This window comes from Ananas comosus, linkage group 14, assembly GCF_001540865.1.
Source record: "Ananas comosus cultivar F153 linkage group 14, ASM154086v1, whole genome shotgun sequence".
Classification (NCBI taxonomy): domain Eukaryota; kingdom Viridiplantae; phylum Streptophyta; class Magnoliopsida; order Poales; family Bromeliaceae; genus Ananas; species Ananas comosus.
In genome coordinates, this window is record NC_033634.1 from 5,933,894 (window position 1) to 6,005,982 (window position 72,089).

General features: G+C 35.6%; 3 protein-coding genes and 1 long non-coding RNA gene across 5 annotated transcripts; 1 reads left to right on the top strand and 3 right to left on the bottom strand.

Annotated features, from left to right (window-relative positions):
* Nucleotides 12,851-30,907, bottom strand: LOC109720182 (isoleucine--tRNA ligase, cytoplasmic). Its single transcript, XM_020247097.1, has 26 exons — nt 29,675-30,907; nt 29,364-29,507; nt 28,498-28,718; nt 27,115-27,280; nt 25,993-26,106; nt 25,056-25,153; nt 24,672-24,750; nt 24,047-24,205; nt 23,689-23,778; nt 22,304-22,437; nt 21,878-22,037; nt 21,594-21,677; nt 20,253-20,465; nt 20,047-20,172; nt 19,272-19,409; nt 19,076-19,179; nt 18,172-18,235; nt 17,865-17,953; nt 17,347-17,488; nt 16,458-16,521; nt 16,324-16,391; nt 15,238-15,360; nt 15,071-15,136; nt 14,350-14,458; nt 13,370-13,461; nt 12,851-13,272 (listed from the first exon to the last, which is right to left on the bottom strand). The coding sequence occupies exons 1-26, from the start codon at nt 30,272-30,274 to the stop codon at nt 13,165-13,167; spliced, it is 3,555 nt and encodes a 1,184-aa protein (XP_020102686.1). The 5' UTR covers nt 30,275-30,907; the 3' UTR covers nt 12,851-13,164.
* Nucleotides 45,543-46,006, top strand: LOC109720229. Its single transcript, XR_002218887.1, has 3 exons — nt 45,543-45,645; nt 45,738-45,800; nt 45,884-46,006. It is a non-coding gene; the product is annotated as an uncharacterized LOC109720229 (long non-coding RNA).
* LOC109720545 (macrophage erythroblast attacher) lies at nt 50,511-57,256 on the bottom strand. Its single transcript, XM_020247746.1, has 7 exons — nt 56,778-57,256; nt 56,490-56,687; nt 53,427-53,549; nt 51,890-52,075; nt 51,162-51,295; nt 50,846-51,032; nt 50,511-50,762 (listed from the first exon to the last, which is right to left on the bottom strand). The coding sequence occupies exons 1-7, from the start codon at nt 57,114-57,116 to the stop codon at nt 50,661-50,663; spliced, it is 1,269 nt and encodes a 422-aa protein (XP_020103335.1). The 5' UTR covers nt 57,117-57,256; the 3' UTR covers nt 50,511-50,660.
* On the bottom strand, nt 60,332-67,428 carry LOC109720570 (geranylgeranyl transferase type-1 subunit beta). Of its 2 annotated transcripts, none has more exons than XM_020247792.1 (11): nt 67,183-67,428; nt 64,224-64,299; nt 64,082-64,140; nt 63,818-63,957; nt 63,548-63,603; nt 63,371-63,447; nt 63,217-63,262; nt 62,237-62,364; nt 61,544-61,611; nt 61,335-61,422; nt 60,332-60,715 (listed from the first exon to the last, which is right to left on the bottom strand). In XM_020247792.1, the coding sequence occupies exons 1-11, from the start codon at nt 67,354-67,356 to the stop codon at nt 60,581-60,583; spliced, it is 1,047 nt and encodes a 348-aa protein (XP_020103381.1). In that variant the 5' UTR covers nt 67,357-67,428; the 3' UTR covers nt 60,332-60,580. The 2 variants fall into 2 exon arrangements, with proteins under 2 accessions (XP_020103381.1, XP_020103380.1); XM_020247791.1 differs by having other exon boundaries at nt 63,818-63,960.

Genomic DNA, 72,089 nt, shown 5'->3' on the forward strand with positions numbered 1-72,089 from the left:
CACTACAATTTTCTTCTTAAACAATGCAACTTCATCTTCTTCTTATTTGTTCTATAGTTTTTGACCTTTCTTATAGTTCCAACAACACATAATGGTCTTCTCGGGAAATTTTTTTTATTTTTTCTCTTTATTCTTTCTTCTTTTATTTTCCTTCCACCCTCTACATCATTTTTTGCTATCGCGCCCCTTCCGCTCTTTGCCACAACCACCGCCCTCGCTCTCTACCGTAGCCACAGCCCTTGCCCGATGCGCTCTCTCATTGTCCTTAAATCCTTTGGTATTCTTGTCGCCATCGCCATCCGTGGCCATGCGCTCTACCCCAATCTTACCTCCATGATCTATACCATATTCGAGCCGACGTCGACAGAGATGTGGGCGAGGTAAGAGAGCGGCGTGTGACATCAATATAGGGTCGGTGGAGGAGGGGAAAAGAGAGAAACGAGAGAAAAATAGGAGAAAGAAGCGATGAGGAGGGAGATGAATTGGAGTGGAAGGAGAAAAACAAATAAGCGAAAAAAAAGGAGATGGCGTGACGTCAATATAGAGCCAGTGGAGGAAAAGAAGGAGGGAGAGGAAGTAGGAGGAGAAGGAAAGAAGAAAAGATGACGACGAAGACGAACTGGAGTGGGAGGAGAAAAACGGACGAGCGAAAAAAGGGTATTTTGATCAGTTTATTAAAAATTCGAATCAAATCTAGAAGATTCAAAATAGTGGCCCATTTTTACAAAATTAAACCAGTGGATTCTTTATGCAAAATGACCTAGAAAAAATTTATGTGTAAAAAATTTTAAAATTTAAATATCTATAGTGAGATTTTAAAAATATAGTATATAAAATTTATTTACACACCTGTTGCACGAAACAAATTCAACTCCATCATTCTATCTTTTTCTTTTTAACTATGAGAAATTTTTGTCGGTAACCGGTTTATTGGTGCATCACATGCACCAAATCTACTTTTAAAAAATTAACATTATAAAATTAAAATTTAATTTGATAGATTCCATCTACACTATATAAAAAGCCTGTATCTAAAAAGTTACAGAGTTTAAATTTATACACCCAGAACAATTTCTTTGCTATTATTCTATTTTATTAATTTATTTAAATTATTTTAATATTTATTTTCTCTAATCTCTTTCACGTATGTCTTTACAAAATAATCTATTTATTTATAAATTCTTGTACAAATTTATATCGCACATATATCGATTTAAATTATTTGTATTTACATTAATCTAATTATTAATTTTTTAAAAAATTTTATTTAACTAATAATTAGGGTAATAAAATTATATAAAAATATAAGATATTAATTAAAATTTATTATTAAAATACTTTATATTTGTGGTATCACGCGAGTCCTTAACTATAGTATGATTTAAATTTGTGTTTAGAAGTGAAAATAAGCTATCAAAGGATATTTTATTCAGTAAAAATTTTCTAGTATAAGTGTAAGAAAAGATTTTAATTTTTGCTCCTTAAAATTATTGGTATCTATAATTTGATTGAAAAATATATTTGATTTACGAGGTAATTTATTTTATTCGAAAAAATGACTTAAAGGTCTTCTTATATGTTATCCAGTTTTAGATACTTATCATGCATATTCTTTATTTACCAAATATACAAACTTTTCAAATAAATCAAAAATACATACCGAATAAGATATTTATGCATCCAAACAGAACCTTAAAATCACAAATTTTGCTAAAGAAATATTATGTGCGTAATATTCTAATTGCATGTAGAATAGTTGGATCTATAGATCCGATAAGAATAGTTAGATCGACAAATCTGATCCAAATATGTGTGCAATTCACAATTGGTAGGACCTATTACATCACCTATCTATTATCTATTACTTTATATAGTCCCCAATGTTGATTGTTGACGTGGTTTTTTTTTTTTTGAATAAATTTTTCTTTTTTAGAATGGCACCATCTATTCTTTTTCTCTCTTCTCTCTCTCCTTCCCACCCGACGCCCTCTTATCCTCCCTTCCCATCCCACCCAATGTCCTCTCATCTCCCCAACCCTCTATTACTTTATATAATCCCCAATGTTGATTGCTGACGTGGTATTATTTTCTTTTTTTGAAATTTTTTTTAAAATTTTTTTCTTTGTTAGAATGGCACCATCTATTCTTTTTCTCTCTTCTCTCTCTCTTTCCCCACCCGACGCCCTCTTATCCTCCCTTCCCATCCCACCCAATGTCCTCTCATGCTCCCAACCCTCTTCCTATCCGACGTCCCCTCATCTCCCTCACCCTTCTTCTATTCGACGTTCATTTATCTTCTCCCCCACCCCGAAACCCGACATCCCCTCATCTTCTCCTCTATCCCACCAATGTCCTCATCTCCCCACCTATGTCCCTCATTTCTCCCATCCTCCTCTATCCGACGTCCTTTTATCTACCCCCCTCCCAAACCAAGTCCATTTATCTCTCCGTCCCCCCCCCCCCCCCCCACCCACCCCCCCTCTCTCTATAAAAAAAAAAAAAAAAAAATAATCGGAGCTTGCTCTTTGCCCGTCCGCCTATCTCCCCCCTCTATCTCTTTTTGTCCCATTCACATGTCCTCTCCGCCATGCTCTCGAGGCTTGATCACTCATAGAAATCGATCAATTTGAGCCCCAAGATACTGGTGAGCTTTGTTTTCCTCTAAATTTTCATAGAAGAGTGCAAGGAGCGCAGCGGTGATTGCAGATGCAATCATCATGGCGGCCATCTCCTAAAAAAAAAAATAAAAAAAAAATAATCGGAGCTTGCTCTTTGCCCGTCCGCCTATCTCCCCCCTCTATCTCTTTTTGTCCCATTCACATGTCCTCTCCGCCATGCTCTCGAGGCTTGATCACTCATACAAATCGATCAATTTGAGCCCCAAGATACTGGTGGGCTTAAATTTTCATAGAAGAGTGCAAGGAGCGCAGCGGCGATTGCGAATGCGATCATCATGGCAGCGGAAGCCGCAACCATGGCCATGGCGAAGAGGTGAGGGACTTCACGAAGAAGGTATGGAGCATGACTGGGGCGCCCTACGGCTGCTTTCCAAGAAGAGATCTTGGCGCTAGGTGAGTCGCACATTCGATTTTTGGTAGGGTCCCAAACTAGGGTTTCAAGTCTCTATCTATTTTTCGACTAAGGTTTTCAGAATGGGATGGTTTTTGCGACATATTTTTCGTTTAATTCTTCAATTTTTTGGGGCTATCTCTTTCTCCTCTATAAATTGTAGCCTTGAAAAGCTTTGTTTTGAGAGTCATGCCTAGGCTTTTGGCGCTTGGATTGTTTAGTTTGGTTTTATGTTATTATGTGACTTTTTTTACTTTTGTTTTTGTTGCAGATGTTTCAATGAATAAGCAATAGGGCTACTTGGTGTATCGGATTCTTTCATGCTCAACGTCCGTGACCATCCAGTATACTAGCTTGAAGAATCGGCTATTATCGTCGTGCCCGACGAGATCGATCCCGTTCTACGTAGACTTGAATCAACCGGGGACTTCACCGATCTACCTTTTGAAGCTATTCTTCGTGGATCAGAAAGGATTGTTGCATGGTAATTTAGTTCTTTCTTATTTGGATGGTAATTTAGATTAAAATCCATGTTGGAATTTGACAAGATATCATGAGTTTGTGTGGTATGTTGCAGATGTTATTCAAGTTCTCTGTGAATCGAACTCCTGATTCGTAGAGTGAAAGTCTCGACCACGACAGATGGGAGAGTCGTCGATCTTTTTTTTACAACCGATGAAATGTGAGTGTCTAATTTTTCGTTATTGTACTTTTTGCTCATGAGCAAACTTAATTACAAATGCTCATGTTTCCATATTTGATTTTTTCTAAATTTTTATTACTTTGATGTTGATACGAGGAGTTGAAAACCAAGGATGACCACTCCTACCGATCGCTACTTTCTTGAGAAGAAGTAAGAATTGTAAATTTTTACTATAATTTATATCCGCCGCATTGTGCGGGTTGTTACACTAGTTTATTTTAACTAACAATACGCAGTGCAGTTGACTATAAGAGATTGATAACTGATACGCGAGATCTCAAATTCCAAACTTAATTGCTTCATATTTTAGGTTGAGTTTATTTTTTAAAAAATAAACAAAATAGATAGCTCACTACTTTTCTCTCAGAACAAAAAGCTATTTATTTTACATGTGCATCAAATATTGTGTTAAAGAACTATAGTCTAAACTCTTGAGTAAGGGCTTTTTTTGCATTTAGTCTCATGACAAATTTTTATTTTAAAAATAGCCATGTCAAAATTTAATTTGCAAAAATGGCCCTGGGCTTGCCACGCAGGCGCCACGTTAGCGCCACGCGGGCGGGACCAAGGCCAATGTGTTAAGTTAAATACGGTGAACCATTCACCTTGTTTAGACACGGTGAATGGTTCACCGTGTTTAGTATGTATATTTTGTATATTGAAGAAAGAGGAATATAGAATAGGGATGTCAATAGGTATGGATATCCGAAATATTATCCGAATACAAATCCGAATAAATTATATATATATATATATATATATATATATATATATATATATATATATATACATAATTTATTTTTATTTATTTATACAATATATAAAATATTTAACCGCTGGATGAAGATCTAAGGAACGGTTAAATATTTTATATATTGTATAAATAAATAAAAATAAATTATGTATATGTAACGCCCCGGGACCCGGCATAGGCCCTGCCCGGTACGTGCCCAGACCCGCCATATGCCTGCACATATAAGGCGTCTACAACAAAGAGATATGACGATAAGAATAAACAATAACTACGATATCAGAGCAAGTATACAGCTAAGTTCCATCAACAAGCGGAAATATAAAGGAAAGAAAAGAGACAAAACCACTAGAATGTAAAAGAACTAATATATCATAACCTCAAGATACAACAGTAGGGTGGTCTCTATAATAAAGTACAAAAACTCTCACAACCTCTCCAAAAGAAAACAAAAGAGAGGTAGACCACCTGTCACGCCCCGAGCACGATCCTTTTTGGCCGGTTCGAGAGCGTCAAACAGACGCCGAACGGACAGAGCTTCCCCTGTCCGCCCAAGGCTCAATACTAGTATCAATAGAGTACAAATTTGCATAAGCGGAAGCATACACAATGGCTTGCACGAGGGCAAGCAATAGCCAAGGTGAAAGAATTAACCATTCAGTATACAAGTAATATGACTAAATTTAAATCACATACATGTATCCAACTATAATCAAGTTCTGTCACATTCTTGTATCATTTCTTTTTACATCTCATTTCTCCCAAAATATAACTTTTGACATTTAAAGTAAATATTCTTTACATCATTCATTAAAGCAAGTTCATAATACTAAAATCATCAAATACAAAAGATGATAGTAAAGGTTGTGCAACTACAAAATGAAATCCATCTCGGACGGTCTCTACCTAGGGCATCGGGCGCGATGCCCTTACCGCGATCATCTGCCGGCTCGCTCGGTCCCGGCTGTGTGGAAATAGTGGGGTGAGAACTACAACAAAGTTCCCAGTGGGTTCGGCAACCAACCACGCCGACTATCCCACTAGGTCTAATCAGGCATAATAGAAGAAAGAATAGATAATAACCAACTAACAAATGCAGCTAATATGCCTGAACAATAAATAAAATTATGCTCGATAGAATGCTCATGATGAATGCAAGATTAACTTTTCATTACCCAATCTCATGGCTAGCCCGTAGATTTTGCCCTCACAAACTCACCAACCCAAATCCCTATTGTCGGGGAGATAACCGCTACAACCCGACGGGACCGCCCTCTGGGGAGATAACCGCTACGACCCAGTGATGACAACTCCGGAGCACATCGCCCGAGAGGGAGCTACCGCCCTCGAGCAAGGACTATTAGGTGAGTACGATCAATCCTTAACTTTAAGGATTTTAAGTTCAATCCATTCCTTGACTTCAAGGAGAACCATGTACATATGACCCTTAATTCTAAGGTGTTTATGTCATAATGTCACTACTTGTTCTTATTCTTTGTCAATGATGCCACACTTGTTTTCTAAGTCCTCTAGACTCATCAATGTCACTTGCTAAATCTATGTCAACATGTCACATTTGTTTACTAACCCTTCTAGGTTCTTGTCCCTTGTCATGCATATATAGGGTTACCAATTCTCATTCATTTACTACTATTTCTCAAGCATTAGAACTCATATCATGCAAAGAAAATTTACAATTAACCCTACTATGCAACATGCTCAATATAAATACATATGCTCAAATATGACGCTTTAGACATAAAGGGATTTCCGATGTCCTTGGAATGCACCACCCACCTTAGATGGTCACAAGGATGCTACGGTGAATTTCTTGGAATTTTTGAAGCCCTAGTCCGCGTGCTGCGGCTATCTGTACGGAAAATGACGTTTTTGTTAATAACTTTGCGTACACTCGTCGGATTGTCGAACCGAGCGTTCCAACGCGTTTAAAATACCCTCAATTAGGTTTCTACATGATCAAAATAGATCAAAACCCAACTTGGGCAAAACCCCTCTTTGGGATGCCCTAACATGTTATTTTTGCATTTCTCCGAGATTGATCTCATTCCTAAGCAAAAGATAGCTTAGATTCACATGGGAAGCTCTCTAATAAGGTTTCTAAGCTTTTAGAACCATCCCTAGGGCATCTACTTTGAGCCCTAGTGATCCACCATGAGAGGGGTCTAAGAAATCCATGTTTTTCATGGAGTCATGGTCCTTAGAGGATTTCCTCACTTGTAGAGAGATCAAAACCCAAAAATCTAAGGTCTAAACCCAAACCCTAAACTCATTTTTGCATAAGGACTCACCTTTGCCCAAGCTCCACCAAAGCCTACTTGTTGGAGAGCTTCTAGGACCACCAAAGCCACCAAAATCCACTTCTCCAAGCTCTTCTCCACCTTCTCCAAGCTCTAGGGCTTGCTTTCTAGAGAGAGAAAGAGAGGAAAATGAGAGAGAGGGTGAAATGGGTGTTGGCTGTGAGGGGAAGGGGTATTGGGCTATTAACATGTTGTAACATTTGCCAAAAAACCCTCCCAATCTTTATATTTTGCAGCAGACCTCGTTTTGCTGTCGGGCCCAAAGTGTACCGGTACACTTTTTCGTGTCACCGGTTTCAGCATGTGTAACCGGTGACAGGTCGCTTGCTGTACCGGTACACATTGCTCCAGACCTGATTTTGAATCCGTTTCGATTCTATTTTGCGCCGATCGATGCCAAAACCCTTCTAATACTTCTAGAACTCATTTTTAACCCTCCCAACAGTGTTGGTAGGTTAATTGGAACTCGCCCAATTAATCCATTCGCGCACTTTAGTCAGTTTGCCTAAAGTTCGTCATTTTCTATCTATATTTCAATACGTTACACCACCTATCGCCAAATCCCTCGATAGCTTGCTCGAGGCGAAACCTTTTTCGCGATCCCGAGCCTCTCCCGATGTGGAAAGCTCTGAAAGAAAACATAAAACAGACGGTATGAGAACTATAATTTATAGTTCCCAGTGGGCAATTACTAACCTGCACCAACTGCACCACTAGGCCCAAAAGAGAGCAGATAGGGTTAATAGAAATTAACCGCGGTAAATAAAGCATAATGATAAAATGCTACACTACTATGCCACAAGTATGCAGAATGTCAACATGGAGTACATCTACTCTACATGATCCAGTATGCCACTACTTAAACAAGTATGCTATGATGCAACAAATAATACTATGAAGTATGATAAATGTCCAAAGCCAACTACATATCTAGTATGTACTATCATGGCAACCAAGTATACTACAATGCAATAAGCGATACCGTCAAGTGTACTATATATCTCAATGTTCAACCCTGTGCCATAGCATGTCAAGAAATCCAACTACTATAACCTGTCTAGTAGTGATTATCAACTTGTTGTTTAATATTCCGTTTCAATTTCATTTAGGACCTACATAGGTGAGGTCTAGCTTGTGCCGCCTAAGTGCCAGTGGTAGCTCCAGCATTCCCACCCTAGGAATGAGTCTGACCCTCCAGGCTCCGTAGGCTACTCGATACGCACGAGCGAATATAGGTCGCGTAGGCTAACTCCGGAGTGCCGGCTTGTAGGGAGCGACCCGTACAAGCATGTGCGAAAGAGCACAAATGGCAAGCAAGCATGATCATCATCTCAAGTACCCAATCATCATGTCTCTAACATGGTAACAGTCACTTGCAACCCAAGGGCCTAGTACTAGTCTCAAAGTGAAGGTTTAACCGTTCAATAATTTCGATGACAATGACCTTAGCTTTACTGAGTCCAAATCCCAATGTGAAGTTCCAACATTTACTATGTTTAGTGTCTCTTTATGACACTTAACATTGCTATATTCTAATCACATTTCACATTCTATGTCTCTTTATGACATTAGCTTGTTCTATCAATAATAGATTAATACACATGCTCTCTAGCGTGTTCTCATATTGCAACATGCACATTCTATCCAATGCAAATATTAACTTAGCATAAATCTCATAATAAAAATATGCACAAGCAATTCACATAACCATCAAGTCTAATGCTGCTTTATGACATTAGCTTACCAAGTCCATACCTAGTCCAAGCCTAATACCGCTTTATGACATTAGCTTACTGTTTGTATACACTCTAACCTATCTCACTTAATGACGATATGTCCAACCATGTCAAGCATGCATTCTAAGTCCAAGAGTGTAATCTATATGCCATATGCACCATATGCAACATGATCTCAATCAAATGTAAGAATGCTAATCATAGGCCCCTAGCCCAACATGAAAACTCTCTACTATATAGGGGCCAAATATACATTATATACAACGTGTGCATTTTAAGCATTCTAAAATTCTCAAATATTCCATCTAGTAAGAATATGCATGCATTTCCACTTTACGATAAATAAAAACCGTTATATGAGAAGTTTATCTCATTTTGGTGAGGCCAAACCCACCAAAATCGAAACCTTCGTTTTGCCGAACGGAGGTATCCACTAGCTTCCTAGTACCCTAGAAACATCAAAAGTAGGGTCACCCAAACGAAACGAAGAGCCAATAGCTCAATCATCAACCATTTAGGAAAAAGGGTCAAAACTCACCTCAAGAGAAAAATCTCTTCTAAAGCTCCAAAGGAAAGCTAGAATCCTTCCAATCCAAGCCCAAGGCAAGTTCTAAACCAAAGAATCTAGCTCCAAAAGCCCTAAATCAAAAATCCCCAAATCAAACCCTAAATCCTCAATTCTAGGGTTTCAAAACCAAAATTATGCAAAACATGAATCTAATGAGAGAATCATGTTACTAACCTCTCATGAAGCCTCAAACAAGGTTCAAAATCTACTAGGGTTGAAGATCTCTCCTCAAACAAGCTCAACTCCAAGCTCCCAAGCTTCTCCTATGGTGGAAAAGCCTCCAACAAGCAAAAAGAGAGGAAATGAGGGAATTAAACCTCAAAAATCTCAACCAAAAGAAAGAAAAAGAAAGAGGGGAAGGGGAGAGCTCCCTCACCTTCTTCTCCACTGCTGGCAAGCCCAGGAAACACCAAGGGGCTTGAGGTAGCAATATAGAGTTGCTACAAAAGCAAAAACACCCCTACAGTTCAAACTGCTCAAAATCTGTCTGCTTTTACCGGTACACGGGCCCTTGTACCGGTACAAGCCCCACGAAAATCTCAACCCGAGGCTCGGGTTGAGGGGTTCAGCGGCTCTGTACCGGTACAAGCCGGTGTCTGTACCGGTACAACNGAGGAGCCGCAACAAGTTATCCATCTACTTACATAATCACTTTTCTATTCTTTTTCTCTTTTTTTTTTGTTCATCTATTTCCTTTTCTTAATTAGTATATAGCTTGTTCTTTTTCTTTAGGGTGGAGGATACAATTGTTATTGTATGGACCTGGCCTATGGACTTGGTCGCAATAGCCGTACTACTTGCCTCGATGGAGATGGAGATTAAGATTAAGAGAAAATTAATGTTATGTACAGCTGCAACTATTTTACATGCATGTTAAATAAGAAATCGAAGAAATTCGAGAACACACACATATATATATATATATATATATATATATATATATATATATATATATATATATATATATATATATAATTTATTCGGGTTTGAGTTCGGATAATATTTCGGATATCCATACTTATTGACATCCCTACTCTCTATTCCTCTTTTCAACATATACAATGTACGTAGTAAACACGGTGAACCATTTACCGTGTTTAGATACGGTGAATGGTTCACCGTGTTTAACTTAACACATTAGCCCTGGCCCCACCCGCGTGGCGCTGACGTGGCGCCTGCGTGGCAGGCGCTGACGTGGACCATTTTTGCAAACTAAATTTTAAGAAGACTATTTTTAAAATAAAAATTTGCCAGGGGGCTATATGCAAAAAAACCTCTTGAGTAATGCCATACATTTTCCATAATATTTTGCCTAGCTTTTATAATAAGATTGTTCTTATTAATCGATCTTATATAGTGTACGGCTGCATGTTGAAACTGTTACATAATTTCATCCGTTACCATAAAAAACATAATGTTCATTTTAACGAGAAACCAGTTGAGCACGTAATCTCCATAAGAATATTATTGCAAAGAAAATTTTTATTGTTGAGAGAGAAACTTATTACCATATTTGTTTATTTTCATAATTGTAGCCTCTAATTTTTTTTTACCTTGAGTGTAAAATTTATTTATTGTTTTTGTTTCTACATGTAAATGTTTAAAATTTGAAATTATTTTTTGGTCTTAGTTATTTATTTGTTTTGTTTTCATATATAAACGTTTAAAAAAAAAATGTCGACTCTTTAAGCTATTCCTTTGGCCTTTTTTGTTCACTTCTTTGAATAAGAATGTAGTTCCAGCCCATTTACTGTTAATAGCTAACTAATTAAATTATGAAATTTTCTTAAACTTTAAGTCTAATTAACTATAAAACACTAAAATTACAAATATTAGAAGTTGAAGAATATTAACAAAAAAAAAAAATTAAAAGTTGATGGTCTATTTAAAAATAAAAATACGATAAATATTGCATCAATTTGTGAACCAAATTATATGAGAAAAAAAAATAAGTAATTTTATTTGGATGGTCTATTTCAGTTTGGTTTAGTTGAAGCTAAAATTACAAAAATTAGAAGTTGAAGAATATTAAAAAAAAAATAAAATTGATGGTCTATTTCAAAATACGAATATAATAAATATTGCACCAATTTGTGTTTCATAAACCAAACTGTGGACAGAAAAAAAAAAAAAAATTAAGTTCATTACTTTATTTAGGGTTTAGGATTTAGGGTTTAGAGTTTTTAGGGTTTAGGGTTAGGGTTTAATTCAGGTTTAGGGTTTGAATAAACAACTTGAATTCATAATTTGAAATTAAATTCAAATTGAATCAGAATTAATTCAAATATGAAACAAACAATTGATTCAGTATTCAAATACAAAGTTCAAATTAAAAACTTAAATTTAAGTTTAAATATAAACTTAAGAACTTAATGCTTGTATTCAGATACATATTGTGTAGCTTAAACTTAAAAGTTTAAATTTAAATTTAAAGTTTGCAATGTAAAATTAAATTTATGATTCAAATTTAAGTTGAAAAATGGAAATTTAAAATCCCAGATAGAAATCAAAATTAAAACTAAAACACCACCCTTGTCCCAATGATCTCAACCTTTACATCAAGTGTTCATTTTTTATTACCTTTTCACAGTAAAAATTTGAATCAAATCAGGTTACAATTTTTTTTTTTTGTTTTTTTGGTGCCATGACATGTACAAATTTGAAATGGTGATTGAATTCCATCGTTAAATTTCACCAAAATGTCAGACTCTTTTAAAAATTGGTTTCGAAATTTTAGTTGGCAATATGTAAATTACATGTATAAATTCAATTATTAGTTGACAAATTAAGATTCAAGATTTAAAGTTAAAATTGAATATATAACACAAAAGCAATTTTGTATTTTTAAATTCAATTTTAAATTTAGTTTTAAATAAATAACTTAAGACTTAAATTAATCTAAAAAATTAGTTGAATTAAATATATTATGTGGTATTAGATCTCCCAAGTTGTGTAAATAGGAAGCAGAAATATTTGAATTTTGAATTAAGACATATAAGGTAACTAATAAAATGATTAAAAATTTTCTTCCCTGCAGTAGGAACATTTTGGAAAGAAATTTTTTAAGGATATCATATAAATAAATAATCTAAATTCCCTTTTAAATCTAAAAAAACACTGTAAACAACTGCAATTAATACCAGAGTACCCTTTAATAAGGTTTCGTTCGCACAGCAGCTCAAAATTGTACTGCTAACAATTCTTTTTATCAAGTCCAATAGATTTGAAATAATAATAATAATAATAATAAGGTTATTCTTTTCAGCAAACATAATCTGATGGGGAATTAATAATCTTCAATTTATTCCTAACTGAAATTTAATTAATGTTCAAAACAGAGGACAAAGTTTTAATGATATTATTTTGCACACCAAACCCACATAGGAGATTTTTTTTTATTAACAAAGTTTTTAAAAATATTAAAATAATAAAAATTATTTTGCAAAAATATTACTTATAAAACTATGCACATAAAGGTGAATGAAATACTGCTTTCTAAATATTCAGTTACGTGAAAAACGGTAAATAGTACTTTTAGAATCCCATAATCTTGATTAATCCTGACATGACCCATATTTCGATCCTACAAAAAATCCATTTGAATCAAAATATTATCTAAATAAATTAAAGTGGCCATTATTATTGATTTCCTACAATTTAGACTTAATTTTATAAATAAAAATTTTTAAGTCACAAGAACCAACATAATAATAATAATAGTACCTTATGATCGATCGGGCAATAGGAAATCAGGCAAAACATCAAAGAACAGTGTAATGGCGCATGAAAGTTTCTGTTCTAAAACTTACGATACAAACAGAACCAAAAATGGAGATACAATCAAAACTGTCAGCTAGAAGCAGTAGCAATTGCGGAGACAGTCGAAAACAAAAGCCTCAACTATCTCTTTGTAAAGCAAGTGAATTCAAGAAAGAATGATTCCACACTGCTGCTCTTGATAGTGCCTACTTTTCCTTCCTCAGATTATAAATCACATTTCGAATAGCCGTTGCCTCGAGTCAGACTCGATGTGATGAGGCCAGGTAGTAGTCCCCGACGCTCAGAAACACGTGCTTTCCCAGCTCCAATTCGACTACGGGATAATCCTCAAAGCAGTCTAATTTAACCTGCAACCAGACAAAAATCAGAAATCAGAAAACATGATAACATAATACTTCACAGCCAATGCGGCAAAAACTAAAGAATCATCATCCTACTTCTAACCTTGCCATTGCCAACTAGAAACTCCGACTTCAAGTTGGAAAGGTCCCTCGAAGAGAGATATATCTGAAATGCCTCAACATGCTTCGTATTTTCTGACATTGCAAATAAAACGCATCAGAATGAAAAGGAAATGAAGCTTGTATAATTTCGGTGAGGCGCTAGCATGTCTCATACAACGCTGTAACAAAGACAAATGAAGACTGACTGATTGAGTGATGCGTAGGCAAGTGTTTGTATCAGACTAAACCCTCCAAAAGCCTCTAAATTGATGTCGTGAGTGGCCCCTAAAATAATAAATAACCATTCACTATAGGAATTGAGCTCCTATGCTTTTAATAGCACCAAGTCATTGGTGTTATTAGATTTTCGGCCCTTGAATGAAGGGATGTGCGGTCAGAATGATAGTCATCCTCTAGGGTTGAGTGGGTGGTTGGTTGAATGGTTCAAGGGGTAGATCTAACGGTGAGAAACTTACAAGCACCAAGTGCTTAGTGCTTTAAAAGAACTGCGAAACAACTGTTGTACTCTAAAAGCTTAAACTGTTAGAGAACTGTGTTTTATATATTTTTATATTTAATACTCCCCCTCACGTCAGGGATCGAGACTTTTTGCAAGGCCCATGACATGGAGATGAATTAAATGAGAGGAAATTAATAACGCTAGGAGCCTAACGTAATTCGAACTTAGCACATCCTGCTTTGATACCATGTAAAACAACCATTATACTCTAAAAACTTAAGCTGTTAGATAACGGTGGTTTATAAATTTTTATATTTAACAAGAACCATAGCCGGACGCTTCACTATAGTACCATTTATACTAATAAACTGAGGAAAACTATTATCACACTAGAGCAAAGCAATGGAAAATCTGACGCTGTAGAATCAATAATAAAAGATCTGGACTCCTCCCAAATGTCGAAGTAAATCCTGAAAAATGAATACATCTGGTCCTACAAAATGTTAGTTAAAAAAACTAACCTGAAAATAGGGGAGCAAGAGCATCACTCAACACCACAGTAGGCTTTGCTATAGAGATGGCAAATGACATGCCACACACTCCGCGGAACTCCTCCTGACAGAAGACAACCTGCAAGTAATAATGTAACAAGGAAGAAAAATGTCAAATCCTTCAAAAAGTACAGATGAGGGGAACGTAACAAAAACGCATGACAGGCTGTGCCATGTTGCCATTTATTAGGTGCCAAACTATCAGGAAATCGGATGCCAAATTACGGGAAATCAGCCAGAATATTCGGAATTCCAGTAGGATCCATAATGTGATGACAATGGAAAGATAGGGAATATGCAGAGAAGATTGGATGGACCTCCAAGTCAGCCATTATGAAGTTTTCAATTATTGCAGGATATCTGGAATCGCATAGCCACGTCATAAAAATGTTGACATCACTAAATTTATGTCAGAAGCAAAGTGTTCCTAAAAGTCAACTCAGAAGGCTTCACAGAAAAAGGCATAATAAGCAAAGGAGTTTGAGGAATCAACAGAATTTGTATTGACAATCTAGAAAACTAGTGCATCTTAGTTGTCAGCTTTGCATAGATTCCATCAACTAGCATTAATATTGCAGCGGGACTATCAAATTCCAGTCGCAGCACCTCCATACAGGAGATCATACAATTTCAGTTAAACCAAAAAAATAATGGAGGGGCTTATTTTATAAGGAGAGCTAATTCCACTCACAGCATCGGGTGGTGCCAATGTTTGTTGGAGCAGTGGAGAACCTAGAGCTTCCCTGATGTATTGATCCTGCACAGCAAGTATCAGTAGCAAGGCAACTTTTGTAACTAAAATGAAAGTTAAGACATGAATATCATAAAAGGAAAATATGCCAAATTATTAGTACATACTTGGGAACGCAAAATGTTTTCTAAAACTGCTTGGTCACTATCCAGAGATTTGTAATAAACCTCTACAAGATCGGTGGGTTCCAGTCCAGCTTTCTTGCGTAACTTCTGGATTCTATTGACAACCTGGAACACGAAGTTTGCAGATCTATTATTACTATAAAAAGAGATGATGGCATTTGCCGTGTGAGGCTGATATAGTGTTATCAGAATGCCGAGCTACCAAATATATGAGAGTAGACTAATCTAGCCATGAACAGCTGGCCTTGAGTAAACATCACAAATCCATTCATGCTTATCCAATTGTGAAGAGCTATACCATGTAAAGCATTTTGAAAAGATGCTTAAAAGCTAAAAAGTACTGTGATATACATAATATTCACATAAAAATAGAAATCTTGTTTTTTGACAGTAGTAACGGCGCTAGTGAACTAACATATAAGGAAGAATATAGCAAACTCAAAAACTCGTACTGCTGACCATCATCAAGGGCCATCGTCTTGCCAAACTCCAAATCTGCTTTCATTCAAAAGATACTAAAAAAACACTTGTCCTTTTCAGAGCACCCGAAATATCATGATCAACACCGCAGATGCATAACTTGTAATTCTCAATGGTCCACCATTAACAATGAATCTTTTAAGTTCAATCAATATTACAAGGTAACATAGTGAGAGTCTAGATGCTGTTCATTAATATTACATGCCAAGTTTCCGCCATTTTTGCTAAACTATGATTGTTCAGAATTCAAAGAGCACTTTAAAACTAACTTCTATCATCAAAATACTAGAGTCGGACATAATTATGTTTACCATATTATAAAGCAGGTGAATCCAAGCACAAGGTGTGTGCTCTTACTAATAGTGAGTTTCCACAGATCATCTGTTTTAAGATGAGATCTGTTGTCTTATCAGGGATCAAATGCATAGTCTGAAAAAAAAACAGAATCAACACCATCCTATGGGTCAATTAGTTCTTCTGACATCTATTTCACAGCCAAAGTTGTTAATGTGCTTGGCCAACATCTAGTTGATATGCATCTCAGTTATATTGCTATGCAAGCAAAAGCCAAGAAATTTCACAATTTACCTCACGAGCAACTCCCGCTTCGAACAAGGATTCATCAGCTCGCAAATCTAGTATTACCAGAACATCACCTGGAAAGAATGTGTGGTTAGAAATCACTGCCCCAGCATATGGTTATTAGAAGTAAGATCCTATACCATCTCCTGCGGCATCAATTTCTTTCTCCTTGACATTGGCAGGACGTTTGAACTCCCGTACTACCTAAAAGAATACATACACTTCTTACAAATTGACAATAACATAAAACAGGGTTATGATGCTGCTACAAAAGTATTCTAGAGTATACTTGTCAACAAAACAATGCTTTCGAATGATTTAATATAAACTGTTTTACATGTCCACACCTAAGTATAGTTCTACATAGGTCTTAAAGTGAATGACCAAGACAAGACATCAATCAACAATCAGAAACCATAATCACCACATATACCGGAATATCAATAAGACGAACAAGAAGTTAGCATCTCCATTATGTTTTAAGCACCAAGAGAGTTCCGGCTTGGCAGATCATGCATTACTGGCAGGAAATTATGCTAACAATGAAGGTGAAAAAATCAAATTTCTCAGAATCTCAATTAAGTCTGAATTTCCAACAACCTCGACTTAAGAGAGGCGTCTTAAAAATAAATTATATTACGAACACAAAGCAGTACCATAAACACAAACAAACGCTCAAAAGAACCCATTCCAATGCTAAATCAGAAATTTAGAAGAAGGTTAAATTTCATCCCCTATGATCGGAAAAAAATCATCTCAACAATACATTTCATTAATCTGTACATGAATTCTAACAAATGTACCTGTTGTTAATCTCCAAAGGGTTAAAGATGGTAAAAGACAAGTAAAAATTTTCAAGATAGCAATCGATCCTAATGTAAAAATCAAACATTTACTACTTGCGAGAGCAAGATCTTTCGGTGATTCATGAAGAAGAAAGACACAGAATTACAGCTTCCAACTTTGATTGTGACAAATTCCCAACAATACCCAAAAACAGACAAATAAAGGAAATTTATAAATATTGACCTTAATATCTGTCAGCTTCAAGCAATGCCCAGAAACGGTAACTTCTCCAGATTTTTCAAATGCTAGAATGTCATCCTGTGACATACCCTTGATCGTCTTTGCAACAGTTCCCATGTCTTTCCCTAATCTTTTACCTAATACACTACAAGTAGGAAGAAAGATTTGTAATAGACCATTGACAAAGCAAGAATTTAAGTGCTGTGGTATGAGGTCGTGCCAAAAACTTACCAACACAGTATAGCATGCTGCATGCCGGGCCGTGCCGATGCGTGCCGGTCACAAAAAATACATGTGTGCCGACACAATTGTATGAAATATTTATTTTCTTTAGCAACAAAAACCTCTAATTGCTTATTATGTATCTTTATCAAATCTTTTGAACTTTATTGAGAAAATTTCTTATCGTGCTGATATCTTGTTGGCACGATACGTCACGGTGGATAGGGCCCGTACCGATGGACACTTAAATCCTTGTGACAAAGTCATTTTAGGAATCCAAAAGCAGGTTCGTGAAGTACCTGAAATCTGGCTCTGCACGTAAAGAAGCGTACTTTAACAGATCATTGCATGGGACCACTGATTTTATGTTGATCTCCTCCATAACATACTATAGACATGCAAAAATTGATTAAAACATGGATTCAACTACGATTAATAGATTCAAATCATTAATCACACATTATTCCAAAGAATATTAACTTTAACATACTTAGCAGAAAAAAAAATTATTAACAATGAGATAACTCTCGTAGAAAAATAACGTCAGATTGATAATAGCAACAACAAGGATGAGAAATTCATAAATGTGATAAAATATAAGCAAACCTCTCTAAGTTTGCCTGCGATGTCTTCAAGAAAACCATTGTCCGGATGCACCACAACCATCTCCCTGTAGTTACAGGAAAAAAGTCATCTGATAGCAATGTAATTCATAGCAATGTAATTCATCTTCTAACGTGTTCATTCCATAGAAACTTTTCTTTTGGTTTAAAGCACTTTCAAAAACCCCTTGACTGCTTTTCCGCCTAGAAAAACAGATTTTCCTTTTCAGTCATGCATATCAGAACATCACTCTAAATTTGGCAAAAACTCAGATATTCCCTTTTTTATGAGATTTTATTAGTAAAAGGGAATTGACCTATTCTTCTAGCTTTCCAAAAAAATTAAAAAAAAAAGAAAAAAAATATCTTATAATACTGGATCCAGCAGTAGAAGAACTCTGAAGAAACTAATTTCCAGATAAAAAAGAAGCTTCTAACTAGGAGTAAATGGGATGGAGCAAACCCCATCTGAAAAAAATGTTCTCCCTTGACGCCATTTGATCTGATCTACGTGCCCTAGAATATGCTTTTCCACCTTAGGAGATAGTTTTACTCATCTTCATCCATCCATGTGAATAATAGATAGTTTTACTCCTCTTCGTCCATCCATATGAATAGTGCCAAAACTTTGGGCGACAACCGTACATTCCACCCTGATAGTTTTCCCTATTATTCACCCATGTATTACTGAAAATTTGGGAAAGTACCAACATTCCTTAAAATATTCACTAGAGAAGAAAATTTACTTTCTCTTCCAGACTTGTTAAAAGGTTAAAAGAGACTCTTCTCAGACAGGATCCAGCACAAAAAGTCTGGACAAGCTAATTTCCAGATCAAAAGAAGCCTTTTTTTAGATGGAACCAATCAAAGTTTAAGGGAAAAAAGAAAAAAGAAAAGATTTAGCATACTTAAGTGGGGCTTTGAGAGGCTTATTATGTCGCTCCCTTATGTTGCGCGCAAGATCAATTACCGTCATCATCCTAGCAACACTTCGCTCAATTCTCTCATCTCTCTGAAAATGTCAGGCGTCAATATCTCTTATATCTGTAAAACATTGACCAACATTGGGGTTTTTTTTATGAACAATTAAAGAAGAGAATTTACCTTCCCACTTGTTTGAGGGAAACTACAATAATGAATGCTCTCTGGGGATCTGGCCGACACTTTCCGCAAATTTTGATAAAGAACTTCGGTAAAGAATGGTGTAAATGGGGCCATTGCTACACAAGTGGTTAAAAGCACCTGTAGCCAATAATCAGGTTGTCCAGGGTATAAATTTCATCAATTGAGGACTACATATAAATATATGAAAGTGATTTTGCGAGCATATAGGAAGGTTCTCGTGGTATAGGTGTAAAATATAGTTAATCACACAAAGAACTCCAGAGACCACAAAATGGAGATAAACATAAAGAGATGAACTAATTTTGTATTATTTCTATTTGGCAAAAGTTAAACATAATAAGATAAGCATGATGAGATGAACTAATTTTGTATTATTTCTATTTCATTGTTTTGTATGCTAGAACAATCAAGTCAATGAAGTGATGCTTGAACTCAAAAGGAATAGGAAAAGCGAGAGGCAATTATTTTAAAGGCATGTTCAACAGAAATGCAACTAGCAGAAAGGCTAATGCCCATAATCCAAGTCAAGCTGTTACAGCTTTGCAAAACCAGTAATGATGCAGTGTCTAATTAAAAAAAAAAAAATCATCATAGATAAAAGAATTACAAATATGAGATTGATAGCAGAAAAATACATTCAGAATTATATCATTATTGTCCTATAGCAAGGCAATTTCATAACATCACCAGCCATAGAGGTATGCAAACGATAAAGGCAACAATTGAAGCGTTCATTAAAAAGGAATCTGCTTACATGGTAAAGAGTTGAAAGTGAAATCCTGCAGTCATCTTCTCCAGTACGCCCTTTAAGCCTTTTGCGATTAAAGCGCACATATATATTTGTAAGATTGTCAATATACTTTAGAAGATAGGGCACAACCTACAAAGAGATGACACAGACTACATGAATAACACTACAGGGAAGAACTCGTAGGTGTCGAAAGGTGTTGGCCTACAAACCGTGTATAGCCGGTATGCATTCATCTCTTGGCAGACAAAGCTAACAAGGCTTTCAGTAGCAGAGTTGATCCATTGATCAAGCACATTTGAAGATGTTTCAAGGTTGGTACGATCTAAAGGAGAAAATGGTGCAGAACCCTCAATTTCGAGTCTCTTCGCATTTTGAACGAGAAACCTATATGCGTTGTACCAAGGAAGGAAGACATCTTTCACCTGATCAAAGACAAAGCATTATGAAATAGAGATTGAGATTTTCCCCTTTACTCTTGGAAAATTATATAGAATGATATGGGCCTCTTTAGCCTCAACTGGAGTTTCTGTAGACCACTGGTTTAGTAGAGCCTTTCAAAAAGCCTTAACAGCTTTTCCAATAAGGAGCTGCTTGGCCTTGCTGAAGAGTAAAATATTATTTGAATAAGTTTTGTCTGAGTAGTGCTATTAAGGGGCCGCTTGGTTAGATATAATTACAAATGCAGTGTAGTTAGAGATGCATGCGGTTGGAAATACAGCAATTGTAACTACATGCATCATGTTTGGTTGGATGTAATAGAAAGCGCTGCAACTACAAATAATTTATTTGGTTGCATGCAGTTGAGAAATGATTTTTAAAATTTTATCATTTTATGCACATGATGGTGAGATTACCTCCAATGTAAAAAAATATATATTTTTTGTATAAGAAATAATTAGGGAGGTAAGTTTACCTTTTACTTAAAAGTGACTCTCTCCAAATGCTGCAGTTGGAACTGCAGCCAATTTGGGCGTAGTTCCAACTACTGCAGTTTGACCTCCTTCTGCAGTTCCTACTGCAGCAGTTGGAGTTAAATACATCAAACCAAATACTAAATTTGCATTTACATGTAGTTATAACTGCAGTGTAGTTCCAACTATATGTAACCAAACGGCCCCTAAGAGAAGCTCTAAAATAATATACAGTCAACAACTTCTTTTTGCAATAGAATCAAAAGCACCAAATCGCAACTTCTGCTTTAAAGCATCAGATTTCATTTCTGTGCTGCAGTAGATCATCAAAATCTTTCGCTAAATGCTCTACTGAGACTACTGCTGCAGAAAGATGAAGAAAAAGCAAGACCAAACAGGTTCTAAGAGGCTAAATAGTTCCCAACAAAGACAGAATCGGAAGCTTCAAATTGAAGCTTTCAATCTTAAGATCAAAAAGCCTTTCCCACTTCACACTTCAGTAAGAATAGATTTAAAATTATTGGTCGAGTGCCCAGATTCTGCTTCTCAAGGTGAGAAACCGAGTCAGAATCTGGGCTGAATAGGAACATCAGTTTGGTATGGAGTAGTAACATTAGAAAAGGTAAGAGTGTCACTCACAACACCATATACACCATCCTTTTTAAAACGCAAGGGCTCTGCGCGTACCACAGGTGAATTGATGAGGTACAATCTCAATGCATCCTGAAGAACACAAATGTTAATTCTCTAATTCAAATATGAGCTTTCACATTGATTCTAGACCACAATAAAACTAAATTAAAGAAAAAAATGCCAATGAATTTCATCTCAAAAATTGTCTAATGAGGTGAACCAGTAGGGACAGCGGAAAATAACAGCCACAAGATAGTAGGTAAGCGAGCTGAGATATTTTGACAGCATACCGCTCCATAATCACTTATGACTTCCATAGGTGAAGGATAATTTTTCAACCTCTTGCTCATTTTCTTCCCATCCTCAGCCAATACAAGACCATTGCAAATAAGATTTTGAAATGCAGGTTTTCCAAATAATGCTGTTGAAAGGACCATGAGAGTATAGAACCTGAAAAAATCAGCACATTCATAAATAGTTAAACAAACATAGGAACCAAGCTTTTACTTCAGGTCAAATTTCAAAGCTGTTGCTCATTCGATGGCTTTCCTTTTTTATTTTTTTAAAAAAACTCTTCCTCATTCTAATTTTGTGTGGTAGTGACTTTGTCATTCATCGTAGATGAGTTGGGGAATTGCAGTCACATGGCAAGCTCAAAGATATACTGGCAATATACCAAAGCTAGGTTTCAGTAAGCAAAGAGGAAAGAAACAAACCATCCACGAGTCTGATCAAGACCCTCCGCTACAAAATAGCCAGGAAAGTTCTTTTCAAAGAGTTCAACATTCTCGAATGGGTAATGAATATATGCATAGGGCATTGACCCGCTTTCAAACCAGCAATCAAATACCTGAAAAGACAAAAGCAAATGTATAATAATCCATTGGTAAGAGAAAGAAAGATGTCCCCATGCGAATAAAGAACAATTTTCTTTAAAGTCCTAGCAGTTTATAACTTATTACGGACTATTTACAGTTGGAAAGCCTTTTATGAGCCATCAAAATAGTTAACCACATAGTTTAAACATAAGAAGAAAATCTGCATAGACTCACAGTGATTTAAGAGACTACAAAAAAACACCATATCAGCAGCATATCCAACTATATAATGAAAGGTTACCAGTTTCAGTTACTGCATCAAGCTCCTTTGCTGACTAAGCTAAAATTATATGAGCATGCAAACCAAAATCACACTATAACCTCAGATCTTCACACAAATATATCTTACATGAACAATAACTGTCAATTATCTATCTATATATATAGGCTAAGGTTCCAATTACACACTTCTAAGTAACACAATTCTTACACAAGCTAAAATCTAATCAAAAAAGTTCCAAAATGAATATATAAACCGTTGAAGGTGTTTTAAAACATAAAAAGGTCTTACATGCAAAAATTTATAATTTTTGCAAACCTATACCTTGAGTTTTCAATATTGTCCTTTCTTGAAAATTTTGGATTATTGATTTTTAACATCACTCTGGCGCATAGGAAATCGATTTATAAATACGCATTTTAAGCAATCTTGATCACATTTAATGATTTAGATCTTAATTTCGGGTCTTCTAGATTTAAATTTACACATATGTAAAAACTTGTGTAACTTACATAGATGTAATTGGATCCCTACTCTATATATAGAAATGCATTCATACCATAAGCTACTTCCAAGACAAAGGGAACTAATGAAGCAAAAATTAATCAATTCAACATATCTAAAATGCACAGTTCTGCCACCTCATATGCAGAGAACTTACGTTGAACACTCCAATAAGTTTTCCAGAAAAATGACTACATGAAAAAAGGGGTAGCTCAGTCTTAAGAAATGGACATCGTTCAAAACTCCCAACTTTGCCAGAAAAATGACTAGATGAAAAAAGATAACAGGAAAAATGAGAAGTTGGCGGGGGAAAAAAACTATACATGTTTCTGCATCTACAGTGCATCAGAAAATTTTGTTAGATTGTAAAAATTTGGGATTTCATTTCCAATTTTAGTACTGTTAGTTCAAAGTTAGAATCACTTTAAAAAATTGGAGGTATATAATGCTTTACACAAGGGAAGGTAAACTCAACAACTATAGTTTAAAATAAACTCACATCCTCAACACGTCGTAGTACTCCATATTCTGATCCACGGCCAGAGGGAATTGTGATGTGATCAATATTGTGACGGTGCAGATCAGTAACCTGAATGCAACCACAATGAAGCAGACAAAGTGTGGCAAATGACATTACAAAAGAAATATCATTCACATCGTCAATGATATAAATGAAGATCAAAAGATGCAAATATGAGAATAAGGAAACAATCATTTATCTGATAAAGTGAGTTACATTTTGTAAAAGAGATATTGTTTAAATCCTTGTGAAATAAATTGGAGAAAGCAAGAAATGTAAGAAAAATCAAATTATAATGAGACACATAGTAGGAAACTGAACAAAAGTTAGAACAAACCTTTTCACCAGATAAATTTTCAAGTTTACTGATCGAATCAATAACAACTTTCTCCTCACCATCCTCGCTAATCCAAACAGGAAGAGGAGTACCCCAAAATCTACTTCGGCTAACAGCCCAGTCTCTAGCATTTTCCAGCCAATTATGAAATCGTTTTTCCTGTGATCACAACATAAGAATCAACAGAAAGAAATAACAAAGGAAAAATGACAACAATCCTATACATTAAAACTCTATGCAAAATCATCTGACACTTAAATTATATATCTCAAGAAATTAGGACTTGGATGGGTGAACAGAAAAAAATTGATCCAAAAAAGACTAACAAGTATGAAAGGAAGTTCCAATTATCAGTTTGAAATTTAATGCCACTAAATCAGTGCCATGACAAGAATAACACATGAAACTGAGTGGAAGGGAAGACAGGATTTAACAAATGAATAGATATATTAAATAATTATAGCTGGAAATAAAAAAAATATACAAATGTTCTTCTCATAGGTCAGCTAACGCAACGCAAAAAGCTTGTAATCTTCAATCAGACAAGTAGTAGCAAGTTGGATTGCATTCAGGTTGCTCATAACTTTGGAAATACAGCTAAATCATAGGAAGAGAAAAGTCACACCTTAACATATTCAGGAACCCAGTAAGTCTGTTTGTTGCATTCTAGCAACTTATCTTTGATCTCTTCAACAGCAACAAACCTACAAAATGAGTTTCCAATCTACTCATATGTATCGAATGAATGCTGTCAATCAGCATAGGCATAAAATGAATATTCTCCTAAAGAAGAGTAGAGCAATCCTTGTAAGTGGAAAGGATGGTGATCCTCCACTTACCTAAAAGGAAAAAATAGAGATCCTCCTTACAACTATACAGATTGCAAAAGAAATAACAAGAAAATTCAGCACAGCAGACTGGACCACATGAACAACAACAAGTATATTTCTACATATTGGGACATTAAAAAAAACTATTAAAAAAAAGCAGAAAATGAAGTTTCACTCACCAACTTGGGACTGCCCTATAAAGAAGAGGAGTGTCGGACCTCCAACAAAATGGATAAGAATGCATGATACTTCCAATACTTACAAGTCTTCCTTTCCCCTGTTGAAATTATGTTTTTATCAACCATGGTAATATTAAAGGCATCTCGTAGTAACATCCAACATAATTACAAATAAATCCAAAGAAATCAGATAGGGGAGACCAAGTTATAGGCAAACCCTAAAATATAGGGTAAGTAGCACCATCCTCAGGGATCCTTAACCTTTAGGGCTAGATTCTTTTTGGTTCCAAACCTTCAATAGTTCCTATCGGGTCCCTTATATTTGAGTTTTACTTGCAACTTTACATTTAATATAAATTCCTCCATCAAATTGAACAAAAATAACTACATCATTGTCATCAAAGCACCATTTAAGCAGCCTTTTCGACTTCTCATATGACAATCATGTGGGCATTTTTATCCAATTTAACCAACGAATTAAGAAAAAGTGAAAAGCACAAGATTCCAGCGGAATGCAAGAGTAAATGACCCAACATTAACAACTGAAAGGTTGGAGACCAAACTGAAAGCTCCTAAGAAGATTGTGGATTGCTTAATTTTCCTTATAAAAACTTACGGAAATGCATGATTATGGATGAGGAATCAAGTTTGTTTTTTGAGAGATAGGTAGTATGCTACCCGCTTTATTTATTTCATTTAGAAATAAACTTAGCTGGAAATATGAATCAACTAGGATTCGAACTTGGGACCTCGGATATCAACCACCAAGCCCTTTGCCACTTGCGCTAGAGACGGTCGGTGAGGAATCAAGTTTGTTAAACTTTACAAAAGAATGCACTGTATAGTATTTTTAATTGAACAACGAAAGGAAAAAATAGCAAATTAAAGTAGCATATGCACCATGTATCGATCGTCTAAATACTAAATGAACTCTTGCCTTAACAGTATTGATGATATCCTTATCGGCATCCTTTACATAGCAGCCATGGAAGTCAGAAATCTTCTCCGTAAAGCAACCATCAGCATCAACAGCTACAATAAGGTCAACATCCTAAATATACGAATGACCAGAAAAATTACTATAAGGCAAAAGATCATAATGAACAAGTTTTAGTTCTCTGCTACAATAATGATATTGGACAACAAGAAAAGAATAGGAAGTTCTGACAGAAAATGAGCCTGTTATTTACTTTCATGCTGCATGTATGCTAGGTAAAAAAGAAAAGAATAAGCACATAATTATGCTCTATCATGAAATACCTTGCAATATTTCAACATCATAGTGCAGATATAATGAATTTTACTTCACTATTTATCAAGTGAACACAGGATAATCATATAGTAAAGCAATTTTGCTGCAACTTGATGCCGAAGTGATATAACTTGCACATTTTTTTACTCCATCACGCCTATGACATAGTACGACTACTCTCACTCTCTAATAAGTTATATTTTGTTCTTGATGCTGAAGTGACATAGCTCGCACATTCTTTCTCCGTCGTTCCTATCACATGGTACAACTATCTCACTCGCTACGAAGTTATATTTTGTACGTTTTGGCTAGAATGACATTCGAAATTGGCTTAAGGATATGAAGCTAACAGATTAAGTAGGCAAGAGAAGAATCAAGAAAATGTAGAGGCATTTCCCATGTAAGATGAGATGCAAATGTGAGCTAAAAAACAGTAAATTCAACGGCCGCAGCTTTCATTTTGGAATCATTCTGTGCTTAATTAGGCCTTTTGTCTTTTCTAAGCTCAATGAAGATTAAGTTTATGGCTACAAAACACTTATTTCTCCAACTGATATGATATGCTTACAACATAAAAAATAATCTTACAGAAATAACAATCACCTACTAGAAACACACTATGGACAACAGGTGTAGCCAACACCAAACTGTGTAATATGCAAAATAAGGAGGGTAAAAGAGAAAGATAGAAAGACATATAGACAAACGAATATGAAGAATGGATATACTGCTAATCCCATATGTAAAGGTTTATACCATTATCACGAAACTATTAGTAGGTATCTGGAAAGTTTGGAAGATTTTAACCTTTTGGATTATACCCGCAGCAACACAAACACGATAGTCATCTTCACCAAAAGCTGGAGCACAATGGACAACACCAGTTCCACTATCATCTGTGACATAATTGTCTGCGACCACCTTAAATGCAGTGCTTGAGAGCTCCAAAAAATAATCAAATAATGGCGTATATCTGTTAAAAAAAAGACAAAAAAGAACATTAGGGGAGATGGTAAACAAAATACTAACACTGAACCATGAATTCTGGTCGTTGCAATAAACAAGTTTTTGTTTATATTCTATTATCTTAGAATTACTAAAAATGGTGATAGAAGAATAAGTGGAGTCAGAATGAACGTTGATCAGAGGCCTTAAAACAACATAAAATAAAATCAATTAGCCTACAAGAATTTGTTAACTTATTCCTTCCAAGACATATGGTTTGAAAGTTAACTTGCATGTAGAAGGAATCCACAATTTTTCCCCTGGGTGCAAGCTAAAAAGCTATTAATATAGCTAACTAATAGAGTTTTGAACTTTGAACGAGTTATATATTACAAATAGCCTTTAACAAGGGGAAGGAAGAAAAAAAAAAAATACATTCAGCAGATCAGTATATTAGCAGGCAGGATCCGCAGGATAGTGCCAACAAAGAATCAACCCAATAAGAAACAAACAACATAAGACTACATTGATTACAAGGGGCTATTGCAACTGGAAAAGGAAACAAAAATTGCACCAACACAGGAGATCCATGAAAGGAACCAAGTAATGACTTCCAGATTTGTCTCAAAGCAGCACTGGTCCACACAAGATTCGCACTAGCATAAAGTACATAAATCTGTCTTCTAAACACCAATGAGTGACACTCAGCTTTTTTGGTTAATCATCCCTTTTCCAATAAAAAGAAGTAAAGAAACTTTCGTACATGACAAAACTATGGTCACATGCTTAAGTGTCCAACTTTCTCTAAGATATATCTTCTTTATCCAAGCAGACTCCTCTAAAAATCAAAGGACAAAAGAAAGTGGAAAAAGAAACTAGAAGAAACAATTTAAAAGGCTAATGAACTGTTACCCGATACAGTTGCTATGGGTAACGAAGTGATTTCCTCTATAAAGTTAGAGACCCATGAAGCACATATTTCAATCTAGAGACCCATAAAGCACATATTTCAATATGGTTTTTTAAAACTAAATTTGAGTTTATTAGAACATTCTCCATCAATTTTGTCTTGTTACTTTAAGCAAAGCTGTGAAGTAGTAACTTTAGAGAAGACAACATGAAATATAATATATAGAACACCAATCAACTACCAATGATGACTAGCAAACACTTGAAAATAAATTTATACAAGCAAAAAGCAACTCACAAGAAAGAATATGGAAGTATGGCAACTAACAAACTTACTTCAAGCCTACCAAGGTACTTCCGGATATCTTTTCCAGCAATTCATAAGATCCACCATCTTGCCTACCCTCAGCTTTCCCATCAGTAGTTCCCTTGGGGTTTGAGGGTGCCGACTTTTGTGTGGAAGCAACTAGCCCATCTGGTTTTGATTTCTTACTAGGTAATTGAGATAACCTAGATTCCGCAACAATATAAGTTGCCCCGGACAACTTGTCCCGAACCTGTTCATTCATAATAGTATTAGCTCTGATAAAGGAGTAGATGACGCATCGTCCTCATGAAATTACAGAGGAAATTAATTTACACTATACAGTACTAATTCAGATTATATCGATTCCTAAATTCATCGTTCATTCACTCTCTCCCTTATCCTACACCTAGGACTTGTCAATCAATCCATAATAAGCAACAGGTATGGCATGATACCATGGCAAGATTAATTCTACGTACTCCCGAGCCTACAACCCTAAGTTTGACTAGAGCCAGGATAACTGCTCTTTCTTTTTCCCCCCCCTAAAAAATGCTTCTTTTTCATCTTCGATGCATCTTGGACGGAGAGCAAGATGATTACCACGTAAGTTAGGCCAAGCATAAAGAAATTAAATGTGTAGCCAAGAGCCTCTAAGCAGTTAACTAAGGAACTTAAGGCAGAGAGTTAGGCTGCGCAACAATTTAGGCAATTCAGTACCCATGACTAATCAGGATATCTCCCTGAATGAGGAGATACTTTTAACCTGGAGAACACGCATAGGTACGAAAATAGTTCTGTTACACATAAATTCATTTTCAAATCCCAGCTAAATTAAATTTAAAAAAAAAAAAAAATTGGACCACATGTTAATGAATAGATTTAGAATGCGTCCGACCTTCACATAGACAAGATTGGCATTGACGCAGAGCGCGAGGTTACTAGGAAGCGTCCAGGGTGTTGTAGTCCACGCCACGAGAGCTGCATTATCTCGATCGCCGACTATTGGGAACGAAACCATGATTGCAGGGTCCGGCACATCCTACAGGGCAGCCAGGCAGCATGCCAATACCAAACAAGTAAGTAAGTTGCATCTTTACTTTCCTAAGTTTCCCTTCCCTTCCCTTCCCTTCCCTTCCCAAGGAGGAAGTAGAGAAATCGTTGAATTGAGAAATGCAAACGCAGCAGGGGGGGGAAAAAAAAAATCACCTTGTAGTTGAGGCCTGCCTCGAAATTGGAGAGCGGCGTCTTGCAGCCGGTGCTGTAAGGCATGACCTTGAAGCCGCGGTAGACGAGACCCTTATCGTAGAGCTGAGCGAAGACCCACCAGACGCTTTCCATGTAGCGGAGGTCCATGGTCTTGTAGTCGTCCTTGAAGTCGATCCAGCGGCCGGTCCTGGTGACGATCTGCTCCCACTCGGCCACGTACTTGGTGACGATGCCGCGGCACTTGTCGTTGTAGACGGCGATGCCCATGTCGAGGACGTCCTGGCGGGTGCGGATGCCGCAGGCGTTGTCGATCTCGAACTCGACGGGGAGGCCGTGGCAGTCCCAGCCGAACCGGCGGGTGACGTGGCGGCCGTTCATGGACTGGTAGCGGGTGACGACGTCCTTGATGGTGCCGGCCAGGATGTGCCCGTAGTGGGGGAGCCCCGTCGCGAACGGCGGCCCGTCGTAGAAGATGTACTCCGGCATGCCCTCCGTGCGCCTCAGCTGCGTCTTGAAGGCCTCCATCTCCTCCCACAGCTTCAGGATCCTCTCCTCCTCCCGCGGGAACGACAAGTCCTTCCCCTCGCACACTTCCTCCATTTTTCGGCGGCGCCGGCGGCGGCGGCGGAGATCGGGCGACACCTGCTAGCTCGAATAGGAATAGAATACGAGGAAGGGACACGAACAGAGAGGCCCTCTCCCTCTTTTAGTTTTTCCCTTCCCTTCCGATTGCTGGGCCGACCTCGGATCGGGCCCGCCTAAATTATTATATTAATGGGCTTCGGGCAGAGCTTGGACCTGGAGAGAAGTTAACCCACCTCCAACACTACAGTAGGGCTGTAAACGAGCGAGCTCAGTCGAGCTCGGCTCAAACGTCTTCAAAGTCGGCTCGTATTCGGCTCGAGCTCGAAAACTCCGGCTCGTGATCGGCTCGTCAGTTAATCGAGCTAGCTCGTGTTCGGCTCGTTAGCGCCGCTGTTGAAGTTCGCTGCCGCTGTCGCTGCCGAAGTTCACTGCTGCTGCCGCTGCCGAAGTTCGCTGCTGGGGGTTTGCGAACGGGAAAGAATCCGCTGCCTAGGGTGTGTGAATGGCGAAGAGTGAAGTAGTGTTGCCGCCTACGACCTGCGAGGGTGTGCGCCACTGCGCCTGTGTGGTGTGGTTGCGTGAGAGAGAGAGAGAGAGAGAGAAAGAGAGAGAGGCGGCTGTGCAGTGTGAAGTGTGAAAACATATGGGAAAAGGGAACTAGGATTAGGAAATAGGTTTAAAAGGACTTAAAGGTTGATGCAATATTAACCATTAGATTTTAATCCAACAATTGAAATTTTAAATATAAATGGGTCTATGGGCCTCTTTTATAAATAAATAAATAAGCTGAGCTATTTTTAAAGTTTGGCTAAAATTTTAAAATTAATAAGCTGTATTATATATTTATATACAAATATAATTATATATATAATATATAAAAATTATATTAATATAAAATAAATATAATCGAGCTGTTATCGAGCTGAACACGAGTTAAGATCAGCTCGCTCATATTCGGCTCGTTTACTAAACGAGCGAGTCGATCTCGAGCTCATTTCGAGCCGAACACGAGCTGGCTCGCGAACAGCGAGCTGGATTGCCACCCCTACACTACAGTATAATGGTTCAAACCGGTTAAAACTAATAACTTTTTCTATATTTTGGACCCAAATCACTAGTCAAAAATGTATAAGCTTGAATTACTGCACACCTTTGTATAAATTTTTTTGACATTCGAAAACGGACTAATTTCCACCATCGGTTTTGGTTACCATCTACTAATAGTGACAAGAGTAGTTGTGGAAATTTAGGCTTAAGATGATAACATCAAGATCTAAACTAAGGGGCTACTACTAGTTTTGCTCTAGCAAGTTGTTAGTAGCAGCGGAACTGCGGAAGGGCCGAAGGGGGTTATTCCAATTTTGGGGCTTGTTTAGACCCATTGCTTTATACAAGTGATTAGAAATAATTACACTAAAAATGCGATTGTTATTAAATTATCTAATAATTTGTTATTAAATAAAATAATAAAACTTACAGTTAAACACTATGAAACTTTCAAAAATTGTTGAAAAATGATGAAGAAATTTGATCGAATCAGAAGCGTGTAATACTATTCTAAAACATATTTTCGTTCTTCTTACGGAATTAAGCGAGAACACCACCCAGAATATACGATTGAAATTTTTCTTCCTATGAGCATGATAGTGAAAAAGGTTGACAAAGAAATTTTTAACACTCGCAACAAAAAGATTAATAAAGAGCCGAACNACGATTGAAATTTTTCTTCCTATGAGCATGATAGTGAAAAAGGTTGACAAAGAAATTTTTAACACTCGCAACAAAAAGATTAATAAAGAGCCGATAGAGAGAGAGAGAGAGAGAGAGAGAGAGAGGGAGAGAGAGAGAGAGAGAGAGAGAGAGGGGAATAAAGCTTATACTTTTTTTTATTATTTCCACTGTTGTCCATGGTATGCATACACCTTATTGCATACGAGAGGATATAAATAAGCCCAGAAAACCGAGCAAGTCAAACAGGCTTTAGCCGTTTTCTTGAGCCCCAAGAAAACTTTAATTAAATAATAAAAATATATATTAAATAAATAAATAAGAGATAAATAATTATAATTAATAATTAAACATTAGATAAAAAACTAAGTAATTTAAAACTTAAAAGATTTTAGGTTTTCATCCGATCTTTAACCCGTTCTTCAACTCAATCTTTCTAATCTTCAAGAGCTGTGGAGGCTCGACAACTGGGAAGGAGGCTTCGGTTTCCTTGATTTAAGCTTGAATTTCTATCTTTTCCATCATTGAAAATCCTGAACTTCTCTAAAGCGGAGAGGAATGTGGTTCCGAGGAGACAGTCGTGCTCGTTATCCCTTAGTAATACAAAGTGCAAATTCGGGCAAACACGATTCCGGCAAACATGGACATTCCAGACCATATGAGGGATCTGTAAAGGTGCTCCATTCACTGCATAGGTTTTTTATCCCACAAAGTTAATTTTTTGAAATAAAATCGAACTCAATAATTAAAAGAATTAAAACTACTAGGTGTTTATACTATGCAATTGGCGAGGTGTATTTAAGAGAGTTAATCCTACTTAGGGTGTGTTTGGTTCGAAGTCAAATTAGAATCAAAATCAGAATGGAAATAAGCTGAAATCAGAGTACGAAAAATTGCCATAATTTTAAAAATAGCGTGGCCATATTTTATCGCCACAAAAATATAACTTTTAGCGGCCATTGTTAATCGCCATCTTATTAAAAATTGTATGGCAACATTTTATCGCCACCAAATATGACTTTTAATAGTCCTTATTGGTTGACATCTTTTACAGAGATAGGATGGCAATAAATTTTTGCCACCAAATGTACAATTTAGGTGGCAACAACCATAGTTGAGATAACTTTTTGTTGCCACCACTTGTGTGAGTAAAATAGCCACCAATAGCAAATAGGTGATTAAAAAAAAAAAAAAATAGTTTATATTTTATAATCAGAATATACATAAAATAATAAACAAAATATTTAAGTAAACAAAATTATCCTTTTAATAATAATTTAAAAGGATAATTAATTTCTCATCCACATCAACTTAAAAATAAAATAATAACAATATCAATTTAAAGACAAAAGAGTAATAATATCTGATGTACAGTTTAATACCATTCCTGACTCTCTAAACTTTAAAAATAGAAAACAGTTAAAAACGATAAAAAAATGCTTCAACTCCTCATTCAGCGGTCATTCATTTCCTGTAAGCAAATAAAAAGAAAAAAATATATTTTATAAATTAAAAATCTATAATAAAAGTTAGAGTAATCTATTACTATATATAAAAGTAGAACCCTTAATGAAACCTATGTGAGAAGCTGACACGTGGCTTTCTATATGCTTGTCACGTGTCAAACTCAAATATGGATATTTGATTACGAATTATTTGAAATTATTGGTTTAATTAATTATTTAAAATTATTGGTTGCGAAATACGTAATAATCTGTTGCGAATTATTTTTTCGCGGTGGAAATAATCTGTTGCAAACTCAAATTTCGTATTGGCAGATAATTAATTATTTATAAATTACTATTTAGTTAATTATTTGAAATGATTGGTTGAAAATTTCTGGATATAAAAATATTAGTAAAAAATGATAGAGACATTTTTGGAAAGAGAAAAAAATAAAAACTCACGCTTTTATAAAAAATTAATATCTTTTACTATATTATTAAAAATCACATATAATGAAAGAAATTTTATTTCAAAGTCACTAAGATATTTAAGAAATTTATGGATATTATGTTGCGAAAGAATTGACAGTGCGGATATTACGCGTGAGAAGAAAAATATTTATTTTTATTTGGAAATAAATTATTACTTATTTAATTATTTGAAATGATTGGTTGAAAATTTCTGGACATAAAAATATTAGTAAAAAATGATAGAGATATTTTTTGAAAGAGGAAAAAATTTAAAACTCACATCACTCCTGTAATTTTCTTAGCTCTTAAATATTGATGCTTTAAAATAGAACATATTATTTTCCTGTTACTTCTGTTATTTTTATTTCGTAATTTTTTTGCCTACTGTCACTTCTGTAACTTTTCATCTTCATGCAACAAAATTTTTTTCTTTATATTTTTTTGAAAATCAACATCTATATATTTTTGAATCTTAAAAGTGACAGTAGAAACATAATATATGTGTGTACTCTAATGTGTGTCAAATATGAAAGTTTAGTTGATCTCATTATATACTTAAATATTCATGTCATTTGTAATTTTTCATATCAATTTTAGTTATCATTTTATTTCGCACATCAATATGTAAATGTAAATTATTCTGCACACCAATTCATAGATAATAGAGTAGAATTGAATTTTACATTTTAGTTGAATATTTACTTTGGTCTAAATTTTTTTTCTCTCGCTTGTGTACTTTAATATATACTATAATTAAGATTGATAGCATATTTTTTTATTTGTTAAAAAATATAAAATTAATTAGAAAATCTTTTTGTTGTCATCACATAATAATTTTTATTATTCTATATTATTATATTAGCCGTGCATCGCATGGGTGAAAATCTAGTTTTTGCTATAGTTAGATGCTGAAACAATACTGATCGAACTGAAGAACACATAGATCACAATCATGACAATGCTTTGAACGTGAAGACTGTGAAAGAAGTTGCATTAATCAAGAAAACAACATTCATTTTCCTATTAAGGATCGAGAAAAGGTACTCAATTTATAATCTCAGATTGAAAATGATATCAATATCGTTTCTACATATACATATGTACTACTACATATTAAGGGAAGTGCTTGGGAAGTGTTTAGTTTAAATACACTTCTATAATGTTTCAAAAATTACTAAATTCTTTGAGAATCTCCACCTTCACTGAAAAAGCTATCAAAAGCTAACATAGACTAGAAAAGATAAAATATTTAATAGATTGACCAATTCTAAAATCTTAAGAAGAGATATTCCATCCTAACACCTAAAAAAGACAATTATGTGCATGAGATAAATATCGGTGATGATGATGATAGCAAACTATTTATTTTTGTTTCGATATGTGATGTATGATGTGTAAGTAGAATTCCGTAATTTTAAATTTGTTTAAATTAAAAACTCTGTATTAGAGATGGCTATTTTGGATGCCTGCGTGCACAAGCCAATTTATTTGGAGACATGCGTGTCTCAATAGGTTAGAAATAAAAGTTATCAAATATAATTTATTTTATTTTATTTTTATTGTTAGATTTTATATTTGTATGATTGTGCGTCATTGGTTGATTGGTTGCAAGCCGAAAAATACGCAAAGCCCAAATAGAGATGAACACTTGATAGCAGTCAGATCAAGATGTTGATAAGGATCGGATCAAGTTGTAGCTCCAGATCGGATCAAGTAGTTAAAGACAATCAAACCAATGACGTGCGTGTGCTTGTAATTTATGACCCTAAGACCCCAATTTCGGCTCAGTGGCTCGAGTCCGAATTCACTTCTTAGATCCATGGTCATCATCAAGTTATATTATATTTTCATGCACGGATTGTTTTTATTTGCATTAGATGTAAATAAATAAAATAAAATTTGCGACCTAAATTTTAATCTGCTCACAAATATTAAGACGAGCGGTCTGCCGTTGTAGAAGTGCGGGCGTTTTTATGGTGTTGATTGGCACGGCTGGTTACAGTGGTCAGTTGCATCGGGAATGCGCAACCACTCTATTAGCATAAGATACTGCGGAGTAAAGATGGGGTTGGACCCAATAACTGTTAGGTGAGGGACCCAATGACGGCTTTGCTTACGCTTTTGAATAGTAGGTTTGACTTAACTAAGGAATGAGACCAATAACTGTCAGGTAAGGCCTACAGGATTTAGAGACCGATCACTACAATTTGCTTGAGAAGTATTGGACAAGAGTTGTCCACTCATCGATTTGTATATCACCAATAACTGTCAGATGAGGTGGTACATTAAACTGGTGGGACCGCAGTATCCACTTAAAACCATAGTTAGAAAATTGCGTACGGTAAAAACGCAGCGGAAAAAGAAATCAAACAAATTTGATTTTTTACTCAAGTAACACATTTGGACTTAAAGTTCACAATGAAAGGGAACTATCAAAATAACCCCTGGACATAACTACATTATTGACTAATTTCCTCTGTGGAGCATCCTCGGATTCAATAACACTACTACTCAAGTAACACATTTGGACTTAAAAAATTTCACAATGAAAAGGAACTATCAAAATAACACAATTAAACAAAGAAAAACCCACTGCATACCTATCGGACCCTTATCATCATTTATACATGTGAATTTATCAACTGTCATGCTATTAAGAGCTTTTGTCTATGATATTTACTAAATGCCTCTTGAAAACAGGTGCGAGGTCTATGGCAGAGAAAGAACCAGAACATGATAGAATTATGCAAGGAAGTTAAAGAACTTAAAGAAAGGTTCTTACAATAAATCTATGCATAGTCATATCTATATTTACACACAGCAACATTCAGTTCAGTAGAATTTGTCTTTAGGATTTTTTTCTGAAATGTGCTGAGATGGATACAGGTTATAATGAAGGAATCTATGCTTGGGTTGCTACAAATTATGCACTTGGTACTTTAGGAGGTGATCCTCTGAAAACCACTGGGATAATTGAACTTGGCAGGGGTTCAGCTCAGGTTCTTTCTACTTCGTATTTATCATGTAACATATATGTCAACTTTATCCTTTTCGAGGCTACCATGTGAGTAACTTGGGCTTCAACATCCATACTGCTGCATGTGAATCTCTTAAGGCTTCACACAATCACTTTCTCACGCTTCTTAAATCTAATATAACATTATTTTTGGGGGGTGAAAATTTGATATTAGATGTGTAGAAGCTTTGTGTTGTGATATTCAAAGTTAGATAGGAGGGGAAGGATTGCAATCAGTGGTATCTTCCCTTATTGATGATTCTTTTAATATATTTTTTTATTCTGTCAGAGTTATAATGTTCAATTACTACTCTGCAAGTTGTTTTTTTTTTCTTTAGTAATTTTATTCTGCTGTAACTTCTTTCTTGTTCTTTTATCCATGATTGGATTTTCAGTAAGAGCTTAAATTCGGCAAAACCACATATAAGCTCTACAGCAACAGCTTTCTTCATTTCATGTATATGTTTTGAAGTCTGTGAGTGCTGCTTTCCATTCTTTGGTCTTTCCGTAATAGCACACATGCTTCACTGTGCTTTTGTTCTTTTTCTCATAGAAAAAAGTGTCAAGTCAATGCATAAATAGATCATGTCATGTCTATATGATATTGTAGTTAGATTGTGCTACTCGTTGTCTGAGCTTTGTACAGTTCATGAACTGCCTTTTAGTGTTGAGCATTGATCTGAGCATTGATATTGTAGTGTTGAGCCTTGATTTTAGCCAACATTTAAATGATGATATGAAAAACTAAAGTCCTAACATTCAAATATAGATCCAAATACTGATCCAAATATAGATCCAAATATAGATCCAAATACATTCAAATTATAAAGTTAACACTAATTAAGAACTTTTAGCATCTAAATACTGAATTTAAGAGTAGTATCTCAAATATTTTGCTAACAACTATCTCACCGAAAAATTTAAAACCTCTAAAGACAACTCATCAAGTATTTGGCAAATTTCTCACAATCACCAGACTCTTCACCTTTAGCGATCAAACACCTACATTTGCAGGTCAGGTAACTAAGAAGCTTTTAAAAATAAGAAGTTGTAGGATATTCATCTAGCTGTTAAGGATTTTTTTAAATTCTTTATACTGCATGTGTTGTCAAGATTTCTTGTGTTATTGCTTTTGTTGAAACCTATATTTGAGGATAACTATGATACTTTGTTCTTATTAGTAAGAAAAATAGAAAACACGTGAATAGTGATTATACTTAGTTTTTTGTTTTTTTTCATTTACTTTTTCTTTTCTTTTTCTGTTCCATTTCCATCCAATAATGCTGATAAAGTTTAAACTATAATAAATAGATAGAAATTTGCACTGAACAACGTATAAAACAAAGAGGACATTGTATTAAAAGGACGCAACAACAATCAACTCCTATTACGAAAGAAAAGGATGAAAACATAAAAACACAGAACTTAGCTACTCACGACGCAAACATATGGAAAATCCTAAAAGAAAGAGAAAAAAGATGACAGCAAAAGGAAGGATGAAATAAAAAAAGAAGAAAGAAGGAAGAAAAAAGATAAAGTCTAGTTTTTGCTGTCAAAGGTGTCTTCGATCGGATCCTTATCGGTTAGCATCGTATGTTCCGGATCACATACGGTAGGTGAATGATCAGGAGAAGGCACCATCACATGTCCATCAGGGTTTGCCGCCGACTCCTCATCCATTGGAACAGCATTGCGTTGGTTAATCATTTGAAAACATTCATTAATGTTTTCCTTCAATTTTTCCAAGTCGGCAACAACTCGGTCCCTTTCTGCGACCAAAGAATTATAGAACCTTCTAAGAAGGTCGTAGTCTAACTTAAGCATTTCATATTCGTCACGAAGCTCTTCATGATCGTGACAAATCTGATCGTATAAACCTCTTAAATATTTTCTTTCCTCGTAATTTGTGTCCTTAACTTCAAAGCNATTGTAGTAGTTACATGTTATAGTTGGTTACTACCTGTTTACTTCTTTTGCCTACATATGCCTGAATAGACCTAGTGGGTGAGTCGGCGAGGTCGGCGGCCGAACCCACTGGAAACTTTCAATAGTTCTCACACCACTAACTATACAGGTTCCAGTGCAAGCGGTGTGGCCGAGGACCGTGGCAAGAGCCCCGCAGCCTAGCTAGCTGACACCAGAGTATAGCAGTTTACCATTTTGGTTTTCATGTTACACATTTTGATGTATAGAGATATGTAAATGAATGTATTTAAGAGAATGTAAATAACTAAATGTTTCAGTTATTCAGTTTCATACAGTTCAGTTCAAAGTTTTAAATTACAGTGAATTTCATGTATAGCTAGATTACTATCACTTGGAATTGTTGCTTGTCCTCGTGCAAGCCATGTATATTGAAATGTTATCCTGGGAATTGTTTATTTTTTTTATACATGTACTCGTTGTTGTTGAGCCTTGGGCGGACAGAGGAGGTTCTGTTCGTTCGGCGTCTGTGTACGGGCCCGGATCGACCAAATTGGCGATAGCGGGACGTGACAATCCTCTTGGGTACGATTAGCATTCGAAGATGGTGCGCCCCAACTTGTAATGACTTCTATGATTCGGCTACTTCTTGGAATTTCAACATCGACGTAAGAGCAAAATCTCAAATCTGCATCTAATGTCATTCCGTACCTTGGAGGTTGGAGTGAAAATTTAGCGCAGATCTTGCGGAGTAAACGGCGAAAATTAATGTCAATGCTAATAGACGCCGCCATTGCTGCAGTCAAATGAAAGATAAGGGAAAGTACAGTTCATCACTCCAGAAAGGAGGAGTGAAAGAAAATCCTAAGGATTGGGGTAAAAATTTGGAGCCGACTAATATTAATCTACTGCCGACTAATATTAATCTACCATAACAATTTGAACCTATTAATCATTTTCATAAAATTTATTTAAGAATAACAGAAAATCAATACTCGCATTTAAATATTTATTTAAGGCTTATTCTTGAAGACTAAATTACCAATAATTCTAGAAAAAAATTAACAGTTAGAAATTCTATGTTGATCAGAAAGATACAATTCATGGAAAATAAAAATACTAACCTAAAACCCTACCAAGAAGGAAACGTCCAGATCTTGTAACTGCGAGCGTCGGTTACTGGGAATAAAACAATATGATTATTATTATATTATATAAGAAAGAAAATTTGATCTGAATACAAAACCCTACCGTGCAGGAAACGTCCAGATATTATAAATATGAGCGCCGATTCTTGGGGATAAAACAATAAGATTATTATTATTATTATCATATTATATAAGAAAAAGAAAGATTTAATCTGAATACCTAAATTTCATATTTCTTACCGTTCAAATTTCGGGATAATAGCATAAGATGCTGGTTTCGATGCAAGGCATGGATGGATTTTATAGGCAAAGATCGGCCAGGGTAGAGGACAGAATCCATCTGAAACGGTGGTAAATGTTTTAGCACGATCCCATCGATCCCGTCTGAAACGGAAATAGGGTAGAAGAAGAATCAAGGTCGTGACTGTAACGGACATGAGAAAAACATGAGAATCAATGTCGTGAGGAGGCGGAGCGACTTACGGTTTCGAGCGGAGAAGAAGGAAGCGGTGAGAAGAATCACGATCGTGAGGAGGCGGAGCGACTTAGGTTTCGAGCGGAGAAGAAGGAAGCAGTGAGAAGAATCACGATCATAAGGCGGCGGTCGGTTTGAGAAGTTTAGATAGTGAATGGTTCGGTTCGGTTCGGTTCGGTTTAGAGAGAGTCAGTTAATTGGTATTGGTTTGGTTTGAGAAGTTTAGATAGTGAATGGTTTGGTTCGGTTTAGAGAGAGTCAGTTAATTCGTTCGGTTCAGATTTTTGGAGACAACTGTTCTCCGGTTCAGTTTTAATTGGTTCGGTTTTCATACACAACAAAATACAACAGTTCTTCGGTTCAGTTGGTTCAGATTTAATTGGTTTGGTTCAAGTGCTAATTTAGAGAATTGGTTTGGCTCAAGGTTTTTAGTCTATCTAATATAACCTATAATCTGAAGTCGGTTCAGATTTAATTGGTTTGGTTCAAGTGCTAATTTAGAGAATTGGTTTGGCTCAAGGTTTTTAGTCTATCTAATAACCTATAATCTAAGAATGAAGGGTTTCTTGCCACGTGGCAAGAAACATTGTGAATTCATAATGAAAGCACAATCTTTCTTGCCACGTGGCAAGAAATCCTTCATCCTTTCACCTTCCTTTCACAATATTTTCATCCCTTTATCCTCATTAAAATCCTCATAAATCCTCACAATATGTCTTAGATATAGGGTTTAAGAACCACTTTAAAGCATTTCTAGATTTCATATAAGTGCACATCCTATTTCTACAATAAACCTACTGTAACCAACATATACCGCAAGGATCCAAGTGGCTAGAGACCAAGTGTATGTACAGTCAAACTACAGTAACCTCATTGTGTGTAGCATACCAAACTCCTAAAGTTGTGAAATTTTGGTGGAAACTAGCTTAAAAGGCTATTAAATATGTTCCAGCGAAGTTTGGAGAGCATTTGGGTGTTTTCGGAGCAAATTAGACTTGAAAACGAGCTCCAAAAGCTGAAATTTGCATAAGTTGCAGAATTTGTACTGAGTACCGGTGATGGAAAACTGGGTACCGGTACTAGACTGGCCTGGTACCGGTACGCAAGCCCGAGTACCAGTACGCAGCCTCCCAGAACACTGTTTTGAAAGGCAAAAGTGTAATTTCAGTTGGGGGCTTATATAAGGGAGCCCCCAGCCCCTTCCCTCAGCACAGAACGCACACACACACCCACGCATACGCAGGGAGGGAGAGAGAGGAGCTTGTTTCTCTCTCGTTCTTCTTCCTTTTCTTCGACTCGGAGATCGCGGTGGAGATCGATCTCGGGAACGCGTGGAGAGCGATAGATCGAGCTCTCGGGCGCTTGGTGGAGCGGCGTGCTTTCGACTCGGCGTTTGCATTTTGGTAAGTGTTGGGATTTTTGGTTAAATCCTTCATGAATGGTGTTTTGTAGATCCCTAGAGTATTCTAAGCTTGTTCTCCATGGATTTTTAGATGTATTTGGAGAAATGAGAAACCTAGGATTATGAATTACGGATTTTAGGGTTTGAACTAGGGTTTTGGATTTAAACCTTCTAAATGGATTTCTAGCAAACCTTAGACTAATCTAAACTACAAATGGTGAAGATTAGCAAGTGGATTAGGGTTTTGCCATAAAGTTTGGAAAACTCTAGGTTAAAAAAGGGGTTTCTTGGTGGAGGGTTTTAAAAATGTTTTAACCATTTGGAACCTTAATTGAGGGTTAGGAAATTATGTGTGGTCACTTGATTTCAAAAGCAAAGATTGTTTAGTGGTTCAAAAACGGTAACGAAGGATTTCTCGTATAGGGCAAGGAAGGCTTAGGGGAAAGCTTGGAAGTCCAAGTGGTTCGCCCGATTGCAAGTGACTACAAGCAATCGGAAAGCATAGTGAGGTAGGTTGTGCTTCACCGAAGTGACTAGGTCGCTTCCATGTCAAAGTGGAGTATGATTTCCTTGTTGATGCATACATTACATAGTGGTAGTTAATTGCTAGATGAATGCATGAAATGGATGTTATATGAATGCATGAGATGCTATGTAAATGACTGCCATTGGATGAAAATATATGCTAGTTGATAAATGCATGTTGGCATAATATAGAATATGCTAGATGGTATATTAATGTTAACATTGTGAGCATATGCTAGATGACATTTGCATGTGGACGTATTGTGAATATATGTTGAATTCATGTAAATGTTGACATCGTGGATTATGTTAGATGAATATGTATGTTAACATATTATAGCATTTGCTAAATGGATGTTGGTACTATGAGAATATGTTAGAAAGTATATGCATGTGAAAATGTGAACATTATGGCAACAGAAATGGCATTGACATAACAATGAGAATATAGAGACATTGTGACATTGTGGCATTAGCTAGAGACATCATGACATTGTGGCATTAGCTAGAGACATTGTGACGTTGTAGCATTAGCTAGAGACATTGTGACATTGTGGCATTAGTTAGGGACAATATGATTACTTAGTATACATAAGGATTGGAATTGGTGTCTATCCCGGCTTGATTACCACTAGTTGGTAGGGTTTCCTTGGCTTGGAGGATTGGATCATGCTCACATGCATCAATGTGGAAAAAATGACCACGCCCCTGTGCCATGGTGAGTTGAAATGATTCAAATAAGAATTCTAATTCCATATATTTACTAATGTGAAATCAAATTAATAGGTATAAGTTGAAAGTGATTGTTGATGACGATACTAGCGATGCAAATTTCACTATTTTTGGAAGAATTGCTCAAGATTTGATACGCGTGCCTGCTCAACATCTTGCTACTGCCGATGATTCTGATCGATACACTCTCCCTCCCGTATCAAAAATATACTTGGCAAAAAATATATTTTCCAAGTTGTAGTTGATTCTCATAAGTTGGACATAGGCACTAGATCATTTAAAGTTATTAAATGTTTCTCGAGCAAAATTGCAACCAAGATTGAAAAGCAAACATACGAAAAGGATAGCCATGAAATCAATGAGCAATTAACTTTTAACTGTTAGAAAATTGCGTACAGTAAAAACGCAGCGGAAAAATAAATCAAACAAATTTGATTTTTGAAAACTCTCGAGATCCAATCCCAAAAACCACGCAATTAGGATCCCTCATGTTCTTTAAGATTAAAGGAGAAAAGTAAGATCGAATCTTTACCTTATTCGCGGATAAATCTTCACCTCAATTTGATAATCGTGGAATTCGGTTCTCTTGAAGCCGCACACGCGTCCGGCCTCTATAGGTATCCACACGAGGTTCTTGATTTGATCGATGTCCTCACCGGGGTGCTAGCTCCCTTGCAAAAGGACATCTTTTTTGCTAGAAGATGGAAGAGAAANAAAAAGAAATCAAACAAATTTGATTTTTGAAAACTTTCGAGATCCAATCTTAAAATCCACGCAATTAGGATCCCTCATGTTCTTTAAGATTAAAGAAGAAAAAACAAGATCGAATCTTTACCTTTTTCGCGGATAGATCTTCCCCTCAATATGATGATCGTGTAATTCGGTTCTCTTGAAGCCGCACACGCGTCCGACCTCTATAGGTATCCACACGAGGTTCTATATGTCCTCACCGGGGTGCTAGCTTCCTTGCAAAAGGACGTCTTTCTTGCTAGAAGATGGAAGAGAGAAGAGAGGATGGATTACAGCTAGGGTTTTCTAAAAACTCCCGTATATTATATATAGGAATATAATCCTATTCCTAATAATATAATGACAATTAAGGATAAGAATAAATCTAGATTTAAATTTATCTTTTCCTTAATTGGTTAGATCGATCAAATCCTAATTTGATTCGACTTGAATTTTATATTAATTTGATCTTATCAAATTAATAATGCAACATTTGCACATAAATCCTCTTATAATTTACTAACTATTAGTATGTCCTCTCTTGTAACATTTACACTTTAATACCACTAATTTGTAATAATTACAAATTAGTCTAATTATCAACATATTGACAATTAGGTCCTCCGACGATTCAATAATCGCGGTCTAGCTATCCGATCAATCACAACCTCTTATGTGTGTGACCCCATAGGTTCTATTCTATTTGGTAGTGAGATATATTTTGATCACTATCAACAATATCACTAAAACTCCTTTCAATGGATCAGAACAATTCCAACTCAGCCCAATGAGAATTATTGATCATCTAGATAATTCTCATGAGTCTCACAATCCACCAGTGACGCCTAGCAGCATGTAGTGGCATTCCAGTAGAATAGAATACTGAACCTCTTGGTGTAGTTACCGTGTGATACAATCCTTCTATCATGAGTCCCGACTAGACGGAGGTTATGGAATAACTCGTCAAACCCCATCGTCTGTCATATGTTAAATTTATTCGACTCGAGTTTCTAATATCGGAAATCCTTTTCCGCTATTTATTCTGCCCTGGCCAAGGTCTTCTAAACTCGGTCTCATAAATCACATAGGACTAACACTCCTATCTACCAAGGGAGATAGATTCCATCTAAGTGCGCATCCTATTCCTATAATAAACTTACTGCAGCCAACATGCACCGCAAGGACCCGAATGGCTAGGGACCAAGTGTATGTACAGTCAAACTACAGTAACCTTATTGTGAATAGCCGAGGCACCGCAGGTCAAAGGACCAGTCACACTACTGCAACATTAAGTAAGTCACTGACGAGTGAGTAGACATCCAAGTGACTTCTCGCGTTGGTCACGCTCAGTACCCTTGTTCTCCAACAACCACCTGCATATTCGCTTTAGTGTCCCCACATTATCGACTTGAGACTCGTCTACCCAGAAAGGGAAATGACCTATGCACCAATCTCACCGGATCAATCATCGTCCCTGTGATGATCCATTGATCGGGAGCATTTAGAAATTAACCACCAATGACACATGTCTCAAATTCGCAACACTTGAGAATATATGTCATCATCTTATTAATTCCTTGGACGATTCATGGACACATATACAACATGAATGAAAATAAAAATCTAAAGTTATTCATAATATTTAAAAGTCAAATACAAATTTATATCCTAGAAAGAATATATGTGACGGCCTGGTTGGCTTCTAGGGCATACATCTAACATTAACTCCTTTGAAAGATTCTCACATTGACCTGTCTGGAAAAATATCTCCGCAAGTGATGAGCAACTCAAGGTATTGTTTTCCTCTTTCCTTGTGATTATTCGACATGTAGAATTATTATTATTATTATTTTTTGGTTTAACAAAATGAAAAAAAATTACCAGGTTTCTTGAAGAAAAAACAGAATTCACTTCTACTGTAGATCAGCCATGCAGAAAGCGTCTTAGGTAATTCCACTACAACTTCAATAAATTCTTTATAATTATTTACCAATTAAACTGATTTTTTTTTTTTAATGTTGACTTCATAGATTTGCAGAAGATGATGGCCTGAGCAATAGCAAGAGCGAACCATGACGATATAATCAAATTATTCTACTTATTACTTATGCATCTTTTCAGATTTTTGTCATTAATGAATAGACATCTATTTTGTTATGTTCTTAGATATGACCGAATCTCATAGATTTGCAGAAGATGATGGCCTGAGCAATAGCAAGAGCGAACCATGACGATATAATCAAATTATTCTACTTATTACTTATGCATCTTTTCAGATTTTTGTCATTAATGAATAGACATCTATTTTGTTATGTTCTTAGATATGACCGAATCTCATAGATTTGCAGAAGATGATGGCCTGAGCAATAGCAAGAGCGAACCATGACGATATAATCAAATTATTCTACTTATTACTTATGCATCTTTTCAGATTTTTGTCATTAATGAATAGACATCTATTTTGTTATGTTCTTAGATATGACCGAATCTCATAGATTTGCAGAAGATGATGGCCGGAGCAATAGCAAGAGCGAACCATGACGATATAATCAAATTATTCTACTTATTACTTATGCATCTTTTCAGATTTTTGTCATTAATAAATAGACATCTATTTTGTTATGTTCTCAGACTTGACCGAATCTTTAATATTAAAAAATTTATACAAATAGTTTTTTTTGTTTAATATTTTTTATTCGTCCGCCGCGAAGCGCTGGTCCTTAGCTAGTGAGGTATAATAAGAGAAGAAACCAAACTATTAAGTTGGTTTGAAAAAGGTATAATTGAGAGGTACGAGATAAATTGGATAAACTTATAACCAGTGACATAATAGCATTGTGGCATCTTATTATATTTGAGGCATTATAGCTTTAATTCAAGTTATTGCATTTCTATTATAGAAATAAATATTGTTTATTATTATTATTATTATTATTATTATTATTACCTCCTTTAGACTGAGTGTAGAGCACCACTTTTAAGGGTTGCACCTACTGGAAACTTACTCAAGTTTTCACAATTTATGGTTTGTTGTTGAAAGTTGTTGCGTACAGTACTTTGGTCAAACTCATGACGCTCATGGTACAACTAGTTTTGTAGGAAAGAATTAAAAGTAAAAACAAACATTGGATGTGAAACTCTAAAGCGTGAGTTCCGACATTAAGCGTGGGCATGCAAAGTACTTTAGAGTGGGCTCCAATGGAGTCTTGCGGTTTCGGGGTAAATTATGTGTGCCTAATAACCTAGAGATCCAGAAGGAGATCTTGAGAGAAGCGTACCTCTCTCCATACACAATACACCTATGTGGTACTAAAAACGTACGAGAATTTAAAAATACATTTAGCTTCTAACAATTATCTTCTTTTCGAGATCCCATAATCTATAGCCAAATTCCTTATCGGCATAACCCACAAAAGTACATGGTAAAAGCTTCGCATCTAACTTTGACCTTTCCTCCTTTGGAACATGCATATAAACCTTACATCCAAACACCTTTCGATGAGAATAAAAAATATTTTCTTGAGTCCATACCCTTTCCGGAATATCACCATCCAAATGGATTGAAGGAGATCAATTGATCAAGTAAACCGCCGTTCGAACCGCTTCCCCCCAAATTGTCTTGGGCAATTTAGACATAGAAAGCATACTTCAAACCTTTTCAACAATAGTTCAATTCATCCTTTCTGCTACTCCATTATGTTGCGGTGTGCGTGGAACAGTTCTTTTGATGTTGAATGCTATACTTGTTGCAATAGGAAGCAAATTCTTTAGAGATATATTTTCCTCCATTATCGGTCCGAAGACACTTCAAAAGCTTCCCTGTCTCCCACTCCACCTTGGCATGAAATATTTAAAAATAATTAAAAACTTGATCCTTGGACCTCAAGAAATAAACCCAAACTTTTCTAGAAGCATCATCAATGAAAGTAAGAAAATAAACATTTCCACCAAGAGATTTGACCTCAATAGGTCCACATACATCGGAATAGACAAGTCTAAAAGATCTCTACTTTTCTTTGAGATAGAATTTGCAAAAGAAACTCTATAGTGCTTTCCAAATAAGCAATGTTCACATGGTTTAGAAAATGCATCTTTGAAGAGAGGAAGAATTTGTTTCCTTGCTAAAATTTGCATTCCTTTTTCACTCATGTGCCCAAGCCTTCTATGCCACAAATCTGGCCCCGAATCATCCATAGCCGCAATAACACTTCCATCTATATGTGCACTTGTTCTATACAAAGAACAACACTTCTTGCCTCTTGCCAACACAAGTGATCTTTTAGTAAGCTTCTAAGCACCATCACCAAAATATGAGACATAGCCTTTATCATCCAAGCATTTTGGAGAAATAAGATTAAGACAAAGATCCGGTACATGTCGAACATCTCGAAGGATAAGCTTTACACCCATATTGGTCTTGATACAAATATTTTCCATCCCCACAATATAAGAAGATTCACTATTACCCATCTTCACTTGTCCAAAATCTCCGGCTTTGGACAATGAGAAGAAGTGCTTGTGAGGAGTTGCATGAAAGGATGCACCCGTATCAATAACCCAGTCAACATTTGAAGAAGAAGATGCAACATTTATACATTCATGACTACATGTACCCATAATAGCAACATCACTATTAAGAGTTACAATAGCTCATTGCTTTCCCTCTTCTTTGGACTTTGCTTCTTCCTTCACTTTGCCCTCTTTTAAATCCTTTTTATATGTCCAACATACTTTTTTCATATGGCATTTTCTCTTGCAATAGTAGCATATTATACCTTTCTTTGGTTTTGACTTACTTCTTGATTTGCATCGATCACCATAATCACGGCCCTTTGACCTTCCTCGATTCTCCGAAACAAGAGCTTGCGATGTAGATGTATCAGAGGCTTTCCTTCTTATTCTTCATTTAACAAACAACTTGTGACATAATTCATAGAGACAATTCCATCCGGTGCCGAGTTACTAAGTGAAACTACCAATGTCTCCCATGAGTCCGGTAGAGAGCTTAACAACAACAATGCTTAAAGTTCATTATCAAGCACCATCTTCATTGAAGTGAGTTGGTTCACTTTGCTTTGAACCTCATTCAAGTGCTCCAATATTGGAGTTCCATCCTTGTACTTTAAATTCACCAATTTTCGAATAAGAAATGTCTTATTTCTGGCTGTTTTTCTTTCATATAGCTCATGGAGTTTTTTTCACAAACACTTGGCGGACGTCTCATTTGCCACCAAATGAAACACAACATCATAAAGCCCTTGATGAATAGTGGCCACCGTTACTCGATCTAGTTTCTTCCACTCTTCCTCGGACATATACTCTGGTTTACTACTTTCAAGTGGTGTGTACAAATCTTTGCAAAAGAGAAGATCCTCCATTCTTGATTTTCAAATAGCCCAATTATTGTTCCCATTGAGTGACACCATTCTACTAGAGGTACCCGACTTCATCTTGATCTATGCACAAACCAAAAGAACTTAGCTCTGATACCACTTGTTGGGAGAAGAAAGAGATCTAAATTCTCTCACTATGCAAGATCAAATGGAAATAACCTAAAGTAGATTAATTTCAATCATACTACACTACAAAGAGAGCAATAATAAAGCAAATATAAACCAACAAAAAAATTAAACACCAAATTTACGTGGAAACTCTAGAAAGGGAAAAACCATGGGGTCACCTCCAAACAACTCCACTATATGAAATGGGATGAATACAATTCCTCTCTAGTTACTACTATAGACATGGATTACAAGAATTAAAGCTATTGCTTCAATTAAAGAAAAATATTGGAAAGATCTCACCACCAATGTTGCTTGTGAAACACCTCCCAAGAGAACCTCCTGACAAGGTAATCGGGCTCCTTCGGCTTCCCCACGAACCCGGCTTCAAAAGTTTTTTAAGAAGCCTAACAATGGTGGCCTTCAATAGCTTCTTCTTATCTACCCCTTTTTCTCCTCTTTCTTTTTACAAGAAAAAAATAGAGAACCTTTTTTTTTTTTTTTTTTCTTTTCTATCTCTCGTCCCTAGCCCTTACCTCTTAAGTCACATGAATAAGTAGAGAATAAATCTTGGCCCAACTATTTAACCCATGAGCCCAAATAGCTCTAACATAACCCAACAAAATGGATCCAACAAAATATGTGCAATTTTGCACATAACTCCCTCGTGAGGAGGGACACCACAACAAAAGGAATGGTAAATATTTTGCGGCCAACTATTGTAATTTGTAAACTAATATTATATATCTACTTGTACTCATAGACAATGTTGCACCAGTTCTCCATTGCACCACACAAACATAACTCGTAGTTTATGATGCACAAATTCTCTATTGCGTTGTACATGGTGCACATGATCCATTTTTAGTTGGCCATCGAATTGCCGCCTTTGATTGAGATCAATCAAACCTTCCCTTCTAAATAAATCTATAGCAAAAAAATATACTCCCCCCACGAAACCTACTTCCCTGTATGGTTCAACAGGAGGAGAATGTTGAGATTGGCTGTCTTACCTCAGAACAAAACCAATACCGCCGAGCTAACACCGATAGCTATCCATGCGCCTTTCCTCTTTTTTCTTTTTTTTCACCCCTTTTCTTTTTAACTTCTTCAGAAGAATCCATGAAAGCAAGTAGGCAAGCAAACACACACCAGAGGAAAGAAAAAGGTAACACAGATCCGACATACGTACAAACATCGAGTACATATACAAGCGTGCCAACGGCAATGAAGCATGCGAGTTCATCTGATCACTGTTACATATACAGACAATTAGAACAAGTGAATTCTCATTCCTCAGCCTGAGTTACGAAATGTAAGCTTTAATGAGATCAGAAAACTTGTAGACTTCGCAGGTTCTAGGACAAGTGATTTTGCCTTCATTTTTATGGGCCATCTCTTCCAAAGCCTGCCAAACAAGTACCGCCAATTGAAGAATCTGTCAGAGATTCGTACAAAAAAAGAGTACCCAAAAACAATTCTTTTGTGTACCTTGGTGCCGTACACATAGCCATTTGGTAACACAAGCGGCGGGTTTTCGGTGTCCATCGGCTCTTTCGTTATGTAGCAGACAAGCTTAGAATGGTTTTGTTTTGAGAATGGCAGTGGCTCCGCTAATTTCCGGAGACCCTCCTGTGACAGTGGGTCCTCCCTGGGACACTTATCTTCATAACACGATCTTGATCAGGTCAGGACATACAATAGCAATCGTAAATGGAAGAGAGAACCAAAAAACAAAATTTTTTTTTTTTTAAAAAAAACTATATACTATATAGCCTTAATAACACTTTTTCAAAGGTAAGGATACGGAGTCTTGAGGGCCAACAAGCCGGCTTGCAGGTAGATATTCAGCAAAGGTTGAAGAGTCATGCCAAACAATCTACAGAATTCTTGTTTGAACTGCTCCACTAGGTTGTCCCACTGTCTTGACTCAAAGAGAACCTGAAAAAAAATTATCATATGGAGGATTCACCAGTTAAATTATAGTCACATGACTTACAAGAGGCAGCAACAACAGTGCAAAAGATGGTGCAAGTATTTCCTTGTGCATGGACAATTTAGAAAGACTAGAACATATTTTAGTTATCCATCAAAGTATTCCAAGATCATACAGTTGTTGGTATACTAGTTAGATGCTTCAAACATTCTCCACCCAAAAAGAACCTCAAAACCCACACCAAAAGTAGCACATTTTCTGCAAGTAAAAGATTCTCCGAGCAATTCCAATGGTAGACGCTTATATTCTTAAGAAGCTCCGAGTCCATAAGAAAATATACATTCTCAACTGGTAGCATAAGGAATCAAATGAAATTCAAGCAAACGAAAAAAAAAAAGGGTTTCTCATTGTTTATGAACATAATGACCGGCAAATCAGAAGTCTAGTAAAAAGCAATGCAACAGAAGACAGTTCCGGATAAGAGACATTAGAACAAAACTAAGGCTCTTTGTTATCACGTGTCGTAGGACAAAATAGTCCGGCAATCTGAAAGTCAAGGATAATTATTATATACTTCAAATGCAAAGGATGTAGCTCACCTTGTACTTGGGACAACTAGTAGTGCTTTTAAAAGCCAAGGTTGCTGTGAAATGTTGTAGTTCTTTCATATGGGTAACTCCCCAGGGAGCAAGAAATTTTCGCGCGTATGCTATGGCTCGCAAATAGTTGCTAGTTCTTACCAGCTCAATGAACTCTTGAAGCCTCAACTGAAACTCAAAGTTACTCTGCAGCAAATGACAAAAATGCAAGGATCAGTTTTCCAAACTTGGAGCAAAGTAATACTCCATAATGCAGGCACTTCACAAAGTAGCCATACACAAAAAATCTAAACATTGGTGCGCAAACCTGCACAAAGATTTGCCCGCAAAGAAATGGCATCTGCAGATGGTATGTCTTATGACTGGACAATCATTGGGCTCTCATAAACTATACAATGAACTTCATAATACTCTGTAAATGACACTGACTCGAAGGGGTGGGAAATTAAAAAGAAAAAAAAAAATCTATCCCGTGGAAGCTACAACATATCAAAGCTCTTCCGGCAGTTCCAAGATTGCAAAGATGGCGGACACTTACGAAGCAGTTGGATTGACACATCTACAATTCAACTGTAAGTCAAGTTTAGTAAGAGTAGAAACATTACTCCAGCCATCAACCACAATGGTGAGAGGAGATCCGCCGCCTAGCTATGGGCTACGTTTTGGATTCTTTCCAAAAAATACAGATTCAGGCCTTTTTTGAAGGTAAACTGTTTTTAAAGAATTGAGGCCGCAAGCTAAGTGGGAGATCTCTTCAGCATCCTTGTGATCACTGGTAGAACTAGCGTACCAACTCTTATCAAACTTGATTTATGGCTGAATTGCACCTATGTTAAACCAAATGTTTCCTAAATCAGAAGTACAGAAGCATGGAAATTAGCAACAAACTGATTGATTGAGTTTTGCGCTGCCAGGACCGAAGAACAGTAGCTTGGTTAGTGTTTTAAATTGAGAAACTATCTGATTAGAAAAAGAAAACGAAGGCAAAGACTCGAGTTGAATTTCAAGAAAGAAAACATCAGTGGGTGGATTATTTACCGCAGAAAACAACATCAACATATTCAGGAAATATCTAACAAAATATAAATCTTTAATAACTACATTGATTGGCAGACTGAATATGTGACCTTTAGATCAACACTGCAGTTTCGAGACTCCAACCAAAAGTTGAAATTTAATTATGAGTGCAAACCCAATGAACATCCCACAAGAAACTGGATAACCAAAAGACGGCTACTAAGGCATAGTATAGTTGCAGGGTATGTTTTCGTGATGTATAGAGACCGTGACATGTTTTGCAGATGGATATTGATCTCCTTCCCCAAGTAGATAAAACTAGAGGCCATTAGAAAAGGCAAATATACAAAAGAGTTCACTCCCAACAAATCTGGTGCTAGTGTACCAGAACAAAGCTGTATCACAACAACTCTAGTTCGGTCTTAAAATTGTTGAACTGAGCCTTCATGGTATACTCAAGTTTGTCCACATTAATTGCTTAACATTTACCAAAATGATTGTGTTGCAAAAAACTCCATACCTTCGATTTCTTCAACCTCGATTTGTTTTCCGCACACCAGGCCAGAGCAAGAGCTACCTCTTTATTCTGAAGAGAATCAATTACTCTTTTTGCATCAAGAAAGGCATCAAGATCTACAAGTTCCTGCAAATAAATAATTATGTTAATAAACATAAACAGGAAAAAGGAACTGCAAGCATGAGAGATTTCAAAAGAAAGAATAACTTATCAGAGGGATAGACAAGATAAAAACATTTTGTAGAAGTTGGAAGATCATTCAAACGAATGCATATTGCATAGAACAATGCAATTCGATAAGTTTATAATTGTCTAAAACAGCTAAGTTCAGCACTTTCAGGATCTGCCAATCCACAAGCCAGATCGATAAAATATTTTTCAATCTAATTGTCGGTTGAACCCAAGGATTTAAGTGCCCATCGGCATAGGCTGTATCCACAATGCCATATCATGCCAATAAGATATCAACACAATACAGTCCCCATGTCGATGATATGGCTCAAAACCCTCTATTCTTTAAATTAGTAAGTAATTTTCTCAAAAAAATTTAAAAGATTTGATAAAGATACATAATACATAGTTAGAATATTTTGTTGCTAAAGAAAAATAAATATTTCATGTCATTATATGTCGGCACACATATATTTTTTGTGACCGACATGCATCGGTACGGCCCAGCATGCACTGTGCCGACAAGTTTCCGACATGACCCGTGCCACGGCACTTAAATCCATGGTTGAACTTTTCAGACTAAGAGTATCCCAATATGAAGGATCACCTAATCCATAAAAGAATCTTGAATTACAAATAACTAATTTTCTTGTTTTTTGATCGAGCCGCTCAACAGAGAGGTATTAGAAAGAACCCAAGAACGAGAAAGAACACAAAAATGAATCAATCCGGCATTTAGAGAATCACAGTTGGAAAAAATAATTCAACATGGAGAACAATAAAGAACAATGCAAAAAATATTTGACGAGGACAGAAAAAAATCATTTTTCCTATACTGTCAAACAACAAAGCTTGATAGAAGACTTGCACAGAAATCAATATTAAGGCAACAATAGGCTCTGCAAAAAATTAATCCGCTTACATGCAACGAGATCCAAATCATTAGATAAAAGGGTCATCATATTTGTGACTAAGGGTGGCAATCTAGCTCGCTGTTCGCGAGCCAGCTCGTGTTCGTCTTGAAATGAGCTCGAGATCGAATCGCTCGTTTAATAAACGTGCCGAACACGAGCTAGGGTCAACTTGCTCGTGTTCGGCTCGATAACAGCTTGAATAAATATATTTTATATTTATAAATATATATAAATAAATTATTGGTTTTTAGCTTAACCTAAATATAAAGCCCAACCCAATTACAAAAAAGTCATTTATATGTAAAGTTTCAACTATTAGATCAAAGTCAAATGGGTAAGATCTTAAAAATTTATTTTCTATACGTATCCTACATAATTCTTTTAACTTGTTGTTCATGAGCCAGCTCATGTTCGGCTCGTTTATGAAACGAGCTGAACACGAGCCGGCCTCAGCTCGCTGGTGCGGCTTGTTAACACCCCCATTTGTGACAGAATTATTTGGCATCTGACTGAGACTAAAAGTGTTAATCTGTGCCTGCAAAGGGTCGATTACAACATCCTTGGATAATTAGGGTCTAGTCAGTGAGCCAACCGAGTCCACCCACGCTTAGATTCAAATAGAGGCATATTTCATTATACTTTCAAATTTTGGGAGTTTGGATGCCTAATTGAACTTAGTCCTTTAAATGAAGCTATTGCTTGCGAGAAAGTAGGAAATACAAGACCGGTGGGTTTTCTTCTGTATAGAGTTCTACTTGGATATGAACATGCAGATTAGTTTGATAAGGATTCTTTGGGTCATGGGATATTTCCATGATGTACAACTAGGGGTGGCAATCCAGCTCGCCGTTCGCGAGCCAGCTCATGTTCGGCTCGAAATGTGCTCGAGATCGAATCGCTCGTTTAGTAAACGAGCTGAGCACGAGCTGAAATTTTCAGCTCGCTCGTGTTCGGCTCGATAACAGCTCGAATACATATATTTTATATTTATATATATAAATTAATAATTATATATGCATATAATACAAATTTTTATTATTTGATTTTTAACCCAACCTAAATAAAAAGTCCAACTCAATTATAAAATGATTAATTTATATGTAAAATTTTAATCATTAGATCAAAGTCTAACGGATAAGATCTTATAAATTTATTTTCTATATATATTCTTTCTAATCCTATTAAATTCTTATTCATAAGTCAACTCGTATTCGGCTCGATACTTTGAGTCAGCTTGTGTTCGGCTCGTTGACACCCCTATGTACAACTCCTAAAGGCTCAAAAAGATGGAAGACTATAAGAAGAGGAAATAGTGTTTGTTGTCGTTTCCTTCTGATAAAATAAACATTCGATGAAACGTTTCCTCCTCTCTAGGACATAAAACCAAGGGTTTAAGTGCCGTGGCACGAGGTCGTGCCGGAAACTTGCCGGCACGGTGTGTGCCAGACCGCGCCGATGCGTCACAAAAAATACATGCGATCCGAGACACAATGGCATGAGAATATTTATTTTCTTTAGCAATAAAATATGCTAACTGTTTATTATATATCTTCATCAAATCTTTTGAATTTTATTGAAATAATTACTTACTAATTAAAAAACTAGAGGGTTTTGAGCTGTATTATTGGCACGGAGACTGTATCGTGCCGATATCTTGTTGGCACGATACGGCACGATGGATACAGCCTGTGCTGATTGACATTTAAATCCTTACATAAAACTATTATCCCTAGCTTCTCCGCAAACTGCTTCCTCCTCTTCTTATTTTCTCTATTTCTCCCTCGATCTTTCTCCTCTCAAATCTTCTTCTGTTTCATTTCTTGAGGGCACCGCACTGCAGAAGTTGATACATTTCTTGCCAAATTTGATTCTGCTACGTAAATTTACACAAGCTGCCGCAGATAATACTTCTATCGCGGCTGCCTTCACCACGAGATGATTGATGCCAAATGGAACTGTAGTTGAAATAACAGACGGGTACCTGAATGTTGTTAGACTCAGCGATATTCTTAGCGGTGTTGTAGAATGACATTCGCAGCATGTAATCGACGAGGATGCGCTTCAACCTGGTGTTGCTCCAGTCGGACACGTCCTGGGCGGTCGCCGCCGCACCCAAGTGGTCCAGTCGGGCCCGGCACCTCTGTTCCTGCAGGTTCTCAGTCCGGCCTCCTTCCTCCAACTGATAATCCAATAGACAGATAGATATATCAAGACAGGAGAGGAAGAAGAAAGGAGGGCAGGGAGGGGGGGGGAGAGGATAATCATTTACCTTGCGCTTGAGGCCCTGCAGGCGGGAGACGAGGGAGGTGAGGTGGGTGACGGCGTCCTCGCGGGACATAGAGTCGTCGACGGAGGCGCCCTCCACGCCGGAGAGGACGGCGGAGACCTCCTTCTCGGTGCACCGCTGGTTCGCCCTGATCGTCTTCCTGAAATGCTCCACGGGCACCCTCGCGAACTGCTGCTCCAGCTTAAGCGATTCCGCCACCCGCGCCATCCTCGCGGAAGCGGGCACCGCCGTCGCCGTCGCCGTCGCCGTCGCCGAGGCGGCCGCAGGAGGGGCGACGGCCGTATCGCCGTTGGCCGTCGGCGGCGGCGAATCTATCTCCATTTCCTTCGGACTCGAACAGACGGATGAATGATGGATATATAAACACCGGGCGGAGAGAGACGACTGCGGGGGCCGACTGAGATCGCGAGGGATCGAGAGAGAGAGAGAAAGAGAGAGGTGCCTTGCAGCTCTTGATCTCCCCCTCCTTACGACTCGCCTAGAGGATTTTGGGCCTCCGTAGGTTATGGACGTCCAGTTACAATTGAAAAAGGTCAAAATCTTTTGGGCCTAAATTCTCACTTTTCGCATAGGGGCCTGCTTTCAGCTCACGGCTTCAGCGTATTTATCGTTTTGTAAAGAAAAATCAAAGAAATTACGAATAATTAAGATTGCGCAAAAGCACACGCCCACCCTACCAAGTCCGTACGAACTAAAACAAACTTTTTGTAGGACAAGAAGCCGTGCAAACATAACTAAATAAATTTAACAATCTTGAGAAATTCACTTTGTCCTTAAAAAAACTTACTTCTTGTTTAATAGATTGATAAATGCTAGCCAACCATCCTAAAAGTACGTGCTGATAGGAAGGACACACTCATCACACTTAAGAGCTCAACCACGGTGCTCATAGGCTTCGACCTAATTCAATCAATTTGAACGTTAAATTTATTGTTAGGCCTTTTACCATTAAATCTCTTATAAGCTGTAACCCCACTCAACTTATTTTAACTCAATAATAAATAGCCAACACGTTCATCATACTCATATGCTCTTAAATCATAGTTCTTCAATAATAAAAAGAAGACTTAGTTTAACACTAACCAGCTGGTTCAAGCTTTGCTTGGTCATGATTGTTTTCCTTGGACTTTGCTTCAGCCATGGCGATGATTTCAAATTGATTCAAGCTTCATTTGGGATTGCGGGATGATTGTATTATGTAGGGTGAAAAATATTATGAAAAAATATTCTATTTGTTTCACACGTAATATTGCGTTCGGTTACAATATATTTTCTACGGTTCTACCGGAGAAGACAAAAACATATTCTTATATGCTTTTAGCCAAATTCCATTTCATCTCATAGCGTCAGATAGATCTCAATACCAAACTAAGCCTCAAACTGATATCGTAATCATTCAGACTCTGACTAGCCATACAAGTTTACAACGGTAATTTGGCTTTACTCGCCAAGGATGACGCGTACAACGATAACATGGTCCAATGGTGAGGTGTGCTGGTGGGTAATGCAAATGGGCATTTTATGAAGAGGAAGTTTTCTATGCAGTAACTACATCACATCATTTATGTCGTAGTCAAACATATTCTTTAAAAGAAAATATAATAAAAATATTTTACATTATTTATGTCGTAGTCAAACATATTTTTTAAAAGAAAATATAATAAAAATATTTTTCTTCAAATTATAATGGGATGGATAAATCCTAAGGACCAACTGTGATTGGTATAGACATCACATCATCAATGCCGTTGCTACATTTTAAGGTTTTTTTTTTTTTTTTTTTTTTTTTTTTTTTTTTTTTTTGAGGTGTGGGAACTAATGTAGCGGCTTGCTATGTGCGGGCGCGAAGTTAGCATTTTGTGAGCTCATGGGCCTTTAGTGGAAAAAACCAACCAAGCCTGTTCAAACTAAGTTTGGGCCGAATTTTGGAAATCACAAGAGGATCTTTAGTCTAATCTTGTCTTATTCTGATTTTGAACAAAGTTTATATTTAAACTTTAATTCTAAAATTTAAAATTTTGATTTTAAATTTTAAATATAAAATTTATAATATCAAATTCTAGATTTCAAATTTTAAAATGCAAATTAAGATTTTAAGTTTACATTTTAAATTTCAAATTTCAAGTTAAAAATTTTAAATTTAAAATAAAATTTCAAATTTTAAGTAAAATTTCAAATTTCAAATTTTAAGTAAAATTTTAAATTTTAAATTTTAAATTTCAAAGTTTAAGTAAAATTTTAATTTTAAATTCTAAATTGAAATTTCAAGTTTCAAAAATTTTAATTATATTTTAAATTTCAAATTTTTAAAATTTTCAAATTTAAATTTTAATATTTTAATTTTAATTCTGAAATTTAAAACTTGAAGTTCTAAATTTTTAAATCTATATTTATATTTAAAATTTAAAATTTGAACTGTTAAATTTAAATTTGAAAATTTAAAAATTTGTTTTAAATTTTTAAATTCTAAATTTATTTTAAATTCAAAGTGTCAAAATTTTAAATTTTGGTTCATATTTTATATTCAAAATTTTTTAAACTTTTATATTCAAATTTAAAATTTGAATTCAAAGTTTCAAATAAAACTTAAGAAAATAATTTTATTTGCAAACAATAAAATAATTTAGCCAGAAAATTTTATAAAATCACTTCAGAAAATCACTTACTTTCTAAACTCAGCCAAATGCTACCAATTCTCCAAAAACTACTCTTTGGTATCGTTTGATTTGAGGATAAGTAAAAAATGAATATTTCAGGAATATGTATAAATTGAGGTATAAATGAGGATTAGATCAATTTTACGTTTGGATGAAAATTGAGTTATTCTTGAGAATAAAAAAAATAGCGTTTCATTAGTTAAGATAGAATAAGAAAGATGGTAGGTTTTTATAAATAAAAAAATAATAATATTACTCTCATTATATTTAAATTTGAATTTTTAAATTTTTAAATTTAAAATTTATAATTTATAATTTAAAATTATAAACTTTAATTTTGAGATTATAAATTATAAATTTTAAACATTTAAATTTTTAATTTTTAAATTTTTAATTTTTAAATTTTTAATTTTTAAATTGCGGTGGGAACAATTAATAAAAATAATTTATTATAATAACTTTATAGATTTTTTAAAAAATTCTACTTAAACTTAAATTTAATAAAAATAATTTATTATAAATATTTAAATATAATTTATTATAATATTTAAATATAAATAATATGTATTAATATAGTACAATTAATAATTTTATAATAAAAATAATGTATTACAATATATAACATATAATATTTATATAATTTAGTTTAAATTCAATTTATAATTTTAATTAAGTTTGAAATTAAGCATTGGAATAGCACTATTCCACCAAAATGGTGGAATAGCAAATCACTTACTATTCCGAAATAATCGGGACCCGGCCACCCCGTTTGGCGGAATAGCGGGGATAACTTTTATTATCCCCGCTTATACCCCGAACCAAACGGGGCCTTTATGAATCCAGGACAAACAGCCCTTGGCAACTTCAAGTATCAGCAAATATTGAGAAACAAAACAAGATTTCAGCTTTCAACACTACAATCTATCATAATCCTATGTAATCCCAACTCTTTCTATCACCTCTTCTCCCACAGTTTAGATAAAAGATCATTTGGAGCCATTTCTACTATCACCTTTGCACTAACAAAAAAAGGATTCCAAAATTTAAATCCCACAAAAAGAGAACTTACGATTGAATTAGTCATGACATTTAAACAAGTACACTAGTGCAAATCTGTAGTTGATCGGACTACATAGTGATCCCCAATTCGACACAGAGTGGGTCGAGTCCTTGCTCCCCAGACAAGCTCAGAGCAGCAAATCCATAATAAGTGTGGTAGAGATCAGGTATCCGCTCTCTGGGAAATTTTGTGAAGCCACCATGCTATCATGGCAAACAATTATGAGAATTAGATAAAGTCGAAGAACAATCTTTGGCCCAACTGGAGCTACTATGGAAGTCCTGTTTTAATAGAGCTATTTGAATAAGCAAATGTGAATTTGCATTAAAAGTCCCCAACAACTTCCTATTGAAGCTTGAAGCAGAAACTTCAAATTGAAGCCCCCACCTTTGGACTCAAAAGATTGTTTCGGCTTCCTTACACACCACGAGGCTCAAGACATTTTGCTTGTGGCAAAGCTCGCTTTTGCTTCTCAATTAGAAAAGCTCTTCCATAAGCTAAGCCATATAGATAGTAAGAGTATCTTTAGCCTGCCTTCTGGAATAGCTTCTTTACTCTGAACAATAGCTAGTTTGTCAAGCAAACAAACTTCTCAAGCATTTGCCATGCTTGGAAGTTGAAACAAGAGCTTTTGAGTACCAAAAGTAGAAGCTCTAATTTCAAGCTTCCCTTTTAACTACAACAAAAAGCAATTTGGGGAAATGTAAAGCAAGAACTATAATGGCATCAAACAACTCTGTTCAAACAATACTTCCCCATAAGCTTTAGTCGAGTCAAAAGATCCTGAAGTCTAACGAAAAATATAAAGGAAATTATCAGTACCGGAGATTGGCATGATAACAAGAATTGGCGCAGAGCACCATGATCAAGCAAGTAGTAAGCACCCAACATTTTCAGGACTCCACCAACCCTGCGACGATAGAAATGACCAAAAACAAAAAAATCACAGAATATTGTTTTTTTTTTTTGAAAGAAGTAAAAAGGTCACAAAATATTGTTTGGCCGCTTAAAATTGAACAATCTTCGCTTACCAGAAAGCATAACATGTATCGCTTGGCTTATTCAGTCTGCCCTGGAAACCCCCATCTTCCGCTTGCCTCTACAGCAAAGAAAAAATTTACAGTTTCATCGTACCATTTGCGTCGCATTTTTGTTTATTTTTATTTGCTATCAAGTACGGTTTTCCGAATTGCAAATTTGTCAAAATATGTAGAAACTTTTGTAGTGTATACTTCAACGTAGATGTATATCTTTCTCTGTTTTCTCGGATTCTTCAATTCTGATGATAATCTTACTGGAATATGATCTTGGCTGAAAACCTCACGAAAACTGGCTTTTTGTTTGGCACCTAATTATTTTGGCAACTAATTATTTCTCTTTTTTAGACACAACTATTGCTTTTCTCCCTGAATTGCAAATGTCATTTGTTTGTCCCTGCTAGTTCAACAATCATGATCCTTTTTTCTCAATACTAAGGAAAAAAGAAAGTTTGCAAGAGAACCTCCATCAAGTTAGCTTGCACTTATCTTCATTGCGACTAGCTATTGAAATATGGATAATCGACATGGAATACGATCAAGTTGTATACAAGAAAGAACAATAGCTAAAGAATAACAACTTTTGGCCAAAACTCGTAGCACAACTTAGAAAGGCCAGAGTAAATTTGCATATAATGATGCAGTTGAGTTAAAGAGCGAAGCAGTGAATTAAAAAAAAAAAGGTACCCGTAAGCTCCACTCAACAAGCAATGGCACATCAATAAGGGTAGAGTGTTCAATTTTGGCTGATGAAATATCAGTGTAAATAAAACCCATCAGCTTGAGAGCAGCAACTGCACAGTATGTCGCTCCACCTGTGTCACTAAGACCAAGGATTTAAGTACTGTGGCACGGGGTCGTGCCTGAAACTTGTCGGCAAGATACGGCACGGTGCGTGCCGAGCCGTGCCGAGCCGTGCCGGTCAAAAAAATTCTTGTGTGCCGACATATAATAGCATGAAATATTTATTTTCTTTAGCAACAAAATATTCTAACTATTTATTATGTCTTTTTATCATATCTTTTGAACTTTATTGAGGAAATTACTTACTAATTTAAAGAATAGAGGGTTTTGAGCTATACCATCGGCACGGAGTCTGTATCATGCCGGTATCTTGTTGGCACGATTCGACATAGTGGATACGGCCCGTGCCAACGGGCACTTAAAACCTTGACTAAGACAATGGCATAAACTGAGTTCACAGCAAACCTTTTCATATTAGTTTACTAATCCTAATGAATATATAAAATTTGAAAGTTAAGGTTAAAATATAGAAAAACCTCTACAATAACCAGAACCTGTAGATAAACCCGATGGAGCAAAGTGCTTGGATTCTATAAATGGAAAATGCTAATGGTACACCCCTTTTGGGGTGTGCATCTAGCATTACTCTTTATAAATATAGGAGGTACTGCAGGTTTGATTATCAAATGAAAGTTCAAGCCACGATATTTTAAGTAGGGTTTTCTGTACTTTGGACAATTATTATAATCGGCGAGTAGATCCATAAATGTGTGCAGAACCAACGTATAAATAGAAAGAATTGTAAGAGACGAGGGAAAAAAAAGAGACTACAAAAAGGACACTACAAGAACAACAAATAATTTTTTAGACTGAAAATGACGAAATGAAGTACATAATGTTGCATCAATAAAAAATGTTCTTACCATGAGATTCGGAACCTGGTACTAAACCAAAGCCACCATCATATGACTGCAAAGAGAATCTAAAAACATTAGGACCTGTAAGATAGTAAATACTAAACTTACACAAGTTTATCACAATCAAAGATCTTTTCTGAATATTTTCCCATGCACTGACCTGGCACTTAAGTATATATTCTTTAGCCTTCTCTTTGTCCATTCCCGACCAATCTTTTAACATGGAAGATATGGCAGCTGAAAACTTGAGAAGTTGTTTCTCAATTATAGAAATTTACATAAATAGCAAATAAAAGAGACTGGAACATGTAAAATGCAAAGAGAAGTTGTTTCTCACCAGCACAATACACGAAGCGGAGATCTGTTTCTGCCCCAAAATGAATTGGCATGAAACTGTTCGAAAAAAAAAAAAATCCAGAAAGGCTCAATTTTCTACTAAATGAAATCCAAAGAGATATTATTCAGCCTTTAGATATCAAATTTGTACATCTAAATCCAAAGAACTATAAATTTCTGAGCTGCTACTCATAAATTATGTGCTTCTCTACCTATATTATGGGATAAAACTGGCCCCGATCTTGAAGAGAAAATAAAAATGCATGTTTACCTCCCATCATGCTGCTGAAGCCTTCTCATTGAGATCAAAAGTGCCTCGGAATTGATAATTGACAAATCATAGCCAACCATCTTCAATATGGCAAGTGCACAATAGGTACTTGCTAAATGACCACCTATAGGATATACTATCTGCTGAAATAAAATATTAATGAATGTGTTAAAGAAAGAAAGAGAATGCATTGGAAAAAGAATAATAATAACAATAACATGACAAATCAGATAAAATTTGACTATATAGTCTGCAGAACCATACCTCATTTTCGTCGGCGGAGAACTGGGATGTTCTAGAACCATAGAATCCATAAAACGGTCCTGAGGTGGAGCACAAGTTACGCACATACAGTTTAGTAAGAAGAACAATAATATACATTGAAAAGGACCTTCTAACAACGTACCATTATCCCAGTCACTGTTCTTTCCTGGATGTGATTGAAAGGATAAAACCCAGTTGACAACTTGATCCTTGTCAACCTAAAATCACAATACATATCGAGGATTTGACAAATAAGCTAATCCAAAGAAGATCATGAATAAATATCTTATTAGCTAAAGCTTCAAACCCCACAGTCTGACCTTTCTATAATTCGTTCATCTATTTATCTATTTCGGGAAAAATGTTTAAAGACCCTTAACCTTTATCACTTTGCAAACAGACCCTAAAAGTATTAATTTTGGCAATTAGACCCCCTAAACTTTATCAAATAGTTCAATGAAACCCCTCTTTTCAAGCGGATTTACTATGTAGTTGTTTTGGTTGTATGTCTTGCATATAATTTTGAAAAAAATTAAAGTATAAATAATCTATTTATTCTATTCCAACACATGAAAAAAAAAAATACAACATAGATTCATTTTATTCTTCAATTATGATGCTTAATAATCATAACAAAAAGAAAAGAAATAGGTTTCTTTGTGTTTGAAGTCTTAGTGTGCAAGACGTGACAAAAACGGCTATGTAATTAGTAAGTTAGCATGAGGAGAGGCGCTTATTAAACTATTTGATAAATTTTAGGGAGTCTAATTGAAATAAAAAGTTTTAGGGTCTGTTTGCAAAACTGCTAAAGTTCGGGGGACTTCGTTCATTTTTTATATCTATTTTTTTATCGAAAAACGACTTAAAGCAATATAACTAGGTAAATATAAAAATGCATACTTATTTTCTGTCCAATTTTTCATCACAAATATACTTCCTTTCATGTTTATTTTTAAAGCTTTTCAACTTTAGGCTATTTTGGAGAATTTCTGCTATTTACTTAGGCGACCTAACAAGGAGTATGATTTGGGTAGGCATTATTTCAACAGTCCGTTCTATACCACCTCAAAAATTCTTCAAAATCATGGCAACTCAGTATAAATTTCGCAACAACGAAGATGAATCTGACGAGTAAAGGTGTCAAGAAGTGGTATCCACCAGCCCACTTAGTAGTTAACTTGGTCACAGTCGATCATGAAGTTGAAGGTCCTTCGAAGACCTAATTCTGAGAATTTCAGGAAGAATAAAGAACAACTACAACTTAGTAAGGAGTTATAGTGCGATTTAAATTGTAGTTAATCTAGTCCAGCTGAAAATGGGAAGAAATGACCATTCTGTAAATAAAAAAAATGTAGCATATTTCTGGTTCTCACAGCATATTCCTAAGAGAAAATTGTAGATATTTCACAATAATTTGATCTAGAAGGGCTTCAAACCATCAAAATAAGTAAAAGATGAACAAATTTTGTCTCCCTTGAACAATAGAGAAGCTAGTTTGTGCAACTATCATAATATAGCTTATCTTTTATCCGCTGTTAGTAAAAATAGCTAAAACAAACTACAGTCTTCAGATTAGCACTAAAGCAACAATGATTTGCAATAAAGCAACAAGCGTGACCACAACTAATTGGAACCAATCCATATGATACTTTCTCCACTCATTTATCCTTTAGATAAAGACCAGCATCAACAACCGCTAGAAGCCTTTCCATACCCTTGCGTCTTTCATACCTCTCATACTTCCTATCTCTTTCCTGACTTAACGACACAACAATTTGCACATTTTTCACTTAGTTCACAGCAATAACCTAAGTGCTCATATCTTGTTCATATTCCAATCATTTCCTGTATCAACTTCATTGCTCTTCATTACTCTTTTTATTATTCCAACTATAATTGCTACAAGTTCTGCAGTATTTAACTTCCCAAATTCCAATATAAACATATAGATCAGTCTCGAAGTGTGGCTAAACACATCATTTCGAGACACCAATTAATTAACAAAACAGCTTCCATCCGAAGAATTGTCCGCAATACTCCCACTATATTCATGAAATTACATCTACACCTTTTCTAGTAGTCCTTTTAAATATTTTTAACATAGAGGGGTAGTTTTCTTATTTCATCATCTCCTCTTGATGTTGTAGCCTCTGACGAGATATCCCACAAAATTAAGGGGTTTTTAATGGGCCTGTTTGGACGTATGAATATCTTGTTTAGCACATCTCTTTCAAATTTACTCAAAAAGCTAGTAATATTTAGTAGATGACGAGTATAATCAAATGCCTCGAAAGGCATAATACCATATTCATTTTGCAAGTCATTTTCTTGAGATAAGATAAATTACCTTACCTCATAAGCGAAATACACAATTCTATCAGATCATAGCTCCCAAAACCTTCCAAGGGAGATGAAATGAACCTCCTAACTTGCAATCACAAAAGAAAAGAAAATAAAACAAAATTCTTCACAGCGCATCCGACATCCCGACAGGGCCTGCAGGTTTCCATCGCCAAGAGATTCATTGTGCAATTCGTAATATTTTAAGGAGGATTTTACATATGCGTTTAATCTATACGGAAAGCGAAAGACGTAAATTGGAAACTGTATCAAAGGGGAAAAACCCCAAAACCCTGTCTGAATTCACACCTTGCTCCGCATGGCTCTCTGATTTATTCAAGAAGCTTCCAATATTTAGCAGATAAGAAATATAATCAAATGACTAGAATGACGTAACATATTCGACATTCCAAAATTATTTTCTCAGAATAAGATAAATTACGTCGTACGTGAAATGCGCCGCCCTACCAAATCACTAGACAAAATTCTCACAAGATAACTTATTCCGACGTCCAAACGAGGCCAAACGCCGAAAATGGTATGGCATTCCAGGCTTCTTAGGTAGATCAAAAAGGAGTAATACTCTAGTGAACAAGATATTTATGGCATTTGTCAAGTATTTTTTTTAAAAAAAAGAAAAAAAAGTTACAATTTGGGATCCGGATTGAAGCGGGCAAAGTCCCAAATCTCATCGCCGGCTCTTGCTTAGATCTATCTACGAAATGCAGTGAGTTTGGGGGAATTAGGGTTGGGTTGGGTACCCGGTGGAGGGCGCGGAGGATGGAGAGGGAGGAGAGGGCGAAGTAGGCGAGGGTGAGGCGGTTGACCTCCTGCGTCGCGTACTCCCCCGGCAGCTCCTCCGCCATCATCTCCATCAACGCCACGTGGCGCTCCCTCGAGAATCCCCCCTCGGGATCCGATTCCCTTTCCTCCATCCCCGCCCGCCGCGCCGCAGTTTTCAATTTTCTAGTTTTCTGCCACGCCCCCTCCACCGCTGAAGTACTAGTGCATAAATGTGGCACACATCTAGTTTACACTAATTTTAGATTTTTATTAAGGGTTGGTAAGGAATGATAGGGTCACAATATTAGTTTTTGGATTGATAAAATACTAGTGAAGAGTCCCGCGCTTTCTAGCGGGTAGAAACTGTAGTAGTAATTAATAATAATAAAATATTAAATATTTTTTTTTGTATCTCACTTGGTACATCTACCAACGATGAAGAGAGAGAGTAAAATAGCTCATTCTAAATAAAAATTAAATAGGAGAAGAGACGTATGTTGAGAGAGAGAGAATAAAATGGGGGAGATGAGAAGACGTATGTTTGGAGAGAGAGAGAGAGTAAAATGGCTCATTCTAAATAAAAATTGAATGGAGGAGATGAAGAGACGTATGTTGAGAGAAAGAGTAAAATGGTTTATTCTAAATAAAAATTAAATGGGGGAGATAAAGAGACGTATGTTGAGAGAGAATAAAATGGCTCATTCTAAATTAAAAAAAATTTCAAAATTAGGAGGTTATGACACATCAGCTTAAAACATTGAGGATTCATAAAGAGTAATAGATAATAGATAAGAGTGGATTTTTTATTTTGCATTTCCTCTCAATTTTTTTTTTATAAATAGTCTTAATAAATTTTATATTTGTATAAATAGTTTTTTTTTTTTCCCACCTGAGTCTCTAGATGGTATTTTTAAGTTGAACATAATAATTCAATCATTTTATTTACACATGATACTAAAATGTGGATTTGAACATGGTGATTCAATCCGCCATATTCAACTTAAAAATACTAACATAGCACTCGCGTATAGGGATGTCAATGGGTACGAATACCCGAAATTTTATCCAAATCCGAACCCGAATGAAACGGATATATCTGATGCTAAATGGATATAGATTCGGATATGGATATCAAAAATAAAAACCCGACAGATATGGATTCGGATATAGATTTTGACTATACCCGACCCGACCTGAACTCGAACCCGGCTCGAACCCGAATTTATTTTGTATTATATATAATATATATATAAAAATTTGATGTTATATTTGAATTTGTATTTTAAAAATTTAGATTTAATATAATGTATTTTGAAATATTGAAAAAAGAAATAATTATTCCGGGTTCAAATTTTCGGTTCGGGTTTCCGATTTTTGGTCGGATTCGGGTTTGGATATGGATTTTTAAAATCCGTCGGATTCGGGTTCGGGTTCGGGTCTCGGGTTTGGAGTCGGGTTCGGGTTCGGGTTTTTAAAAATTTGCCCCGTATCTGACCCGTTGACATCTCTACTCGTGTAGCAAAACGAGGATCATATATACAAATATAAATTTATAAGAATAATTTGTAAAAAAGAGTTTTGAGTCAGCTAAATGCAAAAAAAAAGTCCTATAAAATTTAGAGACTTTTGCTTATTTATTTCTATTTATTATTAAAAAAATTAAAATTTATCTTCAAATTACCAGAATACGTAAAAAAACATCAATTTGACCACTTTAGCTTTAGCAGACCAGTATTAAAATATTGAGAAATGCTTCAATACACTGGGTAAATTAAATCTAGCCGTTCATATTTTAAAGGCAAGATTGACTTTTGCATAATGGTTACAGGTTACCATTCGTAAAGATAATATGGGAAAACAAATACAAGCTAATTACCATATTTGATCAACCCTACACAAATATTTATTTCCTTATTTAATTTTGTTACTTACCAAATTAGATAGTGCTAATTTGATAAGTAATAAACCTTTATAAAATTGAATTTAAAAATAAATTATGCTGTATTTATAAACATAACTTTTATTTTTTATTTAAATTAAAGGCTTCTATTTTTAAAATTAAATTCAAATTGTTCATTCGATAGTAAAACCAACATTAAAGTTCAAAAATATTGATTAAAATTAAATTTTAAATTTAGATTTAGTTTATATTATAGTTAAAAAATAAAATTTGTTAACTATTTAAACTAAATGATTCTATGTTTGAAAATTAACTTTAAATTATAAATTTGAATTTAATTTTAGCTGTTTTAATTTCAAATTATCTTTAAAAAGGCTTTTAGCTTATTTAAATTACACATTAAGTTCATTTAACTTGGATCATTTGTTCAAATGGTATAACTTATCTTTACTTTGTCAACCTGTAATTAAAAAAGTTTCACTGTCTCTTTATAGTTTAGCTCATTTTTATTTTGGCATTCCATGGTCTAAAAAATCACTCTGCGCCCATTCAAAGTTTAGCGCATTTTTAACTTTGCCACAACATTATTTTTTTAAAAATTTACTTTACCACCTATTTTGACATAGGATTTTTTGATAAAATAAAAATTAAATTAATTAGGTTAATATTACACTGATTGAGCTATCCAATCAAATAATCATAACTCGAACAGTCAACTTCGGATCGACTATCCATGTTCAAAAGTTAAAATATTAATATATTACAGTCTTTTTAATTGAATTTTAGCTTTTACCATCCAATTTCAATTTATTAAGAGTTTTGTCTTGAAGTTTGACTACATCAACTTCAACTCATCATTCAGACATCTAAATTGGAGCGTAAGCCTCGATGCAATAATCTAGAAGATTTGAATAAAGTTGGACAACCAAAGTATTATGTTTCTTATAATTTGAGAAAAAAATGTGTAATTTATTCTGAAACTTGTAAAGATTATAAAAGTTTAATTTATTTTAATTAAGGTATTGAACTGAATTTGTTAGTACTATTGATCACAAAGTCAAATACAAATTTTTTCAACCATTCACTTGGGAATAATATTTCATATTCAATTACTAAGAGATTGTATAATATAACTTGTCAGTTGCAATATTTTATATTTACATATAATTTTCGATGCAAAAATTTTTTAAATTTGAAATAAATTTAAGAGTTTATTTCATAATCAAATCATACAAACAAATTCAAAATTGGCTAAACTTTTAACCTCTGGTTTAAATCAGGCTCGAGTTTAAGGGGTAGACTAAATGATTTCAATAATACATCATTTTTTATTTAAAATTTGAATGTGATATATTAGTAAAGAAAAGTTAATTTAGGAAAGGTAATTACACACCTTCCTTACTTGCAACGCCAAACCTTTCCGGCTAAAGTAACTTTTCTTTCTCTCTCTTTAGTTGACACATAGCAATATCTCATTTCTTTTATTTTGTAACCACCTCTCAAGAACGCCCATGTCTTCTATTTTTTAGCCACCTCTCACAAACGGTGTTTTCATTCAAAAGCCTAGCAATCTAATGTGAGGCTTGCCTAGGACAAGATCCAATTTTCGGTGAATGTTATATCATTCTTATATATATATTTTTTAAATATTTACTTCTAGTTGGACCTTTCTAATATTTTATATTTTTATCAAACTCTTTTTCTGTATGTCTTTTGAAGTTAAAAAATTGCATAAATCCTTTTTACGATTGTAATTTTTAGTTTTTTGGAATGCAGTGTTTGAAACCACAATTCTTTGGGAAGAATTTTTTATTCCAAAATGGAATCTTTAAACTCTCATTGTGTAGTAGAGGTATCGATGGAATATGAGGACATTATGCAGATGACCTTTTCTTGTGAAGATGGAGGATATAAGTTTTTCAACACTTATGCCAAACAAAAGGGTTCTAGTATAAGAAAAGACAAGATAAGGCGTGATCCACAAAATGGAACAATAAATTTTAGCCGTTTTATTTGTTCGAGAGCAGGTTTATGTGATGAAATTCATATGAATAGAACAGACAAAAAAAAAAAAGAGCGGGCGCTTACTAGTTGTGAATGTCCGGTCGAGTTTAGTATCCAATTTGATTCAATTTCCATGCATTGGAGAGTTCATAAGTTTGTCGATAAGCATTGATTTAGCAAAATCAGATGAAGTGCCTTTTCTTCGTTCACACCGTAAAATTAGTGATGTTCAAATGTCGGATATTATTTCCTTAGAAATTGCAGGCCTTCAGAAGCATCAAATTATGAGTGTCATGGAACATCAACATGGTAGTTATGAAAATGTAGGCTTTATATCTAAGGATCTATATAACTTTTTCTATAGAAATAAGAAGTCAAAGATTATCAAAGGAGATGCAGAGACAGTACTAAAATATATGAAACAAAGACAAGATGAGGATGTTGAATTTTTTTATGCATACCAAACTAATGGAGATGGTAATTTGATTAATTTATTTTGGTCTGATGCCCAGTCTCGAATCGATGATTTATTTGGTGATGTTGTGATTTTTGATAGTACTTATCGAGTAAACAGATATAAAATGCCTTTTATTCCATTTGTAGGATCCAATCATCATTGTTCCACACTAATTTTTGGTTGTGGGATTATTTCTGATGAGACTATTGAGTCCTACGAATGGCTGCTTGCCACATTTTTGAAAGCAATGTACCAAAAGTCTCCGACATCTATAATTACGGACGGTGATAATGTGTTACACACTGAACCTGTGCAAATTGCGAGGTTCGAGTGTTTGATATGGATTCTATCACGCCCCGAACCCGATCCTTTTTGGCCGGTTCGAGAGTGTAAAACAGACGCCGAACGGACAGAGCCTCCCCCGTCCGCCCAAGGCTCAACAACAGGTACAGATAGAGTATAGAAATTGCATAAGCGGAAGCATACACAATGGCTTGCACAAGGGCAAGCAATAGCCAAGAGTG

What these genes read in the sequence shown, in the direction of transcription:
- LOC109720570 (XM_020247791.1), bottom strand. Translation starts at nt 67,356, where the DNA reads ATGGAGGAAAGGGAATCGGATCCCGAGGGGGGATTCTCGAGGGAGCGC. An exon ending in TCTCCGCCGACGAAAATGAG is followed by an intron (nt 63,961 to 64,081) that starts GTATGGTTCTGC and finishes ATTTTATTTCAG; the next exon opens with CAGATAGTATATCCTATAGG. An exon ending in GATACATGTTATGCTTTCTG is followed by an intron (nt 61,423 to 61,543) that starts GTAAGCGAAGAT and finishes CTATCGTCGCAG; the next exon opens with GGTTGGTGGAGTCCTGAAAA.
- LOC109720182 (XM_020247097.1), bottom strand. Translation starts at nt 30,274, where the DNA reads ATGGAGGAAGTGTGCGAGGGGAAGGACTTGTCGTTCCCGCGGGAGGAG. An exon ending in AAGCGGGAGTTGCTCGTGAG is followed by an intron (nt 15,361 to 16,323) that starts GTAAATTGTGAA and finishes TTCGTGTTCCAG; the next exon opens with GTTGTCAATAGAATCCAGAA. An exon ending in AAAACATTTTGCGTTCCCAA is followed by an intron (nt 15,137 to 15,237) that starts GTATGTACTAAT and finishes CTTGCTGTGCAG; the next exon opens with GATCAATACATCAGGGAAGC.
- LOC109720545 (XM_020247746.1), bottom strand. Translation starts at nt 57,116, where the DNA reads ATGGAGATAGATTCGCCGCCGCCGACGGCCAACGGCGATACGGCCGTC. An exon ending in TGCAGGGCCTCAAGCGCAAG is followed by an intron (nt 56,688 to 56,777) that starts GTAAATGATTAT and finishes TTGGATTATCAG; the next exon opens with TTGGAGGAAGGAGGCCGGAC. An exon ending in CTAGTTGTCCCAAGTACAAG is followed by an intron (nt 51,296 to 51,889) that starts GTGAGCTACATC and finishes ATTTTTTTTCAG; the next exon opens with GTTCTCTTTGAGTCAAGACA.